The 70,817-nt window shown below is 48.8% G+C and overlaps 1 protein-coding gene across 4 annotated transcripts; it reads left to right on the top strand.

The window, feature by feature from the left end:
- Positions 1–15,430: 15,430 nt before the first annotated feature.
- Positions 15,431–60,075, top strand: RASSF2 (Ras association domain family member 2). 4 transcript variants are annotated; one of them, XM_045053842.1, is made up of 11 exons: positions 15,431–15,453; positions 41,006–41,096; positions 43,751–43,826; positions 46,348–46,499; positions 48,738–48,826; positions 50,290–50,450; positions 51,274–51,375; positions 52,725–52,776; positions 53,246–53,367; positions 54,580–54,677; positions 56,152–60,075. In XM_045053842.1, the coding sequence occupies exons 2-11, from the start codon at positions 41,038–41,040 to the stop codon at positions 56,219–56,221; spliced, it is 981 nt and encodes a 326-aa protein (XP_044909777.1). In that variant the 5' UTR covers positions 15,431–15,453; positions 41,006–41,037; the 3' UTR covers positions 56,222–60,075. The 4 variants fall into 4 exon arrangements, with proteins under 4 accessions (XP_044909777.1, XP_023107198.1, XP_023107199.1 ...); XM_023251430.2 differs by lacking the exon at positions 15,431–15,453 and adding an exon at positions 15,508–15,675; XM_023251431.2 differs by lacking the exon at positions 15,431–15,453 and adding an exon at positions 15,785–15,807.
- Positions 60,076–70,817: the final 10,742 nt, after the last annotated feature.

The following is a 70,817-nucleotide window of genomic DNA, read 5'->3' as shown; positions in this document are numbered from 1 at the left end:
GTTCTACACTTTCTCCCAGAATCCCCAGCAGGACTGAGCCCCCGTCGCCCACAGTGGTGATGTGCACCACATGCCCCGTGTTGGTGTTCTTCACCTCCCCTCTTCCCCTCCCCACCTAAGCGACTAGCACTTGCATCTGCGTCTTGGGGTCTGCATTTGAGGGCACCCGAATTCTGACAAGCTCACCCGCGGTTATCACTGAACTTCACAGGTGCCTCATCCTGGAAGTGGGGAAATGGGGGGGGGTTGTATAGTACTCCAAAACTTCTTAATGTTCTCAAAATAAACAAACTAGAACAAAAATCCTCTTTCCAGCCCAATGCAGAGTCTTTTCAGCTTCTCTGAACCTGACAGAGAGTTGTCCTCTTGGATGGCAGCATGGTGCCCTTGGAACTTAGTCACATGGGGTCTGATGTCTTCGGAGGTCTGTGTCAGGGTGTGGGATTGGGGAAAGGAGGACACATCTCCCATGGCATCACAGAGTACGGCCACGAGGGGCGCCTAGGTGGCTCAGTCGGTTGAGCCACCAACTTCGGCTCAGGTCATGATCTCATAGTGCGTGAGTTCGAGCCCCGCGTCAGGCTCTGTGCTGACAGCTCAGAGCCTGGAGCCTGCTTCTGATTCTGTGTCTCCCTCTCTCTCCCCCACTCATGCTTTGTCTCTCTCTGTCTCAGAAATAAATAAAACATAAAAATAAATTTAAAAAATCGTATCTCAGAGTACGGCCACGAGCAAATACTTCACCCCTCTGGTAGGCTTTGGTAAGCTGATGACTGGCCATTCTAAACCTTTACCCAGACCTTGTCTCCAAGTTCCTGACTGGAGAGCTGACTGCTTATGTGGCATAACCACAGGCTGCATCTCAATCCGGAGGCAGCACCTTCCCTCTCCGCCAAATATACTTCTCTTCCAGCTTCATTGCACTCGCTCACGAGTCCTCTCCTCTTTCATCTCCTGGGCCCAGTCTATCACCAAACCCTGTGGGTCCTGCCTTGCACCATCTCCTGAATCTATCCTCTACTCTGCATACTCACTGTTACCTCTGTCACACTGATCAGCATTTGGTGGTGTTATGACTTGTAACACTGAAAAGTGATTGTATCTGAGTCTGCCTAGAGTCCACATCCTCTGTCATATGACTGTAGTTCCTCTCAACCAGAGGCGGAGTGTTCTTCCCATGCCTTGACTTTGGGCTTGGCCATGTGACTTACTTTGGCCAATGAGATGTTTTAAAGACTTGAAGTGTCCTTGTGGGGTGAGATGTGTTCTCTTGTGTCCCAGCCATCGTGATGAGGAGAACAGGCCCCTGGCTAGCCCACGGGTCTCTGGAAGAGCAGAGAATGTAGAGCAGAGCTTGAGGCCTACAGCATGAAGCAGAGCTGTCCCAACGGGCCCCTGCAAAGGATGAGTGTTCTCAGCCCTGAGTTTTTTAGGGCTGTTTGTTACACAGCAGTATTGTGGCAATAGGTGACTGACACACCTCTGTAGTTTAAGTGATCACAATTTTGTTCTTTAACTTCAGTGGTGACCTTTTGACCAGTTTCCATGTTCTAATCTTACCCCCTTGCTAATCCATCTTTAAACAGTAGCCTGAATACAGAGGTGGCAGCCTTTTGTAGATTTCTTCATCATTTTCCCCATTTGGTGGTTTCGCCTCGTGATATTTTCTGATCTCTCCACGACCTTCTTCCAGATGTCACCTCACCAACTTCTCCCACAAGGGAGGTGAGGCCCAATGGTTACATGAAGTCCATGGTTTAGGGTTCTCACTGCAGTATGGATGAAACCCAAGTCCTTCACTGGCTTGCGGCATGAGGCGTGACCTGGCCTCTGCCACCTTATCTGTGCCCATCTCCCCGAGCCCTCCCCCTGCTCATCTGCACACGACTTTCACCATTGCCTCCCAACAAGAGCCAACTGGTGGGATGCTGGAAGTTACACTCTCTGTCTAGTCACTCAGCCGCTTCAAGGCACAACTCACCATCCCTTCCCTGTGGCCTGGGTCTGGGGAGGAAAAGGTTAAGGTTGTTGGAAGGCCTGGACAGCCCAGGCCTGTTCTCAATCAGGACACAGCAGGAAGGCGTGGGGCTGCTTGCTGGGTCGGGGAAGTCTCCATAGCAGAGTGATTTGCTGGAGTGTGGGAGAACCCGCTGAATGTTCTGAATATTCGTCTCTGTGCACAGCAGAGGGTGGGGTGAGCCAGGGCCAGGAATGAGGGGCGGTCAAGGCCTCAAAGTGGTAAAAGCCCTGAGAGTTGGCTTTGTGACTGCAGAGATTTGGCTGGCCCTGGGTGGAGGGTCAGCATCTCACACGGGGCTGGGAGAGGCTGATGAACTGGTCCCACTGGCTGAGCCGTCCTGCCCTCGCCTCCTTGGCTCCTTCCGGAGGTTTCTTGGCCCAGGAAGCGTGTTTGTCCTCCAAGAAACTTCCCCCAGCTGGCTCCCCTCAGCCGGCCTGCATCTCCATGAGAGAGGTGGTTTTGGCTCCCAGTCTGGCCCTGCAGTTTGAACAATGTTCAAGCCTAGGGGCAGGGGAGCTGTGTTCCTGAAACACCGCAGGAGCCAGGGACCTCGACTCGTCTTGCACTTCGTGTCTTGGCTGCATAAGTGGAACAGAAAACACATCTCACCTCCCACCTTCTGCTCCAGCCACGCCGGACCACACACTGCTGTCTGAGGGGGTCAGGCTTTTCATTGCTTTGAACCTGCCGCAGCTCTGCCCGAATGCCCTTCGCCTGAGGAACTCCTGATCACCCTTGAAGACTCAACCCAGAGGTTCCTCCTTCCTGAGGTCCCCCTCATATACCTCGTCCTGTCTTTCTAGGCGCTTCCAAGTGGTACCCGAAACTATCAAAGCAGGGGCCTCTACTGTTCGCATCCACCCAGAGCACCTGGCCGCCTCATTGAAACTGAACGTGGCCTGAGACCTGGCCCGTGTTCATAGTCAACTGCTAGGCGAGGTCGGTGCCATTTGGTCCCTGGACCACACTCTGAGAAGCAAAGATTTAAAGCATTGATCTTGTTCTCTCACTTGAATTTTGGGGCCAAGTGCTCTGACGTGCTACACGTGAAACTTTTAAAAAAATACAACTTAACCTCTACTTTGAACTCCCATTCAGCTAGTAGCAGAAAACATGCTGGTTAATTTCTGGTAAACTTAGGTCATTCCAGGTAAAATATTCCTTTCTGCCTGCCCCACCCCCACATTCTCTCTAGGATCTTATCTCAATTTTGCTGCTGCTGCTAACTGCTGGTGGTGGGCTTATGGAACATCTTGGCAGTTGGGGGCAGGGGTTGCGTGGGAGGAAGCATCTGACCACGGGTGGATGTCATGTTGGTTGTGGGTACAGAATTCCTTCCACCGGCTCCCCCAAGATGTCTGAGTTCCCATGTGGTCCCTGGCATGGCCCAGACCGCTGCCTTTTTGTGGGTCCCCTTGTCCCAACTGCGAGATACCCTCAGGTCCCTCCGCTTTCTCCCATCTGGCTTCCATGCCCTTCTCTGGGGTCTGGGGAATGTAAGCTGCCTCCCACACACCCTGTGGCCCCCAGAAGCGCTTTCTGGATCTGTCTAGGTCCCTCCCCTCCTGAAGATGCCCTAGGCAGTCCCCACGCCATGGCCGCCAGCTTACTCCAGGTGCCTGGTGGGAAGTTGTACAGTTCCTCCCCACTCGCAGGTCCCAAACTGACCTGAAATCTGAGGGTCTCCTTGTCCATTCTCCCATCCTTCTGGATGTAACCCTAGAGAGGAGGCAGCTTGTGGACACCCCAGAAATCCCCACCAGCACGTAACTGACTTCCTTCACTGCCAGCTCACTCTCCCCGCCCCCTCCCTGCATCCCATAGGGCTATGTTTACTTTTTACCTTTTTTTTGACTAGTTAACATATGTATATGGAACAAGTAATTCACATAATACAAAAGAGCACTCACACTTATTACACAATTAATCTCCTCATCTAAGACAATATCCTTTAAATCTCCACCACAGCGATGACAAAATCCACGTGCGTCCAGTCGGTCCTGCCCCTTCTCTCTCCTCTCTTCGCCCCTCATTTCCGGTTGGTTGTTACCACTGGCTGGAGTGCTTTATTTCTCCGTGGGGATGAATTAATGTGTTTCCACGAGACACCTCTTCTTTGTGCAAGGCAGTCGAGCAGTCTGCAGTTTGCTCATAAGCTCTGATCCCATCACACTGAATGGCATGTGTGCTGCTCAATTCCAGGACCACCAAAGATGCAGACACGGCCCCTGGCTGGAAACCGCTATGGTGGATGCTTGTACACCTTGATCTGTATCTCTGTTCTCTGGGCCACCTACTCGCAACCTAGCTTTTCGGTCCCTTGGCCATTAAAAAAGGAAGAAATCAGGATACTTAGCAAACGTCTACTTCCATTGATTTTACAGTTTCTATCTCATAATGGTGTTACATGTTATGTTTTGTAATATGTCATGTTTTGTAACCAGAATTCCAAGAGTTGGTTTAACTTTAATCCCAAACATCCACGGATCCAGTGTCCCGTTGGTGTTTTTGCTTCTGTTTCTCTATCCATTTGCTCACCAGAGTTAGTCTTTTATGGTATTTTCTTCAAGATGGCTGAAGTTTTGTAGTTTTGAAATATTTGCATGTTTTATGTTTGGACTACAGTTTGGGCTGATACAAAGTTCCTGGGCCATGTTTTCTTTCTCTGCGGACACCGTGGTGTTCTATGAGGTACGCGATTGGTCCATGGTTTTCTAGCTTCGAATGTCACCATGCTACAGCTTGTAGCCGGTCTGATCTTTGTGGTTTTGTTTTTCTTCAAATGGGTGATTTGACCTTTCTGCTGGGTAACTAAAGGAACATTTATCTTCGAAATACGGTAATATTAATAGGGTATGTCAGTGTTAGTTGGTCTATTCCCTTAGGAGTTCATTCAGTCAATGTTTATTGGGGGTTCTTAGGTGCCAGGAATGATTTTGAACACTGGGGATACAACAGTGAACAACAAGGACGAGAAAAATCCCTGTCCCTACACTTCATGGAACTTACATTTTGATGAAAATTTAGGAAAGAAAACTATGTCCGTTTCTCAAAACATAGTAGGCCCTTTAAATCTATAAATTCAAGGTTTTTGTTTAGGCAAATTTTCTGATGCGGGGCTCCAACCCACGGACCAGGAGATCGTGACCTGAGCCGAAGTCAGACACTCAATTGATGGAGCCACCCAGGCACCCCTATTCTCTTCCTTTTAAAATTTATTGTTGGGACACCTGGGTGGCTCCATCAGACAAATGTCCGACTCTTGATCTCAACTCAGGTCTTGAACTCAACGTTGTGAGTTCAAGCCTGGCGTTGGGCCCCACATTGGGCTTGAAGTCTACTTAAAATAAACAAACAAACAAACAAATAAAATTCATTGTTATTCTCCATGTTATGGTGTTCATTTTTCTGGAATTTATTTTTGATGTTCCAAGCTAAATGTTTCTATTGCTTTCCTGCTTCATTGGATCCTTCATTTCGGTGATGATTTTCTTTTTCTCTTTCACTTCTTTCCTGGCTCCTAGCAACTTAGATTTCTCCTCTTTCCTTGGTCTTTTTTTTTTTTTTCTTGTGTGCTGGTAACTTTTCTTTGAGTCATTGTTTATAGGTGACTTTTTCCATTCAGTGATTGAATTTATGAGAAAATTGTCGTCACAATCTTTGTCTCCAAGACAAATTCTTTCCCAAGGGGTAGCAAGAAGTCTCTCTGGCCCATTGGAAAGCTCTGAACAACACAGGTGTGTGTGTGTGTGTGTGTATGTGTAATATATATATATATATGATATTAATAGTAATATATATTTACAGTAGTATTAACAGTAATGTATATTTACTTCTTACTTACTTCTTTCATTAGACTACAGTAACTTGACAAGGCTTTGTCTCCTGAGTGCCAAGGACATTTCTGGCATTGTTCATATTGACTGAATGTTTGTTGAATGAATCAGTGACCGACAGAGCCTTCTATATCATAATGAAAGAGAACATGGGGGTGTAGGGGTAGGAAGGGAAGACAGGGGAGTGAGGGCAGGGCACAAGGCCAACTTCTGCTGACTCCACAATTTTTCCAAGACTGGATGGGCATTGTGTTCCCACCCCAGGAATTCTAAGGTGATGCTACTGCTCCTTCCAATGCCTAGCCATTAGAGATTGCAAAGAAGCAATAACCTGACTTTCTCTACTCTCGCCCCAGGACATAGAGCAACCTCGTTTCTCCATTTGGCTTCAGGTTTTAATTGAGGCTAGCAGGGTGAGGATCAGCAAGAATCATTCTCTACCTAGACTGGGCTGCTAGGAGGAGGCAGAAAGCACAGAGGCCGAGAGACCCTTCTGATAGACCGCCTCACCAAGTTCCCTCACCACCCCACGCCTCAGCTTCCTTTTCTGTGAAAATGACGATAATAATAATACCACCTCCTATGGTGGGTCCTATGAGGATTAAATGAGCTAAAGCTTGTGGCAAGTAATGTGGGAAATTATGGGACAGGATTCATTTTTTCATTTCCTTCACTCGTCAGGTATGTGTTGAGTACTCACAGTATGGCAGACGGAGAACGAGATGAACTGACAAATAAGATGCCATCTTGGCCATTGGGCTGGTTGACCTGAGGAAGTGCTCACTGTCGATGCATTTTGAAAAGTTGCTGTGAGAGCACTGAAGAAGTGATGGGGTGGGTGGGGAGAGAAGTGGCACTTGAGCCACGTTTCGGAGAATGAGCAGTTCCAGCATATGGGAAGGGATTTAGGCAACGTTCCAGTTGGACTGTGGAACTTAGGGGACTCACCAGAGGCTAAGATTGAACTGACCTTTTACTTAGTTTGCATGTTTAAGTTGGGAGGATGAAGGGTAGGGGGCACTGATGGAAGTTACATCAAGGGTATTGGGAGGGGCACCCGGGTGGCCCAGTCTGTTAATTGTCTGACTTTGGCTCAGGTCGTGATCCTATGGTTCATGGGTTCAAGCCCCGCATCAGGCTCTGTGCTGACAGCTCAGAACCTGGAGTCTGCTTCGGATTCTGTGTCCTCCTCTTGCTCTGCTCTCCCCCATCTCATGTCGTTCTCTGTCTCTCTCAATTTTTTTTTAAAGGGTAACGGGAGAAATAGTCCAGCAGAGAGGGGAGGTAAGGACCTCCAGGAGAAGGGGAATGCTCAGGCCAATCAATACACAGTGGTGTGAGAAGGCATGGCACATTCAAGGAACCCACCACCTAGGATCTCTCAAGAATGCCCAGAGGTCAGAATCCCATGGGCAGGGGCTATCTTGCTGGCCACGGACCTGGGCTATCAGAGAGGAAAAGGCCAACAGCAGGGAGATGAACAGACGATGTGACCACTCAGAGACTCCAAGCGTTTTCCCTTTCCACCCTCTGCCCACCCCTTCCCTTTCTGAGGTCATGGATCCTTCTTACCTGCCCACCCGACTCTGCTGCCAGCCACAGCTGATGACACCCAGAGACTGCGTGACTTGATGGTGGGCACAGGATCTCTAAGTGCACGTAGACTTTGGAATCAAGACTGCCATCTGGGCAGACTGAAGCAGATATGAAGAGAGAAGGCAATACAAAAAGCAGGCAGGAAGTGGGGTGCCTGGGTGGCTCAGTTGGTGAAGCATCTGACTTTGGCTCAGGTCGTGACCTCACAGTTCACAAGTTCAAGCCCTGTATCAGGCTCTGCGCTGACAGCTCAGAATCTGGGGACTGCTTTGGATTCTGTGTCTCCCTCTCTCTCTAACCCTCCCCTGCTTGTGCTCTGTCCGTCTCTCTCTCTCTCTCTCTCTCTCTCTCTCTCTCTCTCTCTCTCTCTAAAAAATAAATAAAAACATTTTTTAAAAAAGCAGGCAGGAAGAGAGGGAGGGAGAGAGGGAGACAGAGAGGTGGGGAGCAAGAATGAGAGAAGACTGTAGGTCATATTCTAGCCCCACTTGGTGCTAGCTCACTTCCTTCCCATGAGTTCTGCAAGAAACTTTAGTTCTTTAAAATCGGTCTCTCTTTACTTGGTTAGGCTGGCTCAAATGGCTTCTGTTTCTTGCAACCAAAGGGTGCGGTGAGTTGATTTCTCTAAGTCTCAATTTCTGAGTCCACCAGATGTGTTGTTGGACTAGATGTTGCTTGATGGTATTTTTGGCTCCATGATTCTTATATATTTTTTTATTTCGCCATGCCTAATGTGGCAACTTGCATACCATAGATGCCTAGCAAATATCTATCAACACAGTTTGGAATGTGTATTCAATTTGTATTATGACAAGATAACATTTTATACCAAATAATTAGTATTTCAATACATCCAAAATTGGAAGGGGAGCTTTGGTGGAATGCAACCTTGGGGTTAAGGAAACTTGAATAGATTCCTAGAACAATTATATGAAATCTCCCATCTAATCCCAAACACAGTTCGGTTACCAAATTCTGTTTATAAGAACTTTGTTTAGAGGGATAGCTGCCCAGAGAATTTCACCTACGGCTCTCCACCAAATACTGGGGAAAAAAGCATATTTGCAAGAAATGAACCGAGTCTGAGTTATATACTTTGCTTTCCTATTTTCCGCTCACGGGTCCCTGTCTGCACTTTCAGTGGAAAAGGGAAAAATCTAGTAAGATCGGTCACCTGTGTGGGGCCTGAGACTCGCACACCTGAGCCTACTTAGATGCCAATTGTGAGAGAGCTTTAATCCACTCTCCCCTCTCCAAGGATGAATCCAGACACTGTCCGGTATAAATATTTAAGGTGCTATGGAAATTTCTTGGCGGTGGATAAAGTGGACTCTTTTAATTAAGATAGCCCTTCTCCGTGAAAGATAAACCTGTGGGGTTCAGTGACAAAGTCTTTGTTACTCAAATGTCCAGGTCGCTCCCCTTGATGGGAACAAATGGTCACGTTAGCAGCTGTAAATAGAACTTTCGCCAGCTCCCTGAGACTTCAGCCATCCAGACGTCCATACTGCTTTTGGAAGTGGTGTGTCTGTGGGGGAAGAACTCCCAGGGGCATCTCTCACAAGCTCATAAACAAATCCAGGAGGCTCCAGATTCGAGTCCACCAATATCCTGGTCATGTCAGCCATGGCCACTTTATCCTATTATGTTCTTTTTCTTCCTTTGGATTAAAGGCTTTTTTTTTTTTTTTTTTTGTATTCCCCCCTCCGGCTTTATTGAGATATAACTGACATATCACATTACGTGAGTTCAAGGTGTATAACATGACACTTTGATATGTGTACATATTGCAAAAAATTACTCCAATAAAGTTAGTGAACACATCCGTCACCTCCCACAGTTACCTTTTTTTTTCCTTTATCCTCCTAAGTTCTTTTTTTTTTTAATTTTTTTTTTCAACGTTTATTTATTTTTGGGACAGAGAGAGACAGAGCATGAATGGGGGAGGGGCAGAGAGAGAGGGAGACATAGAATCGGAACCAGGCTCCAGGCTCCGAGCCATCAGCCCAGAGCCCGACGCGGGGCTCGAACTCATGGACCGCGAGATCGTGACCTGGCTGAAGTCGGACGCTCAACCGACTGTGCCACCCAGGCGCCCCAATCCTCCTAAGTTCTTTAACAGTTAGCTGCTGTTGTATAACAAACAACTGGGACCTTAGTGGCTTAAGATGACAACAAACTGTTTAGCTCGTGCTTTTATGGGTTGGCTATTTGGGCTAGACTCAGCTGGGCTCCTTCCTGCATCAGCAGTCGGCTGTGGATGGGGTAGAGGGCTTTACTGATTTTGGTTGGGCCTCTCACACATCTAGGGCCTTGGCTGGGACAGCTGGGTTGCCCTGGCTCTGGGTCCTGAGATCTCTCACCCTCCAGCAGGCTAGCTCAGGCTTACTCACGTGGCAGAGCAATGTTCCAGTGAAGAGAGTAGAAGGATGTAAGGCTTCTCGAGGCCAGGCTCTGAGAAGGTACAATATGACATCTGCCACATTCTCTTGGCCAAAGCAACTCACGGTGTCAGCCCAGATTCAAGATGGGAAGGTAGGCCCCCCCTTTTTGTGGGAGGAAGTGCAAAGCATTTGCAGGAGGGGGGAAATTGTGACCATTTTTAAAATGTTTATCTCTTTGTTTTGAAAGAGAGAGGGGAGTAGGGGCAGAGAGAGAAAGAGGGAGAGAATCCAAGCAGGCTCTACGCTGTCGGCACAGAGCCTGATGTGAGGCCCGATCTCACAAACAGTGACATCATGACCTGAGCCGGAATCAAGTCGGATGCTTAACCGACTGAGCCGCCCAGGTGCCCCATAACTGTGACCGTTTTGGCAATCCATCTACTACTTTCTCAGTAATGTCACCATACCAAGCCCTTGAAATAGAGAAGCTGAGTGTTGGAGTGTATGTCCCTGAATTGTTACTTAGCAGGAGGGTCCCCAAAGCATAGCTGCTTGGGCCCCAGAGTCTTCCTGTGCCTTATGAAACAGTCCTTTGAGTTGTAACACCTAGAAGCTTCTTCCAGCTTCCTAGGATCCCACATGTCCAAAGGGCCAAGTCGGGGGCAGAGTTGAGTGACAATTTCATCTCCCTTCCGTCAACTAAAACTTTGTCACTGGACCAAACCAAACTTGGTTTCTTCTTTCCTTAGAATAAAAATTATTTTCCAGGAGTTCTTTTTACACCTCTCAAGCAAATAGATATCCAGTCAGCCCACCATGCTTGTGTGCCAGACATGTCCAGATATATTCAGGTCCCAGTGGCAGGCCTCACTTAGTCTTCTTTATTTCTCTATAACTCATTAGGTATTCTTTTGTAGGGTCTCACCTCCTGGATAGCAGAGGGGAAAAAATGGAGTCTGAGGCAATAATTCAGTCTCTCCGGTTTCCTCAGACTCTCCAAGTTCTTCCTGTGGTGGCATGTGAGGTGATGCCTCTGGGTCTCGAGGGCCTGCTGCAGATCATCCCTTAAAAGCAGAATGCTGAGGGGTGATGGCCCCATTCCTGAGTGTTTGCATGTCTGTGGCTTGTGTACCTCACGGTCTGGGTGCTTCACGCTCATTCAGAGCTCTGCGGTGCTCCCCAACCTCCCCAATGACGTTAACTCAGGCCTCACCAATGTTTCCTCTGAGTGCCCATCATGTCCTCCCGCCGGCTCCGGGGTCAACTCTCCCCTCTCCATGCTGGGTCTTAGAACAGATGATTTGTGTATTCTGTGTTACATCCCTCAGCCCACCTCTCACCCCAGCACAGCGGAGGTGGACGGCTTCAGGCACAATGACTCATCGCACCCCAAGGCAGTGGCTCCTGCTTTTCTGCCTCAGATGTTTCTTTGAGGCCAAAGGCGTCCACACAACCAGGAAGTAAGAAGAAGTAAGCTTTCCTGGGAGTAATCCTCAACTGGTGGGAGAGGAGATAAATGCCCCAGACCCCTGACCTTCAGAGAGGACAGTTCTGAGGCACATTCTACACAGTTCCTCAGAGGGTCCCCAGAGGAATGGAGCCCCAGCTGTACACCCTTTATGAGTTTTTCCTCCCTTCCTGTCTCATTTTCCTGCTTTCTGGGATCAACTCCAAGCAAGTGACCTGCACCCAAGTCCTGATCTCAGGTTGTGTTTTTGAGAGAACTCAAACTAAGACGTCCCTATGGGAAGCTTGTGTCGCACAAGTTAGTCTCCTTCGGAGGCCCCTGGTGCTGGAGAGTAGGTGGGAATTTCTGTATCATGTGGGTGCCACAAAGGAATTTGGGGGGGGGTGACTCCAGGAAGCTAAACCCAGGCCCTGTCTCTGTATGACCATGGTGATCCACTAAGTTGACTTTAATGAGGCAGCCCCCTCTCTTAGGTGAGTGCCTGAGAACAGGGGAGAAGGAGGTGGGCAGCCCACAGTGTCAACCCCTCTATTCAATCCCGGAACTTCCCTTAACCCAGGGACATACCTCCTCACTCTGGTCAAAGGTCACATTCAGGGATGATGTAACCTTTCCTTCCAGCTGTCTGTCCTACTTCTTTCTCTCTTCTCCTAGAATCCACTGGGAACACAAGAGTGGGCCTTGGGACTTCTTTTCTTCTCTGCATAACTTCCTTCTCCCCGGGCATTTGGTAGACCTCCCATCTAGCGGCAAAGCCTGCCTCTTGAGATATTCAACGGGGACATAAGGAATTTGGAAGATCATTTTCTCTCTGGCCATGCTTGACATTCCTGCCACTGGTTTGCTAAAGAGAAGAGGGAAGTCACCTTTGAGACTCTGACTTCATCAGTGGCTTCCTCGCTCTCTAAACTTGCACTGTGCCTATATGGTAGCCACAAGCTACGTGTGGCCATTGAGCACTTGAAACATATCTAGTGCCCCTGAAGAGCTAAATTTTAAGTTCATTTAATCTTCATTAATGAAAATTAAAATTGGAAAACTGAACTACTCGGGGCGCCTGGGTGGCTCAGTCAGTTGAGCATCTGACTTCAGCTCAGGTCATGATCTCACAATTTGTGGGTTCGAGCCCCACGTTGGGCTCTGTGCTGACGGCTCAGAGCCTGGAGCCTGCTTTGGATTCTGTTTCTTACTGTCTCTCTGCCCCTTCCCTGCTCATGCTCTGCCTCTCTCTGTCTCAAAAATAAATATAAACATTAAGAAAAAATTTTTAAACTGATACTACTAAATTCAGTGATTGGGTAACTTTATTTATTTAAACACTTTTTTTTTTTTTAAGAGAGAGAGAGAGAGAGAGAGAGAGAGAGAGAGAGAGAGAGAGAGAAGGCATGCACACAGTAGGGGCAGAGGGAGAGAGAGAGAATCTTAAGCAGGCTCTGTGCCCAGAGCGGGGCTCTTTCCCACCACCCTGGGATCATGACCTGAGCCTTTAATCAAGAGTCTGACACTCAACTGACTGAGCCACCCAAGCACCCCTGTTACTGGGTAACTTTAAAGTATCTTTGGAACAACCCGGGTATGTGACTCTACTTTTTCAGATAGAAATTTTATAAAACCTAAATACAGATCAAGTATTTTTGATAAAAATGTAACATCTGGGGGCGCCTGGGTGGCGCAGTCGGTTAAGCGTCCGACTTCAGCCAGGTCACGATCTCGCGGTCCGTGAGTTCGAGCCCCGCGTCGGGCTCTGGGCTGATGGCTCGGAGCCTGGAGCCTGTTTCCGATTCTGTGTCTCCCTCTCTCTCTGCCCCTCCCCCGTTCATGCTCTGTCTCTCTCTGTCCCAAAAATTAAAAAAAAAAAAAAAAAAAGTAACATCTGAACTGAGATGTGCTGAAGTGTAAATACACACCCGATTTCAGTCTTCGTGCAGCAATAGAATGTAACATACCTCATGAATAATGCCCTTAGATTGTTTACATGTTGAAATTATATTTTGAATACATTGGGTTAAATGAGATATATTAAAATTAATTTCACTGTTTTTTTTGTTTGTGTTTTTTTTACTATTTTTAATATAGCTAGAAAGTTTTCATTGTACCTGTTGCTTACACTGTACTTCTAATGGAGAATGGGTTCTAGACAAGCTTATCTGCTGCTTCCCTGGGGCCATGTGTCTCTTGGTCCAGTCCCCAGAGGTGGATGGTGGCAAGAAAACATGTGTCAGTTTAATATCTGCAAAGTATTAAGCCTGTTACAGCGGTATTGTCCCTACACCACCTGGAAGGATAAGAACATATTCCTTTCTCTTCTGTGGCTTCTGTGTGGGGAAACTGACGGGAAAAAAAAATAAGTTTTCTGGTATCTTGAACTACTGAATCAATTTATTCACCAAGGTGAAAATATAAGTAGACGGGAATGGATTGTGTTTTAATTTTTTTAATGTTTATTTTTCAGAGAGAGAGAGAGCGCGAGCCAGGGAAGGGCAGAGAGAGAAGGAGACACAGAATTGGAAGCCGGCTCCAGGCTCCAAGCCGTCAGCAGAGCCCAACGCTGGGCTGGAACGCACCAACCCCGGGCCAGAAGCTTAACCCACTGAGCCACCCAAGCGCCCCTGGATTGTGTTGTAAACAGAGCCTCGGGGCGGGGAACATGGCAGCCCAATTTCTGCACTAGGAGTCCCGCACCCCAGTTGATTGGTCATAGAGTGGTCACCTGACCCAAGCTGGGCCAATGAACTGCTCTCTTGGGAGACTGGAGTCGAAGAGACTACCGGTCTGTAGCTTCACCGGGCTGCCGTCTTCCATAGGGGAGCTCCAGCCCCTCCTGCTGGAAATGGGGGCACCCTCTGTCATGTGCCCGGGGTGCAGGGAAGGCCAGTCTACGATGGAAGGGAAGAGCTGGCCCCTTAGAGAAGACTTTTGGGTTCCTGGGAGCCCTCCAGGCTCTGGATTTGCCTCTAACAGAGCTCTTCCCTGCAGTTCTGACCTCGAGGTCATAGAGCGAGCGCCATGTCCTCAATACATTCCCCCCCATGGTGTTCGTGTTAACCTGCAAACCAAAGAAGCTTGCCAGTACAGAGTTCCGGCTGAGGGGTAGGGGAGGATATTAATGGGAGAGCTTTGTGTTTATAGGTCAAGGGGATAGTACAAATAGATATATTTTTTTTTCCCCTCCAGAAAACGCTGATCAGTGGCCTCCTTGTTCCAGGGTAGCTGACACAGTTTTGAGCACCACCCTACAGCTGCATTTTGGGTTCAAAGGCTTTTGTGGCTGGGCTGGGAAGCACATCACCATTTATAACATTGTTTCTAAGGGAGACACATTCCAAGATCCAAACAATGAATTTAGTGAAGAATGCTTGGCTTCCAGGAGGGCAGAGCCGGCTGTACCCTGGGGTTGGCTCCCCATTAACCATCAGGCCCCCTTTTTTTGGCACGGAGACTCACCCTGCAGGGGTGGGGTTTGTATGTGGGGGGAGAATTATGATAAGAGGAAGGGAACAGAAAAGGGGCCCCGCAGCTGGGGTGCTGAGAGCCCCAGGAAGTCCAGGGATGGATGAGAGAGGGAGGTGAGAGGTGGACAAAGAAACTTGGCCTCTGTCACCGTCACGTCTGCCCACCCGTCAGTCGAAGGGGCCTTGCTTAGCCCCTGCTCAGCTCAAACCCTTTTTGGAATAAGGGGGTGGGAGGGTTAGAAAATGAATCCCACATCCTCTGGGGAATCCGGGGCGCTCGAGGTGGGCTCTGAGGGGCAGCGTGACTGTTCCCTGGGAGTGGCTGTCACAAGCGCGGGGCGAGCCAAGGGGCTCGGGCCGAGATTCCATCCGGCTTGAAGAGGGCGGCGGCCGAACGGGGTGAGGGAAGCCAGCCCATCCTCCCCACCCCTGCCCTCCTACCCCCTCCCTGTCGCCCCCACCCCCAGCCCGGAAGAGACGCCGGCAGCCGGAGCCCCGACTCTCAAGCTGGGAAGGAGGGGACGCGCGGCTCCAGCATTGTCTGGGAGGGAGGGGAGAAGCTCCGCCCCCCAGGGGGAGGGGAGGAGGGAGGAGGGAGGGACGGCGGGAGAGGAGGGGAGGAAGAAAGGCGAGGGAAGAGGGGCGGGGGAGAGATGGAGAGCTAGAGAAAGGCGGGGAGAGAGGCCGATCCGACGCGGTAGGGACGGATAAAGGCAGGGGGGCGGGAGGGGCGGAGGGGAGGCGAGGAGGGCGGGGCGCTCGACCCCCAATAGCGCGGCCGCCGCCTGCGCTGCCCGACTGGATTTGAGCCGGGCCCGCGGATCGCTGACCCAGGCGCGCGCTGGAGCAACGCCCCCGCCCCCGCCGAGGCACCCCCACTTTTCAACTCCGCGGGCGATGCAGCCGGCTGGGGACGCAGGCAAGGCTCGGGGCGCGGGGCAGCGGGCGCGGGATGCGGGGCGCAAGGTGCCGGGCGCGGGCCGGTCCTCTCTCCCCCGCCTCCCTCCAGCCTCGCCGAAAGTTTTCCCGCGGTGTTCCCAGCCGGGTCCAGGTCAGCGCCTCAGTCCTCGGCTGCCCTGGTCTCCTCCCTCCTCCCCCGACCGCCGGGGTTCCTGGGCGTGCGGACTCCCCGGGGGCCGCGTGGGCGCCAACCCCTGCACGCCCACCTTCTCTGGTCGGAGAAAGTTGTGGTCCCAAGCTCGTCTTTCCCCGAGCCCCCTGGGGGTCCTTCCTTCTCTCCGCGCCAGGGGCGGCGACAGGAAGGCGCCCCCACCCCTTCTTCGGGGCCCCGGGACTCCGTGGTGAGCTGGGGCCGGGCAGCAGGTGCAAGGCTGGCAGGCCCGGACAGCGCTGGGAGTGCCCGACCCCAGCCCGGTCCCCATCTTCCCTGCCCAACGGACGGTTCCCCGGAGGCGGGTTCCAGCACCCAGCGCGGGCGGGCGGCGCGCCCGAGGCTCCTCCGGGAGGGCGCAGGGGCCCGGGGCCCTAGGTCCTCGTGGCACTTCCCCTTTGCGGTCTCCCCGCCCGCCTACGGAGCTAGTGCTGAGGTCGTTGGGGACCGCGGCTTCGCGTTCTCTCTCGCCCGAGAGAGGCAGGTGCCTTGGGCGACCCGGGTACGTCTGCATTTCGGGCGCCTGCTTTGCATTCAGCTCTTAAGCTGGGAAAGCCCTGGGGACAGCACAGAGAGGCGAGGTGGCCGGGCGGGGAGACAGAGGGCTCCATCTTACTCTGGGGCTCTCTGTGGGTGCTGGGTTGTTCACAGCACCTCTGCGCCTCAGTGACAGCAGGAGCTGAGCGCTAGGCTTCCCAGGTGTCCGGAATCCGGGTTCTCCCAGAGGAGAGAGGCTGTGACTAGTGCTGACCAGGTTTATAGTAAGTACCTTAATGTGATGAATGAAAGTTTGAACCAGTGAGCTGACAAATAACAATTCATCCTGGAGTGAGACTCCGTTCCTGCCACAGTTGATCTTGGTACAATGGGAGGAAAGAATTAGAAACAATGATTCTTTTAAACAGCTGTGATTCAGAGCCAGGGGCCTTCTTGCCAGAGCATCTGGAGGAGGAATCTGGGGTTGGATTTATTTTACTTATCAATCCACATTTATTTCCTGGGAACTTTTTCTGCAGGTGGTCTGAGGAATTAAAGAAAGTTCTCACCGCTAAGAGATATGGGTTATTTTGAGGGTTATTTTTGTTTTTGTTTTGTTTTTAGCTTGTGTCCAAATGCAGTGTCCCAGGGACTAAGTGTGGAGTCGGCCTGGGAGGTGCCCACTTGGGAGCAGCGACCCTGGAGTGGCAAAGTGAGGGTGGGCACCAGCTTTCTGCTCTGGATCAGGCAGCCTGATGCCTGGGAACTGCCGCAGCCTGCTGGGCCGTGGGAGGCCACAAGAAGGTCTCAGTTGGTGGCTGAGCTCGGAGAGGTGGGGTAGGTTGGGAAAGATAGCAGATAGTTCTTGCCCTGGAAGAAGGAGAGGAAGCCGTAGATACAGCCTGCCTGGGCACCTGGGAGGGTGGGCTGGGACAGTTGGGGATTCTCTGTGCTGGGGACGCTGAGTGGGGAGTCCTGCCCCTCCGTCAGAAGACAGGAGAGCAGGGGTGCCGTACTGAGAAGCAGGATCATCTAGCGGTGGGGCGGGGGGCGGGTAGCCCAGATATATCCCATGTTCCTTGCCCTTATTTTTGTGCTGGTGAGATCGGTTGAAATGAGGGGTATCTTCGGGTAGCCGGGCTGAAAGGAGGCCGGGGGACCTGGAGCCCCCAGGCCTGCCCCTCTCCAGAGGAAGGTGGGGTGTGTGCCCTCTGCACCTGACTGCGTGGGCCAGGGCATGTGCACCTGTGCCTGTGTTCCTCTCCTGGCAGCATCCCCACTTTCCCGAGGGGGTCTCATTCTGCCACGGGGGCTCCAGAGCCCGCCTGCCTCTCTGCATGTCTGCACTGCTTCTGTTTGGGGCTCCAGGACCTCTCTCCAGTTTGTGTTGTCTTGGAAGTTAGTTAGGAGTGGTATACGACCTTCTTCTCAGTCCCTCAACCCCCCCTGTTCTCAGATGCGCTGTCCTACCTGGGGCCTGTCAGTCACCCACTGGTTTTGCTTTGATTTCTTCGTCTGTTTTCCGGGGCCCCAGAGCCAGGCTTCGTGTCTGCCTTCCGTGCGTGAGCTGCTTAGGAATGGCCGAGAGAGTTGGCTGGAGCCGTGCCCAGGACCGCACATCCTGGCACCTCCGCTGGAGTGCCAAAGGCTGTCCCAAAGCACAAAAGAACGTTGGCCTGATTCTTGCCTTCGGTCCTCCCCGGGTACTCGGGCAGGAAGCGTCCTCACCGGGAGGGGGTGTGGAGGCAGGACGAGATTGCCAGCGAATTCTGCTGAGAGGCTAGGAAATGGACTGGGATTTGCCTTGTGTCTCCTTCTCTCCCCCAGGGTGAGAAGCTGGGCAGGTCTCCGCAGTGTGCTCGGAACAGAAGACATCTAGTCTCTCTGTCTTCAAGACAGTTGCTGAGAGCTGCGACCACACGGTTTACAGAACTGGGGCGGCGGTCCCTTTCTGCCACCTCCCTGCTTCTGCCACCACTCTTTACAGTAGGGTCCAGTGATTTACCCTAATGACCCACTGCCCTATTTAAGCACCTCCCCGCATCTCCAGAAGAATTTTAAATAAGTCCTTAAGGTGGGGTAAGCTCCCACAGGCCTGTGATTGCTGGTTTCATTTCTTTGGCCTGCCTCTGGGTTCCCATGGAGGAGATGTCTGTGTGAGAATGGAGGGAAGTGGGCACAGTAAACAGGGATGTCCTCCAGACTCGGCCAGCGGGGCGTCCAGTGGGTCATTTTTGATCAGCCCTGGGATGGCAGGCAGACTCTGGAGCCTGTAATCACAGGTTGGCACGGCTGCTTGGGACGACAGCTTGAGGATGCAGAACTCCTGCCCAAGTCAGCTGCGGCTGAATCAGGGAAGGAAACCTTTCCCAGAAGTAGGGGGGTGGGGAGGGGCTCTTGGCTAATTCCCGTGGGATGAGCAAAGTGACTTAGAAGGACTTTGCCTATTCATTCCATTGATAAAACTTGACAAGAAGCTACCTTGTGCTGTCCTTGGGCATCTCAACCCCAAGTGATTTGGCAAGATAGGTTTAGTTGACCAGCATGGTGCTTTACCCATACTGGGCACTCAGTTAGATTTGTGAGATTTTGTTTTTTGTTAGATTGTGAGATTTTGTGTTTGTTAGATTAAGTGCTCATTTTTATTTTTTTTATTGTTTATTTTAGAGAGAGAGGGAGGGGAGGGGCAGAGAGAGAGGGAGACACAGAATCCGAAGCAGGCTCCAGGCTCTGAGCTGTCAGCACAGAGCCAGACGCGGGGCTCGATCTCAGGAACCATGAGATCATGGCCTGAGCCGAAGTCGGATGCTTAACCGACTGAGCCACCCAGGCGCCCCTAACTGCTCATTTCTAAAAGAGTAACGTGGAATATTGGATTTGGAGTTTGAATGTGGTTTTAACATTTTCGGCTGCATGATACCTGGCAATGTAATACATACTGTCAGCATCCTTCCCATGTTCCCTTGGCCTCAACCAGTGACTGACGAGAGAAGGTGATAAATACCCCAATTCCCTCACATCTCTGCTGGGGTGACTTAGGGGCACGTGCTGTGCCGTCAGAGTTGCCTAGTAACTGGCTCCCTTCACTGGCTGCTGTCCCTTCCCTGTCTCACTTTCCCAGCCCTCTTCCACTTGCACTCAGATTCTTGTTTGAGGGTCAACTTCCAGGGGAGACCAACCCAGGATAGGATTTAGTTCGCAGTCATTTACCGGTAAATGTAAACAGTATTTTAAAGTCTCTGAGCCTCAGTTTCCCTAACTGTAAGATGGAAACTGTAACTGTCTCACGGTGATACTGTGATGTGCATTCAGACAGGAGCCTGGCGCAGAGCAGGCGTTCAGGCAGACATTTGCTGCTCATTGATTAATATAGAAGCGGCCGTGGTGGATTTGGGAGCGGGTATTATGATGGCCCATGAATGGCCAATGCTTTGGAAATAAGCTATCCTTAGGCGAGGAGAGGAAACTGAGCTCATCTGCTCATGGCTTTCACACCTAAGCTGTGACCAGTGATACATTTTGAACAACTGACTCTCTAGAGGTTGGGGGGAAGCCCTGCTTTGTAGTATTTGTTGATTTCTAGAGTGTAAGTATTCCCACCGCGGCTGATTTCAGGTTACCAACATGGCGCCGTGAACACTAAGTCGGGAAGAAATGTACAGAGTCAGCCCTTGAGAGCCAGCAGGAGCAGCTCTAGTTCGTAGCTGACCATGACCGAGCTGGGATGTGGCCTCAGTGATCTTAATTTTCAATTTTGTATACCAAGTAAGGAGGGTAAGAATTGTACGAGGCGTCCACAATTCGGGGTATGTTCAAGCTCTGCCCTTGAACAGCCGGCTGGCTGAATCACTCTGTGTGAGATGCTTCTGGGGTTTACTCAAAGACTATTGAAATGTTTATGCTGTTGTCTTTCGGGGCCTCAGTTTCCCCATCTCCGGGGTAAAGAATTAGATGCTTCCACTAGCTCCTTCTGCCCCTGGGTCTCTTTAGGAAGAGTCCATTGCATTCTTCTTGCGTCCACTCAAAAACAAAACCTTTCACAAAGGAGAATCTTTCATGTGTCCATACTTCTGTTGCGCACCACAGGGCACTCAGCACTGGGCCCTGTTAGAGCCTTTTGCCGTGGTCTTCCCTGCTGGCAAAAGGGAATTCAGTAAAGATTAGCCCAGCCACATTCCGCCTTCCTTGTGTACCCGTTTCTCTTCATGACACAGGCATGGCGGGTCCCCTGAGGAGGCCTGGGTGGTGGGGAGAGAGGAGCTGGTGTCTTTTGGAAGACTGTCCCCACTTTCCTCAACCACAGTGCAATGTCACAGACTTCCAAGTGAAAGCCAAGAGAAGTCCACATGGAGAAGGAGACTTTCGTATGACAGAATCCAGCATCCCTGGTGCGGTTTTACTCCTAAGTCTCGGTTGACAGTCCTCTTGAGGGAGTCCCTGACTCAGCAATGCCACTGGTAGGAGGTCTTACCCTAAGGGTATAATTGGACAGGTGCAGGAAAATACGTGCACAGGGATGTCCCTTGCACCGTTATTTGTAATAATAACCACCACCAAAATGGAGACTAAATCCCAACAAGAGGAAGCTTGTTCTTATGGTACAAGGTATCCCTCGCTTTTTGAAAGTTCTTTGACTTTATGCTGCTTGGCTTTTATGAAAGATCTACCTTTGTACCTGTTTTTTTCTAACAGAAAGAAATCTGAAGGGGATTTTCACTTTTATGAAAATAGGCGAAAAGCAGAAATAGCCTTCAGTGTTTGTTTTGCAGCAAACTAATGTAGAGGCTACGTACAACCTGAGCCCTGAGAGTGGTCCCGCCAGGCTCCTTCCCTGGGCCCAACACTCAGCATGTCGGCATCGAGCCTCAGAGCCTTGAACTGGGTTTGTGAGCCCCTGTGCTTGTTTCAATTTATTTTGTGTATCCGTTAGCAAGATGTGGCCTGAGGTGTCAGAAAAGCCTAAGTTCTTTTTGGGGTCTAGGAGTGCTAAAACATTTTTCCATACAAATTCACGGGAATTGCTTCTTCGCTTTATACCACTTGGGCTCACAAAAGTTTCACAGGAACGCTCGGCTTCTGGATGGAAGGGAAGACCCGCATATCTATACGCTGGATTACTGTGTGGCCACAGAAAATACAGGGTACAGATGTGCACCTATTCCTGTGGAAAAATATATTTCTAAAAAGCAGGTTACTGAACTGCGCTATTTGTAAACTGTATCATACCCTCTGTTTTATATTTGTCTCTGGAAGGATGTACGGCAAAATGTTCATAGTGATCGTCTCTGGTGAGATTTGGGGAGATACTGATCTTCGTCTTTAAAAAATATATATTTATTTATTTTGAGAGCGAGGGAAAGCGTGAGTGGGGAAGGGGCAGAGAGAGAGGGAGAGAGACAGAATCCCAAGCATCGACGTGGGACTCGATCTCATGACTGCGAGATCATGACCTGAGCCGATATCAAGAGTCAGACGCTTAACCGGCTGAGCCACCCACACGCCCCTGATCTTAGTCTTTTTTTAAGTTAAATATTTATATTTTTTATTTTTAATTATGGTAAAAGATACATAATATAAAATCTACCCCTTTTATCCCTTTTAAATGTACAGTTCAGGGGCTGTCTAGCCCGTTGGGTTCGTTGTAACGTGATATCACTGACTGAGTGACTTAAAAACTGCAGAAATGTGTTTCTCGTGGTTCTGGAGGCTGGAAGTCCAAGGTCACGGTGTCAGCATGGGCGGGTGAGAGCCTTTTCCAGGTCTCTGACTTTGCATTATACCTTCACATGGCAGAAAGGATGGGGGGGTGCTCCATGAGATCTCTTTTATGGGGGTGCCAATCCCATTCATGAGGGTGGAGCCACTCCTATGAATCATACCCAAAGACCCCATTTCCTCATCCCATCACGTGTTTTTTTTTTTTAAGTTTTTAAAAAAATGTCTATTTATTTTTGAGAGAGACAGAGACAGAGCGTGAGTGGAGGAGGGGCAGAGAGAGAGAGAGGGAGATACAGACTTCGAAGCAGGTTCCAGGCTTTGAGCTGTCAGCACAGAGTCCAACACGGGGCTCAAACTCACGGGCCGGACGGTGCAATCATGACCTGAGCCAGAGTCGGACGTTTAACCGACTGAGCCACCCAGGCGCCCCATATACCATCACATTTTGGGTTAGGATTTCAACATATGAATGTGGACGGACACAAACATTCAGACAACAGCAGTGACATTAAGTGCATTCCCATTGTTATCCAACCATCACCAGTATCCATTTCCAGGACTTTTCCATCATCCCACACAAAGACTCTGTACCCATTGAACATTAGCTTCCCACTCCTTACCCTCAAGCCCCCCACAGCCCCGATTCCACTTACAGTCTTGGGGTTCACTGTGCCTTGAACGTAAGAGCTGTCCTGTAGTGAGTGAGGTCCAAACCAGGTGGAGGTGAGTTGTTGAGGCCATCTTCCTTGAAGATTGAGAATGAGATCCTCCCCATTTCAGTTTCAAGCATCCTTTGTGTGTTCCGGGCTGTGAGGCTCAACTTGACCCGCTCAATGCCCACCATGGTGGCTGTGGTTATGGCTGCTGAATGTTCTGTCCACAGGCAGGGTGACCTGCCTGGCATGCAGGGAGGACTTCAGTTGGTGGGGGTCCATGAGACCCCAAGTGCTCTGGAGACATGGGTGGTAGCCTTAGATAGTCGGTGCCCTCTTCCTAAAGCTCCATACGGGATCTTACAGCTGGTCATACAGACATTTGGGATAAGGATTACTTTCTTATGCCTGTGACAAGATAATCAGGCACATGGTATAGTGGGGTGGGGAACAGGGGAGATGGTGTGTATGCTTCAGCTTCAGGTTGAGTCTGAGGTCAGAGGGGGTCGGGAAGCTTCAGGACCCAGAATTGGGAAACCAGGTCATGTGTTCAGGCGGCACGGGAGTGGATCACGTGGCTTTTCTCTGGAACACCTTGTTCTGTGGGGAAAGCTTGAACTTTCTTGGTAAGTGAGCTCCCGGAAGGGCCTGTCAGGCTCTCCAGGGGGTCAGCCATAGGATGTAGGTCTGGGAAGGACAGACTTGCCCACTGGACTCTGGAAGTTTCTTTACCTGGCCCTGTCTGTTCCCTCTCTGCCCCGTGGGAGGCTGCTCTTTTATTCCTAGACAGTCGGGGAACAGAGATGGCCTTTGAAGCCCATTTTGAGGAGAAGTCCTGTTTTTCATGCTGTTGATTTTTCTTTAGGGTCATTTGGCTGGTTGTAGGGCAGGCAGAAGAGGGTGTGAATGTGGTTTTGTGGAAAACTTCCCCTCAGCCTCCTGGAAATGTTCTGGAAACCCCCAGATGAGCCATCTCTCCTGATAGTTGGACGGGTCTGAGATCTGCTGCGTGAGAGTGAATTTTTCCACACGCACAGGAGGTTTAGGGGGTTCAAGGAAGGTGGATGTAAGATACCCCACCATGGCTGCCCCCAGGGAGGGCCCAGCACACATTGGATTCTTCCTTTGCTGTCCCTTCCTTACTGCTTCTGAAGTGCAAGGAACCTGCCCTTCAGGTTCCTTGGGGGGTGGGTGGGGTGAAGGAGGCCCACCCTCCTGGCTCTTGGGTTTCCAATCCTGACCCCGGGTAGCCAGGAGCAGAAACCCCAAGATCTCTGCACACAAAACTCAGAATCTTAGCCTAGAGCACCAAAAAAGGAAAAACTGCTGGGGTTCCCTGAGGAAGGGGAAGTGAGGTCAGAGATGGGTCTCAGAGAAATCACTCAGTAAACAGGAAGAGTGGCCAGAAAGAAACCTGTGCTTGTCAGAAACAGAGAACTGAAGGCAGCCCCTCCTCACCTGCCCAGATCGGTCAGCACGTCCCCGCAGAGCCGAGATGCTAACCACAGATAGCGAGTGGGGGCCCCAAGGCAAGGACTCATCCAGACCTTGGGCCCTCCCCGTGGGTCGGGGCTCCACCTAAACCCCATCATTATTGGGCTGGAGGAAAGCCTAATTCACCCTTCCCGAGGTACAACATTAAACTACCCTGTAAAATAGCTCTTGGTTCTGAGAGATGCGGGTCAAGAAATGCTGTCTCATTTGCCTGGTTAGGGCCAGTGTTCCCTCCACCAACTTCCCGTTCTTTTCCTCAGGCCAAATCAGCCATAGAGAGTTTCCCAAGTTGTTGGAGTTTAGCCCCTGAAGGGGGTAATCTTGGCGAGGCCCTTCTGGTTAAAGATGACGAAGGTGCTGCTTTAGGGAGGTGGATGTAACCAGGCCCTTCCTCGGCAGGTCTGTCAGATTGGAGGGTTAGATTTCTAAGTCTTTAGTTTCTCTGAGCCAGAGTCTAAATTCTACACACACGCATGCGTGCGTTTTTTTACTTCCTTAGTGCCTTTTTTTTCCGTCCTGCTCCAACACCCTGGTTCTCTGATGGGAGCCTAAGGGCCGTTGGATTTCCTCCTAAACATCCATCCAGAAGGTCAAAAGCTCGTGGACGCCGGTGGGACTTTCCTATAAACAAGTAGTCGCTCATCCGGGCCTGCGAGGTGATTGTTTGGGTGAGTGCCCGTGGTGACTTTCCAGGTCACTCACCTGGCCACCCGCCTGCTGGTGTGGAGTGGGAGGCAGGCCCTTCTGGGAGGAGTCCCAGGACCGTTTCCTCGTATCTGCCCCGACCGCACTGGGGACTCAGATCAGTGCACGGAAGGCCTGAGCAGAACAGGCCGGGGTCCCTGCCGGCCGACCGTGCAAAGAGCGGGGGCTTTGCACACCAAGCTGCCTGAGGGGGGAACCCAGCATGGCTTGAGTCTCAGCTGCTCATCTGGACAGTGGGACAGGCAGGCAGGGGCTGCCTCCTGGGATGGGAACCAAGTTTCCCATCAGCAAAGGCCTCGTATCTGTCATCAGTCAGGCCCCCAGGCTTTTTCCGGGCTGGGGGAGCAGGTGGTCTGTGGGACCCACGACTGTGAAGCTAGCTCATTCTTTAGACAGAGGGTAGATGTGACTTAGGGTCTGTGGTTCTGTGACACTGCAGGTGCCCTGGTCCCTGGACAAGGTCTCCATCCCTGGCTCCCGCAGGGTCTGCTTTACCTATGGCTTGTCTGTCTCACTTACCTCCCCTCCCCAGGACTCCTGGACCCACCGTGGCTGGCCGCTAAAGCCAGCCTATCCCTGCCTGTCCTGCTCAGCCCGTTCCCCCATGTCTGGCGTTTCGCCAGGGTACCACAGAAGGAGCCCCGGGCTTCTTGTCAGCTCTGTGACCTGGGACAAGTTGCCTAACCTCTGGGACCTTCTGTTTCCTCATCTGTAAAACGGTGAAAATAAAGCCTTCCCCATGGGTTCTTTCTTGTAAGGAATAAGATAAAGCTTCTAGAGCCTTGTTACCGGCAGTGGCAGCATCACTTGGGAGCCCGCGAGGAATGCACATTCTCCCATCCAGAAGTACTGAATCGGGAACTGGGGGGGAGGGGGGAAAGGAGTCTGTATGTGACGAGCCCTCCAGGGGATTCGGGTACACCCTCCAGTGTGAGAACCACCCCTCTGGATATGGCTGGGTCAGCCGATTTGTCGCTGAAAACTCTTTTCTCCCCCTTCCCCTCGAGAAAGCTTTCTCGGCAAGAACTCGAGGGCTTCAGTTTCTCCGCCACACAGTCCGACGTTTGACCCCAGCTCTGTCTCTTCCTGGCTGTGTGTTTTGGGACAAGCTACTTCGCGTCTTTGTGCCTCCTTGGCTTCATCTGCAAAATGGGGGTATTAGGGTTTCTTTCTTCATGGGGTTGTTGTGGGGATTCGACGGGTCCAAGCAGATACTAGGTGGCCCATAGTAAACTCTCATTTAGGGTAGCTGTCTATTATTCGCATTTGGTATTTTATTATTAGCACGGTGATAATATTGTGATTGTTCTTTTCCTGATTTGTGGGGGAAACAGGTGTCAAGGTGCCTCCTGAGACGAGTGTTCTGCTAGTTCTCTTGCACTAAGCCCCTTTCCACCTGCCAGCCTCTTCCCAAATACCTTTCACTCGCCCTTTCTTGATGCTTAGCGGGCTTTTGAGGTGGCGATTGGCAAAGCCTTTCATTCACAGTCAAATATAAAGCTGCGAAAGTGCAGTACATACACTTGGGACACTTGACCTTAACCCTACGTCCCTTGGCAGTGTTTGGTGCCAGACTGTTTCTCGAGCAGAGTGATTGGGAGAGCTGTGTGGGTGGGTCACTGGAGGCCTAAATGCCTGGAAAAGGGGACAGAGGAAGTGCATTCAGAGAGGGGAAGATCAGTGGGGTGAACAGGTCCCGGAGAGGTCCCGGTCCTGGCCAGTAAGTGGGCCTTTCATTGAATAAAGCAGGCAGGTGGAAGGCAAAATGTGCCCTATTTCCTTCCCAAGCAGCCTGAATTTTGCCTGTGTCTGGGACGGGATCAAGTTCAGGTTCAGGAACCAGGAGGTGGAATCACTTGCAATCTCTAGAACTTGGCAGGGTCCCAGCCCACAACTCTTGTGTCCTTCCTCGTGTGGCGCAATAGGGTTGGGGTTTCCTGTTTGCCATCGACACTTCTTCCTGCCCCTATACCAAGGAGCTGAAATGCAGGGGGACTATCTCCTCTGTCACTGCTTGGTGACAAAACGGAGTCTCTCAGGAGACCTGATGAGAAAGTCTTTAACACTATAGTATGAAGTGCTGTGTGAGATAACTTTCTGCTCCAACCCAGGGGTCCCGATTGTCCCCGGGAGGCAGGGCAGCACTCAGAGAAGAGGTGGGGACAGGCCCCAAAAGGGGAAGCTGTGGGCCTCCAGCGAGCATTTCCTTTGTATCTGGAGCCTGGGGCTGGCTTCCTGGCTTCTGCGGTGCGGTGCCCTGCATGACGGAGCCCTTTTGCATCAGCTAGCTGTGGCCCTGCACACACTGATCCTTTGCGATGCTCTACACCGTCCCCTCGCCCCTTTGAAAGATTAGTAATGGAGAGGGGGTGCTAAAGATCCAACTTAGTTTGCTTTGAGAAGATCCCATTCCTTCCATTCTTGAAAGGCTGCTTTGGGGTACATTTCGTGGTGTCCTCAGTCTACACAGCTCTATCCCTATCGGACTTTACCATCGTTCTCAGCCCTGGTTGTACATTGGCACCACCTGGGAAGGCTTTAAAACTGCTCATGTGGGGCCCCTGGGGGGCTCAGTCGGTTAAGCTAAGCGTCCGACTCTTGATCTCCGCTCAGGTCGTGATCTCGAGGTTCGTGGGATTGGGCCCCGCGTCGGGCTTTGCGCTGACAGCACTGAGCCCGCTTGGGATTCTCTGTCTCCCTCTCTCTCTGCTCATGCTGTGTCTTAGTCAAAATAAGTAAACTTTGAAAAAAGCGGTCATGCCTGGGCCCCTTTCAGGGGGTCTGCTGTAATCAGTATGAGTTGCAGCCTGGATATCAGGAATTTAAAATCAACTCCTCTTGCCACCCACCCCCCACCCCCACCCCGAGCCCCATCCTCAGGGAGAGTTTAATGAGTGCTAGAATGAGAACCTCTGAGGTGTCCTGTGACTCAAGGCAGCTGCTTCTCCTTCCCGCCTTGGTTTCGGCCGAGGCCTAGCAGACTGCACATCCCTCTCGTTGGTCAGAGGGCGGCTCTGTGGGGTTTGCCCCCCTGGGAACTCTCTGCGGCAGGCCGTCCCCTCCCCCAGCCTGTCTCGTTCTCCTAGCTGTACTCTCTTAGATACTGGGACTGCCTGGGTGCTGGAAACCGGCTGCTGCCCCCGGCCCCCATCCTACCCCGGTTGCTGAGCTCAAGCCTGGCTCCTGCTGTGCCACCAGGAAGAGAGTTTGGGAAACGGAGTGGGGTTCTTTATCTCACTCTGGACTTTCCTGCCAGGGGTTGCCAGCCTTTCTGTTCTGCATTTGCCCTTCTCCCTCTGGGGGCTTTTCAGTTCCTTTGTGTCTAGGCCAGAACAGAAACGGTAGGGATTAGCCAGCGTCCCGGGGATGCTGTGAGACCAGAACCAACTATGGTGTGTTCTCCAGGCCCCCTGACAGTAAGGGAGTGAGGGCACCGGAGTCTGGAGCAACCAAGAGCTGAGAACACAGGAGACCTTGCTCTCTTCGAAGAGAGCTTTGGATGCCTTTTCCCACCTCCTTGAGCTTCTTGAGTGCTTAATGTTTGCCTTCCTCACAGGAAGCTGAGCCGGTGACTTTCAAGGGCTTGCGCGGCCCCTCATTTATTCTTGGGGAGGCTGGAGACACCTGTGAGTGGGGGAGTCCGTGAAAAGGAAGAGGGAGGGATCCTTTGTGCAACAGCTGCAGGGGTTTGACTGGTCGGAGCTGGGGCAAGTCTGCCCCCATTCCTGCAACTTTGCCTCCAGCCAGCGGCACCTGGCTGTCTCCTGCCCCCAGCTGCTTCCTCCCAGCCTGAGGGTGATGGGAGAAAGTGGATTGCTCATGAGTCTTAGCTGCTTCCCAGTCCTGGGAACTGTTCCCAGTCCTGGGACCCTCCTCCCAGAGGGGCTCTCAGCTGATGGCTGACTGGCGCACGGGAGCAAAGCCTGGCCTGCCTGTCTGAAGCAGGGACAACTCTGTGGAGTTATTCACACGCCGGAGTTCCCATGGGATCAGGCTATGGCTGGGGTCCAGCTGAACCCTGGTGACCCAGTTCCTTCCCCGGCCCGGCCCTGCTTCCCTCACTTGCGCACAGGTTTCTCTCGAAAACACTTCCTTAGCAACTCATGTGCCCCCAAATCCTTGTTTGGGGCTCTGCTTCTAGGAATCCTCTTACCTAAGACAGCAGGAACCCGCTCCCTCCCTGGAAGAAATAATGATAATGGAAACACCAGATGGATGGTTTCTGTGTGGTGGTTAAGTGCTGGGGTGGAGGGCAGGTTGAGGCGTGAGCGCCTGCCCACGACACTGCCCAGGGGCAGCGGGGACACTTTGAAGGAGGAGCTACGTTTTGGATCAGGGTCTGGGGAGCATGTGAGTTTGCTTGGGTCTGTAGAGGAGCACGGACACAGAGCGTGAAAAGCAGACCCAGAAAGTTCTCTGTGGCTGGGGTGTCACCCTCCAGTTGTGTAGGAACCTCTCCTCTGTCAAAACGTTCTCTTGGATCTTAAGGAGGGTCGTGTCCCCAGGTTGTCTTTGGTGCAAGCAGGAAGTAATGGATGGGTAGTCACGTGAAACATACAAACTAGGTTGCAACAGCAAGGTACATGGTATTGCCCAGGCATTTGAGGGAGCCGAGGAGCACCTAGAACATTCTGCCAAGGCATGATGTCAGTGCCAGTAGGAAGGACTGACTCGTTGGTGGCCCCAGCGGGTCTTCAGTGTGACTAAACCCCGGGAGGCTCGTGTCCCGATGTGGCAAGCCTGATATTTCGCACATCTCCAGACCTTTTAGCAGATGTGGTTCAAAATACACTCCACCTCTTAAAGTCTTTCTACAGGGAAGTCGTGCTGATTTAGAATGCTTGAGGAGGGGTGCCTGGGTGGTTCAGTCTGTTGAACGTCCGGCTTCGGCTCAGGTCATGATCTCACACTCCGTGAGTTCGAGCCCCACGTCTGGCTCTGTGCTGACAGCTCGGAGCCCGGAGCCTGCTTCTGATTCTGTGTCTCCCTCCCTCTCTGCTCCTCCCCTGCTCATGCTCTGTCTCTCTCTGTCTCAAAAATAAATAAAAACATTAAAAAAAAATTTTAGAATGCTTGAGGAGTGAAAGGCTCTGTTCACAGAGGAAGTTCAGTAGTTGTAAATAGGATTTAGACTCCCAAAGAGCAGCGCCACATTACAAAATATTTTTGATAAATAGCTTTTTATAAAGTTCCTTTTTCTTTTTTTTTTTTTAATTTTTTTTCAACGTTTTTTATTTATTTTTGGGACAGAGAGAGACAGAGCATGAACGGGGGAGGGGCAGAGAGAGAGGGAGACACAGAATCGGAAACAGGCTCCAGGCTCTGAGCCATCAGCCCAGAGCCCGACGCGGGGCTCGAACCCACGGACCGCGAGATCATGACCTGGCTGAAGTCGGATGCTTAACCGACTGCGCCACCTATGCGCCCCATAAAGTTCTTTTTCTATAAAGTTTATGTGTTGTGTCAGAATTGTCCTTCATCCGTGTCCCCTTTCTCTCCCCTTCTTTTTCTGTGTGGGAAGCTATGAACCGTGAGCCGTTTCAGTTCTGTGTCTGAGATGCTGGCCGATGTGGGAAGCCCGGCCTTCCTCCCCATCTTGTTGGCTCTTCCTCAGAGAGATGGTGGCTTGCCACTTGTGCATCCTCAAGGCATCGTGGAAGCGTTGCTTGTAAGTGATCCTTACAAGGCATTTTGGAGTCCCAGAGTGCTGCTCCGCAAATTCTTGATAATAAGAGACAAGGCAGAAGAGTTGCAACAGCCACCGAACAAATCCCTCTCTCTGAGGCTGCAGACATTGGCAGGCGCCTTGGAGGAAGTGTCCAATTGAATCCACATTCCAGCCCCATCGACCATCTTCCTCCGACCCCTCCTTGTGCGAGGAACAATACTCTGTTTAAGGAATATCAGACTGAACTCTAAATTTCCGGCCCTTTGTTAGCTCTGCTGCTGTGTTTGCCTTAAAGTGAATGTTAATTTAGCTGACACTCCCCCCCCCACACTCCCTCCTGTCTCCCCCAGCCCTCTCCACCCCTGTCCCCTTCCCCCTTCCAAAACCCCCAACTGGTTGGAGGCAGCCAGTGATTTGTGGTGATAGTTGCAAAGCTTGTGAAGGGAGATGCAGGTGTTGGTCTCAAGACAGACAAAGAAAGGATTGGGTCCTAGAATCAGTTACTTATTTTATTTTATTTTATTTTATTTTATTTTATTTTGTGTTTCTTTCTTTTTTTTTTTTTAATTTTTTTTAACATTTATTTATTTTTGAGAGACAGAGCACAAGTGGGGAGGGGCAGAGAGAGAGAAGGAGACAGAATCCAAAGCAGGCTCCAGGCTCCGAGCTGTCAGCACAGAGCCCGACGTGGGGCACGAACCCACAGACTGTGAGATCATGACCTGAGCTGAAGTCGGAAGCTCAACCAACTGAGCCACCCAGGCGCCCCTGTGTTTATTTCTTTATTTTGAGAGAGAGAGTGCAAGTGGGGGAGGATCAGAGAGAGAAGGAGAAAGAGAATCCCAAGCAGGCTCCATGCCGTCAGTGCAGAGCCACATGAACCGCGAGATCGTGACCTGAACTGAAATCAAGAGTTGGACGCTCAACTGACTGAGCCACCCGGGGGCCCCAGTTACCTGTAGTTTTAATTCAACCGTGTGGTAGGCTATTATGTTCCTAACATCCCTCACCCAAGACTTGTAAAAGTAAGAAAAAAGGTGGGGAGAAGTTCAGGTTGGAAACAAAGATGGAGGCAACACGAGCCAGTAGGTCTGATGCATAGCGATGGTCTTGCTAAGATCACCCAACACAGGTAGAGCGACGGGACCCCAGGGAAGCCCCACATTTGGGCCATGAGACTACTTGCTTTTTATCAATCTGGCAAATACAAAAATAGTGATTAGGGAGGTTGAATATCTCTTCGTAAATTTGTTAACTATTTTAATTTATTTTTCTGTGAATTCTGTGAAAGTATTCATGTTCTTTGCCCGATTTTCTGTTGGGTGTAGAATCTTCTTCTTATGGATTTATTAATTTTGCATATTAATGACATTAGCTAATTTTATATATTAATGGCATTCGCTAATGTTACGTATTAAACATTAGCCCTTTGTCACATATATTGTAAATGTTTTCCCCCAAGTTGTCATTGACTTTTGACTTTGGACAGGGTAAAAAATTTTTTTCTAAACAGAAGTTGAAAATCTTTACAGATTGGTTCCATTTTGTTTTTTTTTCAGTTATGCCTTCTGGATTTTGAATCTTTCATAGGAAAGTTTTTCCCACTTCAAGTTTATATATATCCTATGTTTCCTTCCAGCATTTTATGTTTTAATGTTGAAATTTTTTATACAGATATCATTTCTTTTGGTGGAAGGAGTAAAGTAGGGGGTTAGCTTTCCCCTCCTCCCCTTTCCAAAGGCTAATCAATTCTCTAGCAACATTTTTAAAATTTATCTTTCCCCTGCTATTTAGATGTAGCCCACATTCTATGTTCCCAAATATATTTGGGTCTGTTTCTATATGCTGTATTGTTTTATTGATCTGCCTATTTTTTTCTCCAAGTACCAAATTGTTTTAATAACTGTAGAGAAGACTTAAATTCTCTAATTGGAGGGGCGCCTGGGTGGCTCAGTCGGTTAAGCGCCCAACTTTGGCTCAGGTCATGATCTCACGGTTCATGAGTTTGGGCCCCGTGTTGGGCTCTACACTGGCAGCAAGGAGCCTGCTTGGAATTTTCTCTCTCTCCCTCTCTTTCTGCCCTTCCTCTGCTCATGCTCTCTCTCTCTCTCTCAAAATAAATACACTTAAAAAAAATTCACTAATTGGTATGTTCAGTGGATTTAAGAGGGCATGCTATCAAAGGGACTTGTCTTAAAACAGGACAGACTGCTTTCAGATGCAAAACAAAATTACCAAATTATAGCTTATGATGGAGGCAGTGAACAAAAGAGTCCTGCAGAAAACCCAATCTGTGAGTTAGATTAACTACAGAATTCTTTTTTTTTTTTTTAAGTTTATTTATTTTTTGAGGGAGGGAGAGAGAGAGAAAACACACACATCAACAGGGAAGGGGCAGTGAGAGAGAGGGAGAGAGAGAGAGAGAGAGAATCCCAAGCAGGTTTTCCACCAGCATTTTGGAGCCTGATTTAGGGCTCAAACCCATGAACTGTGAGATCATGACCTGAGGTTGAAATCAAGAGTTGGACACTTAACCGACTGAGCCACCCAGGCGCCCCAGGTTAGCTGCAGCATTCTAGGAAAAGAAGGAGATGGAGGTTTGAGTAAAAATGATACAAGACTTGAGGGATCGGGGCAGGGACAGATGGATGGATGGACGGACAGACAGTGCTAGTGAAAGAGGATTGGAGACATTGCCGAAGAAGAACCAAGAATGGAAGGAAGAGAAGAGTATCGAAGAAAGAATAGAATAACATTTCCCTGGTTGAGGAAAGACTTGAATGTTCACGGTGACGTCTGTCCACGGCCACTAACCTGGTGTCTGCTCCAGCCAGGCTGTGGGGTTGGCTCTGGCTGAGGTTCCCCCATGACGGCTCTGGGTTTTCTTCCTTGGGCTCCTACCACCAGCTCCCGGCTCCGCCGACCAGCCTCCCTTTCAAGGCACCTTTTCCTCTTGGCCTCTAGGGTACCGTGTCTCCCTGTCCCCTTCTAGGGGCTCCTTTTCCTCTGCCCATCGCTGACCTATGGAGTGCCTTGGAGCCCAGCCCCCTCAGCCTTCTACGCTTTCCCGACCTCCTTCCCTGGGAGTTGCGTGCTGTCACCTAACTGGGCCACAGACCGGGCTGTGCCGGCCAGCCGCAGCCTGTGTGTGTGCATCATCCTGGACTCTGCCTTTAAGCCCACGGCCATCGCTTCTCGGCCTTTTGGCTAAGATCAAGTGTAACCCCACAGCAAATCTGGCAGCGTGCCCCTTTCCAAACCTTTTTATTGATGCGTCAACGACTTTTCCATCTACCTCTCTAAACCCTTTAGACGTTGTGACTCCACCCCCATTGTCCCCTTCCCTGGGTCAGGACCCTGCCGGGGTCCCCTTGCCACCGTTCCCTTCCATAATCCTTTCTCAAAGCAGGTGGGGTGGGGCAATCGTTCTGAAGTTCAAGTCAGATCACACCCTCTCCTTGTGTTCCTCTTGCCGCTGTAAAAATGACCCCAGATGCGGTGGTTTACTCTCTTACGTTCTGGAGGCCAGAAGTCTGAAAATGGTTTCACTGGGCCCAAACCGTGGTGCCAGGAGGGCTCTGGGGGGAAACCATTTGCTTGCCTTTTCTGACTTGGAAAATCGTGTTCCTTAGCCCATGGCCCCTTTCTCCACCCTCAGCCAGTGTAGCACCTTCAAATTTCTCTTTCTGCTGGGGTTGTCTGTGGCAGATCCTCCCTCTGCCTGTCTTAGAAAGACACTTGTAACTATATTTAGGGCCCTCCCAGGTAACCTAGGATGGTCTCCCCATTTCAAGAACCTTAATTTAATCACACCTGGGGACTCATAAGGTAACATTCACAGGCTCCCGGGATTAGGACCTGGGTACCTTTGGGACCATTATTCAGCCTACCACACCTCCCGTGGAACCCCAACTCCTTGGCATGGTCAAGGTCCCCCATGGGCGTCACCCCATCTTGCACAACTCTGGGGTGCATGCTGCTTCTGTCTGGACCCCTCTGCCCTTCACCTTTACCTTTGTCAGCTGTACCTCATCATTGAGGTCTCAGCTGAGAGGTCACTTCCTCCAGAAAGCTCCCGGGAACGCCCCAAGTCCAGATTAAGCGCCCTTCTGTGTGCTGCCATATACCTGCCTTCCTTGCTAGAACAGTCTCCTCCTGTCTGTCTCCCGCTGGACCTTGAGGGCAGGACTGTGCCTGTTCACTTTGCTGTTGAATCACCATCAGGAAGCGCAACATGTGGCACACGCTAGGCATACAATACATTTTTGTGAAATGTGTAAATTCAAATATGCATAGAAAGGGTACTTTAAAAACTACTCACTAGTTACGGGTAATTGTCTTTTTAAAAAAATAACTTTTTCACCGGTCTGATTCTCTTGTTTCCTTCTTTTTTTTTTCCTGCAGTACATATGTATTCCTATTTTTATGATTTTTTCCCTTTAGGAAAAATAGAGAAATTAATATTTATAATTTAGAGAGAACAGTTGTGTTCTTAGGATACTACTTTTGGGTATGCAGGTGGGGATTGAATTTTCTGAATGGAACTCAGCCCTTCAGCTCCCCTCCCCCACACTGATTGCCCCTCCTTTCGGGGGGCCTTTCGTATTTGTTTCTTGTGGCTGCTTGAACACGTCACCGAAATGTAGCCCCTTAAAATGACACAAATTTATTACCTCGGGGTCTCACTGGGCTCAAATCAAGGTGTCAGCTGGGGCTGTGTTCTTTTCTAGAAGACCCAGGGGAAAAATTCACTTGCTCGTCCTTTTCAGCTTTTCACATTCCTTGGCTGGTGCCTGTCTTCCTCCAGCTTTGAAGCCAGCAACAGCAGATTGTGTCCTTCTCACATTGTATCACGATAACACTGGCTTTTCTGCCTCCCTCTTCCATTTTGTAAAAAATCTTGGCGAAATACCCATAAAATGTATCAGCTTCGTCATTTTTTTTAAAATTTTTTTAGTATTTATTTATTTTTGGGAGACAGAGAGACAGAGTGCCAGCAGGGGAGGGGCAGAGAGAGGGAGACGCACGATCTGAAGCAGGTTCTAGGCTCTGAGATCCGAGCTGTCAGCACAGGACCTGACGCAGGGCTCGAACCCGCAAAGCATGGGATCATGACCTGGGCTGAAGTCAGACGCTTAACCGACTGAGCCACCCAGGGGCCCCAGCAACCAACTTTCTACCTTATGGTTCTATGACACTGACTACTTTGGAGACTTCATATTGGTGGCATCAGCCAGTATTTGTCCTTTTGTGGCTGGCTTATTTCAATTAGCAGAATGTCCTTGAGGGTCATCCATATTGTAGCACGTGTCAGAATTTCCTTCTTATTCTTCTTCTTTTTTTTTTTTTAATGTTTATCTATTTATTTATTGACACAGAGAGAGAGAGAGAGAGAGAACAAGAGACCTAGGGAGGGGCAGAGGGAGAGGGAGAGAGAAAGCCCAAGAAGGCTCCATGCTGTCAGCAGAGAACCCGACGTGGGGCTTCAACTCACGAACTGTGAGACCATGACCTGAGCTGAAACCAAGAGTTGGCTGCTTAACCAACTAAGCTACCCAGACACCCCAGAATTCCCTTCTTTTTTTTTTTTTTTAATTTTTTTTTTCAACGTTTATTTATTTTTGGGACAGAGAGAGACAGAGCATGAACGGGGGAGGGGCAGAGAGAGAGGGAGACACAGAATCGGAAACAGGCTCCAGGCTCTGAGCCATCAGCCCAGAGCCTGACGCGGGGCTCGAACTCATGGACCGCAAGATCATGACCTGGCTGAAGTCGGACGCTTAACCGACTGCGCCACCCAGGCGCCCCTTGAATTCCCTTCTTTTTTAAGGCTGCATAATATTTCATGGTATACCATACACTGTTAATGCATTCATCTGTTGATGGACATTTGAGTGGCTTCCAACTTTTGGCTGTTGTGATCGGTGCTGCTACGGACATGAGTATATACATATCTCTTCAAGATCCTGCTTTCAATTCTTTTGGATATATACTCAGAAGCGGAATTGCTGGATCATAGGGTAATTCTATTTTTAACTTTTTGACGAACTGCCACACGGACCACATGTCCTCAGTGGTAGCACCATTTTACATTCCCCACCAACAGTGTCCAAGGGTTCCCATCTTTCCACAGCTTCATCAACACTTTTTATCTCATGTGTGTTTTTTTTTTTTAATGTTTATTTATTTTTGAGAGAGAGAGAGAGACAAAGTATGAGCAGGGGAAGGGGCAGAGAGAGAGGGAGACACAGAGTCCAAAGCAGGCTCCAGGCTCTGAGCTGTTGGCACAGAGCCTGACTTGGGGCTCGAACTCATGAACCGCGAAATCATGACCTGGGCTGAAGTTGGATGCTCAACTGACTGAGCCACCCAGGCGCCCCTGTTGTATCTTTTTGATACTAGCCATTCCGACAGGTGTGAGATAGAGGTCTAATGTCATTCTTTTGCATGTGAGTTTCCAATTTTTCCAACATTTATCGAAGAGACTCTTCTCCCCCACTTGAATATTCTTGGCTCCCTGGTCAAATATTAATTGTATTAATAATTAATTGTATTAATTGTATTAATATTAATTAATAAATATTAATTAATTTCTGGTCCCTAAATTCTGTTCCAGGGGTCTATGTGCCAGTATCATACTGTTTTGGTTGCTATAACTTCGTAGTAAGATTTGAAATCAGGATATGTGATGCCTCCAGCTTTGTTCTTTCTCAGGATTGCTTTGTCTATTTGAGTTCTTTTATGGTTCCATACACATTTCAGGATTATATCTTCTGTTTCTGTGAAAAATGCCATTGGAATCTTGATAGGGATTGTGTTGATCTAGAGATGGCCTTAAGTACTATGGACATGTTAACAATATTCTTCTGATCCATGAACACGGGACATTTTTCCGTTTGTTTTTGTATTTGTTTTCAATTTCTTTCATCAATGTCATGTAACTTCCAGTGTGCAAATCTCTCACATCCTTGACTAAATTTGTTTCTAAGTATTTTATTACTTTTGATGCTATTGTAAATGGGATTGTTTTCTTTATCTCTTCTTCAGATAGTTTGCTGTTAGTGGATAGAAACACAAGCAATTTTTGCATGCTGATTTTGTATGCTGTACCTTCACTGAATTCATTGATTAAGTCTAACAGTTTTTTGGTAGAGTCCTTAGGATTTTCTATATATAAGATACTATCATCTGCAAACAAAGACAATTTTATGTCTTCTTTTTTGATTTGGATGCCTTGTATGCGTTTGTACTGCTTGGTTGTTCTGGCTAGGATTTTCAGGACTGTGTTGAATAGGAGGGGAGAGGGTGGGCACCCTTGTCTTGCTCCTGATCTCAGAAGGAAAAGCTTTCAAGGTTTCACCATTGAGTGTGATGTTTGCTGTGGGCTTGTCATATCTGGCTTCTTTCATGTTGAAGTATGTTCCTTCTATACCCAATTGGTTGGAGTTTTTGTCCTGAAAGGATGTTGAATTTTGTCAGATGCATTTCCTGCGTCTGTTGAGATGATCATATGATTTTTATCTTTTGTTCCGTTAATGCGATATATCACATTTATTGATTTATGTGTGTGGAGCTATCCTTGCATCCCAGGGATAAATCCCACTTAATCATGTTCTGTGATCTTTTTATTTAAAGTTTATTTATTTACTTATTTTGAGAGAGAGAGAGAGAGCACCTGTGAACAAGGGAGGGACGAAGAGAGAGAGGGAGAGAGAGAGAATCACAAGCAGACTCCATGCTGTCAGCGCAGAGCCTGACGTGGGGCTCGATCTCACAGACCGTGAGATCGTGACCTGAGCTGAAATCAAGGGTCAGATGCTTAACCAGCTGAGCCACCCAGGTGCCCTTCACGTTGTATGATCTTTTTAATGCACTGTTGAATTTGGTTTGCTAATATTTTGTTGTGAATTTTTAAATTTGCACTCATCAGGTATATTGGCCTGTAGCTTCTTTTCTGGTAGGAGGCTCACCTGGCTACCAGGGTATCAAGGTAACCCTGGCCTCATGAAATGAGTTTGGGAGTGTTCTCTCCTCTTCAAACTCTTTTGGAAGAATCTGAGAGGAATTGATATTGATTCTTCTGCTTTTTTTTTTTTTTAATGTTTATTTATTTTTGAGACAGAGAGAGATAGAGCATGAACGGGGGAGGGTCAGAGAGAGGGAGACACAGAATCTGAAAGAAGCTCCAGGCTCTGAGCTGTCAGCACAGAGCCCGACGCGGGGCTCGAACTCACGGACCGCGAGATCACGACCTGAGCCGAAGTCGGACGCTTAACCGACTGAGCCACCCAGGCGCCCCAATATTGATTCTTCTTTAAATGTTTGGTAGAATTCACCAGGAAACCATCTGGTCCTGGGCTTTTCAAAACCTGGGAAGTTTATGATTACTAATTCGATCTTACTTGTTATTGGTCTATTCGGATTTTCTTTTTCTTCACGATTCTGTGTTTGTAGATTGTACGTTTCTAGGAATTTGTCCATTTCTTCTAGGATATCCAATTTGTTGGCATATAATTGTTCCTAATATTCTCTTAAGATCCTTTGTACTTCTCTGGTATCAGTTGTAATGATGTCCAAATCGTGTCTAATTTTGTTTGAGTCTTTTCTCTTAATCTTACTAAAGGTTTATCAATTTTGTTTATCTTTTCAAAAAACGAGCTTAATTTCATTGGTCTTTTCTATTGTTTTTCTCTTCTCTCTTTCATTTATTTCTGCTCCGATCATTGTTATTTCCTCCTTTCGTCTAATTTTGGGCTTTGTTTACTCTTTTTCTAGTTCCTTCAGGTTGTTTATTTGAGATCTTTCTTTTTTCTTAATGCAGGTTTTTATTGCTATAAACTTCTCTCTTAGGACTGCTTTTGCTGTATCCCATAACTTTGATATGTTGAATTTCTTTTTTTTTTAATTTTTTAAAATGTTTATTTTGAGAGAAAGAGAGAGAAAGTATGAACTGCGGAGGGGCAGAGAGAGAGGGAGACACAGAATCCAAAGTAGGCTCCAGGCTCTGAGCTGTCAGGACAGACCCTGATGCGGGGCCCAAACTCACAAACTGCGAGATCACGACCTGAGCTGAAGTCGGACGCTCAACCGACTGAGCCACCCAGGCGCCCTGATATGTTGAATTTCCATTTTTGTTTGTATTAAGGTATTCTTGACTTCCATTTTGGTTTCTTCTTTGACCCATTGATTGTTCAGGATTGTGTTGTTTAATTTCTACATATTTGTGGATTTTCCAGTTTTCTTCCTACTATTGATTTCTAGTTCATACCATTGTGGTTGGAGAAGACACTTGACATGATTTTAATCTTAAGTTATGAAACTTGTTTTGCTTTTAGTTTACTTTGAAATGCATCAAAAACAAGATAGATTGTTGAATAGATAAAGGAACGTTTAGCTGGACAGATGTGTGATAAAGAAGGATATAGTAAGTGTTAAGGGTAGAATAGCCATGCATACATGGCTGTTCATTGTCTTACTCTAAATCTTTATGTTTGAAAATGCTCATAACAAAATGAAAAAACTTTCTGGTAAGCCATTACCCCAAGAGAGCCAATCCTTCATTCGTTTACATGCAGATGTACATATACCAGAAGTTCTAAACTAAGGGCAAATTAGCCCCAAGGGGACACTGGGTAATGTCCGGAGACATTTTGATTGTCATGACTGGTGGTGCTGCTGGCATCTGGTGGGTAAAGGCCAAGGATACTGCTAAACATCCTCCAGCGCACTGGACAGCCCCCACAACCAAGAATGCCCTAGCCCCAAACGTCAATAGCACTGAGGCTGAGAAAGCCTGACATATATAGCTGAGTATCTGAATATAGATATCCATTCATATAGATGTGTATATGCATGTTTTATGCTTACATATATTTTAAACAAAATTGGACTCACAGTTTTATAACCTGTGTCTTCATAATGTATTGTCACGTTCCCAGGTAATTAAATTGGCTTTAACGCTGTCATATTTTAATGGCGATTATAGATGTATATGCTGTGATTTATTGGGCCCAGCTCACTCTGGGCATTTTTAGGTAGTTGACCAATCTGTAGTCTACCTCAGTAGAATTTGAACCTTCGCTGTCAGACAAATCTGTATCCTGTGTGGTGAAGATATCTTCGGGAAAGGCTCGTTGGTCGTCCTCGGGACCACCTTGGGTGTCAGCATTCTCTGTGCCTGGAACGTTTGTTCTGGGGCTTTCCAAGGGCTGTCGTCTTGGGGTGGTTTTTCCCCAGCGGCTGTGGCCAGCGGAGGCAGCAGCCCACAGTGTGGCACCTCACCAGCCCTGGGTCAGCGTTGGGCTGTCCCAGCTGTGGATCTGGGGTGGGAACAGGGAGCCCTGTTCTCCCTCCCCTGGTCCAGGTTCTGCTGAGTTCCTGAGGACACAACTTGACTTTAACCTGTGTCTTTTCTCAAATATAGGTCTCCCCTTCTGATGACAAAGGAAAGGAAGAATGGATTACAGTCACGAAACCTCCCTAGTCCCGTGTGGACAAGATAAATACATCTCCAAGTAAGGTTTTTTGCTGTAGTGTTGTGTCCCCAGGGGCCAGTCCCACATGGTTGGAAACCCCTGGCACAGGAGTCTCTTCTGTACGTAGGCGAGCAGGGGCTCCTGTCGGGGGGAAGAAGCGAAGCTCCCGATTGTGAACTAGTGACAGCACAGCAGGGTTGGTGCTATAGATAAAAACATGCCCCCAGAGCCTGGCCATAGACCGCGAAGTAAAGACCTTCAAGACACGCCACCCTTGGGTGCTCAAAGAGATGGTGTCCTGGAGGGCTCCCAGGAAGAGGAGTTAATGGTGGTGGCTCGCTGTGCTACCTGTGGTGTCCCTTTGGGGGGGTCCCAGCTGGGCTGGGTCCCTGTGCTGCCGGCGTTCTGACTAAACGTTCAGGTGCCCCCTGAACAGAAGGAGACAGTTTCATTGCTCTGTATGTACGAAAATCTCTCGAGCTCAGATTTTTGGCTCATGTGAGCCAAAGTGGACTCTTCCAGATTATCTGTTTGAGGATGTATTTTTATATCCGGCACCCGGATTTGTTCACGCTGGGTGCTCCGTATCTGAGCTAAATGTTTAGCTTATCTGCCACCAAATTGTTTTAATTCCTTTACACATATTTGGCCATATACAGACACGCAGTTGTGTGAGATATGGATCACTCTTATCTCCTCATTGACGGATTTCCCCGGGGACTTCTGCTGACCAGTAATTTGAGATCTGTGTGTTCAAAAGGGCCAAACGGCTCTTGCGTTAGGTTATTTGGAGTTGCATTTTTTGCTAATTCACTTAGGCTTCCATAGAATTACTCCGATTTTTCTAGGTTTAGCGTGGCAGGAGATTCTTGGAATTTCAAGCCAGCTTTGACCTCTGGTGTGGCCCCGCATCGCTGTGTTGAAATGGCTGGAGTCAGAGGGACCGAACTTCATAACCTCTTGCCCGAGATGAGGCAAAAGCACACGGCAGCCTCCTCAAGCCTCTCTCTTCCCAGCCCCCAGGCACTAGCATGCACTTTCCCATAGACTGTTCTCAGGTTCAACGCGGGCTCACCCTGATCACAAAGGCGGGAAGTCCTTGCTCTTTCTTGTTCAGGAGAGCTGTGTTTCCAGAGGACCACCTGGAAACCAGGATCTAACAGCTAGGGAAGCCTGATACGAGGCTTCGGAGAGAGATTGGCAAGTTAAAAAACATTTTTTTTTTTTGTTTATTTATTTACTTAAGCAGTCTCCACACCTAGCATGGGGCTTGAACTCACGACCCTGACATCAGGAGTCCCATGCTCCTCCACTGAGCCAGCCAAGCAGCCCCAAATTTTTTTAAAAATAAACTGAAAGGAGCCACCTGGGTGACTCAGTCAGTTAAGCGTCCGACTTCGGCTCAGGTCATGATCTCACAGTTGGTGAGTTCGAGCCCCACGTCAGGCTCTCGGCTGTCAGCACTGAGCCTGCTTCAGACCCTCTGTTCCCCCTCTCTCTGCCCCTTCCCCACTTGTGCTCTCTCTCTCTCTCTCTCTCAAAAAGAAATAAACATTTAAAAGAATAAATAAACAAAAAATAAAATAAACCGAAAGCATCTAGAATACAATAAAAAGATAAAAGTTTGTAGAATAGAATATTACCAGGGCCCAGAACCCCCTTCTGCCCCCTTGTGGTCACTGCTCCCCAAGGTGAACCACTATCCTGAATTCTAGCACCCATTTTATTTTATTTTTTATTTAAAAAAAATTTTTTTTTAATGTTTATTTATTTTTGAGACAGAGAGAGACAGAGCATGAACAGGGGAGGGTCAGAGAAAGAGGGAGACACAGAATCTGAAACAGGCTCCGGGCTCCGAGCTGTCAGCACGGAGCCCGATGCAGGGCTCGAACCCACGGACCGTGAGATCGTGACCTGGGCTGAAGTCGGACGCTCAACCGACTGAGCCACCCAGGCGCCCCTCTAGCACCCATTTTAAACATTACATACTTGGAACCATACGATACGTGGTCTTTTGTGTGAGGCTTCTTTTGCTCAGCATAACGTCTGTGAGATTCATCGTGTTGTGCGTAGCTCATTCATATTCTTGCGGCTACGTGATATTCCACTATGTGACTCAGCTCCCTTATTCATCCACTCCACTGTTGATGGGAGTTTGTAGGTTTTTAAACACGCCCTAAGGTCATGTCTATGAAGCTTAAGTCAGTGGGGTCCAGACCTTTTAACTTTCTGAAAAGCCCAGAAGTTTCTGAGTCTCATGGAGGCCTACAGGGATCATCCTGTCCTAACTCACAGCATATGTGAGGGAGGACAGACAGTGGAGACACCAGAGAAACCTTGTCTGTGGACTTTGTAGTGCGTTGGCCTCTGAGCCTGTGCCTCGTGGGGGACGGCGTATTTAGCTTGGGTTTAGGGAGCGTGGTCAGAACGGCCAGGCTTCATCAGCAGGCGTGGCCTGCCTTGGTTTTCTGGAGTTGTTCCTTACGCTTGGTGTCTACTCTTGACCTGGATCTTGGGGGAACATGAAGGTGGGGGTGGTGGCTGTGTGTGTGTGTGTGTGTGTGTACATGCATGTGGACAGACACCCAGACTGGGGTGGCTGAAGGCCAGGTTAGAGGTGAGAAAAGAGGGAATGACGGCATTCAGTGGCTTCAGCTAAGAGTGTTACACCTTTTGTATTTTTTTCCCCTAAGGAACGAACTTCTCCTGCATCTGAAGACCTACAATTTGTACTATGAAGGCCAGAATTTGCAGCTGCGGCACCGTGAGGTAAGGCGTCCCCGGGGAAGGCCTGTGGGCTGGCCAGACTTTGCCTCTGTGTCTCCAGGGTCTAAGGGTCCCTGCCTCTCCTGCCCCTGGGAGAGGCCTCTCATTTAGGATGTCAGTGGTGTCCCTGGAGTTCTTTGGAAGGAGACCCCTGGGCTCATTTTGTTCTAAAGAGGATGAGCTTTTCTGTTCCAAGGACATTTCTGGGGATGTGAGGCTGAGCCGGGGGGGTCCTCCAAAGGGGGACTTTCATGAAATCGGCAACTCATGTGAGGTCTGTGAGGAAATGCTCTGCCCTTCCTCACAGCTGTAGCGGTCTTCCTAGGGTGTCTTCCCAGGATGCTCTTTGCTATCCTTCCGTCTTTTCCCAGCCCCCATCCTGAATCTAAGCTTACTCATCCTGTATCCATTTCTGTAAAGCCTGTTATCAGGTAGATGATGAGCTATATAGGAGCCTGGTAGAGTAATTTATACTCAAGTGTTCTAGACTGATAAGAAGATATGTGTAATACCATGCTAAACACATTTTCATGTTATCTAGCCATGGCGATTTAATCCATAGAAACAGATATCAGTCAGATGGTAGAATTTCAACTACTAAGGCAAGCTGGTTGGGGATAGTATGTGAGATGCAGTGACTTTTTCTGTGGCCCTTAAACCAGGCAAAGTCCTACTTTGCCTAAATCATGTGATGTAAGAGTAGTGATGCCAGCCTCGACCAGCTAGAAGGCATACACATAACCTGTTCTTTTTTTTTAATAAAGTTTTTTAATGTTTGTTTATTTTTGAGAGAGAGAGAGAGAGAGAGAGAGAGAGCAGGGGAGGAGGGAGACACAGACTCCGGAGCAGGCTCCAGGCTCTGAGCTGTCAGTACAGAGCCTGATGTGGTATTTGAACTCACGAACCATGAGATCATGACCTGAGCTGAAGTCAGATGCTTAACTGAGTCACCCAGGTGCCCCATATGGCCTGTTCTTAAATAAAGCTTTCTCCCCAAGCTTCCCCCACACATGAAAGTTGTTTCACTTATCTCCCGCTTTCTTTTATTCTTCCCCCACCTCTCTGAGGGTGATCCTGGGATCCAGGTCAGTGGTTCATTGGACAGGTGTCATCTTTATCCATACAGCATAAAGATGTGGCTGTGGCCCAGGTCTGACATCTGTGGGTTTTTCTGAGACTTGGGAAAGAAGGTCTGACCCTTTCATGCATTGTCCTGAAAACTTCTCCTAATTCGTGGCTGGGCCATTTGCAAGATTTAGGTCCTTGAACAACGTTTCTGGGCTGCGTCTTATAGAAAAAATTCTCAGAATGTTCTATGATGAAAGGGTTTCATGGTCATCAATGAGACTAACTTCTTGGGGATAAAACATGCAGATGCCCTTAAAAGGGTTTCATATTTAATTTCTTACCAGTCAACAACCCTTGACTATAAACTGGGAATCCTTACAGGACCTGTTCACCTTGTGCAGAGCCGTCAGGTAGCACATTAGCTAATTAAAGGCTCTGGGAAGTTCTGCTGGTAAGAAATCTGATTAACACATCATCTCCCAACTCATGATCACTTGACACCCTTTTTTAAGGTAACAGGTGACCTGTTAGAGGAGCTAGTATTCCGTAGAATCAACTTGGGGAAACGTTACTTTGAATCTCCTTCAACCGGCAGGTCAGATTGCTAAACACATGTTACGGCTAAACACATATCACTTTCCCTGGTAGGGGAGGGGAAGTAGCTAATGCAAGAATTTAGCTCTTGCTTTGTTAGCAAGGTTAGTCTCACTTTAAAAGATATATTCTTGGGGCGCCTGGGTGGCGTAGTCGGTTAAGCGTCCGACTTCAGCCAGGTCACGATCTCGCGGTCGGTGAGTTCGAGCCCCGTGTCGGGCTCCGGGCTGATGGCTCGGAGCCTGGAGCCTGCTTCCGATTCTGTGTCTCCCTCTCTCTCTGCCCCTCCCCCGTTCATGCTCTGTCTCTCTCTGTCCCAAAAATAAATAAAAACGTTGAAAAAAAAATTAAAAAAAAAATGTATTCTTTTTTCTGCAAAGTATTAAAAAAACACCCCATTTTTTTAAAAGTTTCTTTATTAGAGAGAGAGAGAGAGAGAGAGAGCGTGAGCACGAGCAGGAGGGGGCAGAGAGAGAGGGAGAGAGAGAGAGAGAGAGCATCCCCAGCAGGCTCCCCACTGTCAGCGCAGAGCCCGATGTGGGACTTGAGCTCGCGAACTGTGAGACCATGACCTGAGCTGAAATCAAAAGTCAGATGCTCAACTGACTGAACCACTCAGGCGCCTGAAAAAATACCCCATTTTTTATAATTTACGCACATGTACTTGCATTTCAGGGCAACTTTTGTGTTGACCCATGAGGTCATCGGGGTAGTTTGCAGCGGGGCGCGTCCTGGAGCTGGGGTGTGAGTATAACTGGGCGTGCCCAACAAGGACACATCAAGGGTGCCGTCAGCTGCCCTCCAGCGTGGCGCCGGTGGGGTTTTCTGGGCTGGCTCACTGTGTCAGTTGCTCCGTGGGCAGGAGGAAGATGAGTTCATCGTGGAGGGGCTGCTGAACATCTCCTGGGGGCTGCGCCGGCCCATCCGCCTGCAAATGCAAGATGACAATGAACGCATTCGCCCCCCGCCATCCTCTTCCTCCTGGCACTCTGGCTGTAACTTGGGGGCTCAGGGGTGAGTGGGGAGAGATGGGACGGGGGGGGGGGGACCGGGCGTGTCTGGGGGTTCCGTTCCTGAATGTTCTTGAGTCGGTAAATGCCACCTTCGTCCAGCGAGCCTTGACCCCAGCGCCCCACTCTCCCACCTGCGCTGCGGGTGCACCTGTTCTCGGCTTAGGAGGAGGAGGAAGGAGCAGATGTTCGTGTGATCTGGCCACCGTGCCTGTCACCACAATCACTGGATGAGAGTGAGAGGGGAGGCGCACCAGCCAGTGCCTGGCTGAGCAGTGAGTCCTCCGTCATGGAGAATTCCGGAGCCTCTGAGGGGAACCGCCAGCGGCCAGCCAGGCCTAGCCTACAGATTTCCGATGGGACACCTGGTGTCCCAGCACCTCTCCACGGGGACCCCTCCTCATAGAATGATCCTGCTCCGGAGACACTTAGGGTTCCAACATGGAAGCTCTGCATGTCTGGGAGGCCCCCTCTTCCGGGTCCCTGCTGGGAGTCTGGGAAGGTCTGCTCCTTCCCTCCCTCCGATGCCAGATGGTGGCCGAGCACCTGTAGTGAGGCCCGCCCTCTTTACCGGGCCTTCTTTCTGGGACTTTAGTTCTTGGTATCAAGTGACTAGCTGCGTTCCATCCAGACACTTGTCATTGGTCCCTGCTGCCCTGGGGCCGGAGTGTGGGGGGGTGGGGGGGTGCCGACCTCGCAGCCGAAACCGCAGGGATGTGTTTTCTGTTTTAACCCAGAACCAAGACCTGTCTGTTGGACACGCTGAATGTTCTGTTAAACTCCACAGCCAAATCAATCTTTCTCTAAAGTGGAGAGAAAGCCAAACCCTGGAGCTGATCTGCTTTCTTTCCAAGGGAATTTTAGGAGGGAAGTTGTTGCCCATCCCATCAGGCGCTGCAATGTCTAGTCAAGGTTCTCTGGCTTCATCTGTCTTTGATGGTTTCTCACTCCACTCTGATTTCAGCATTTCTACCATATTTGATTTCCTGTGGGTCAAGCCCTTTCCACAGCCGCGTCCCAGTGCCCGGACTATGCTGCATTCCGTCCCCTAAGTGAAAAGATTTTTAAAATGCCGTTTGACCGCGTGATTTTCGGCTGAGCCTGCTAAGGGGTCCTTCACTCTGCACACTTGTTTCTTCCCCCATCCCTGCAACATCAAGCAGTCTTGGTTGGTTCTTGAAACCTACTAGTACTTTGAGAGAGTTGTCAGAACCGTAAGAATGTTAGCTCTGATGCCTGCTCTAATAACGTGACCGCCTGGACTACTGTGTCCAGAAGGATGCTGAGGCCAGTTTCTGCCTCGATGCGGGAACGGGCGGTGGCCCCTGTGAGCGTCCAGTGCTCACCGTTCCTGAGAGGCTCTGACCAGTTCCATTCTAGGGTCAAAAGTCCAGAGTTCTACTACCACAGGAAGTTCTTTCAGATTTTCAATTTTTATTGTCTTTTAAAACTATCATCCCTGGACCATAAGTCCCATCTCTGCTGGGTGCCAGGGAGCCCACACTCTTCTCATTATGGGATGGTCCTCATTGGTTAGGTATGATTCTCCTTTTGAGCCAAATCCTCTGTTGATTTTGGGTGTGCTTCTCTGAGCTGCTGTCATTATCCCTTTTGGCTTCGGGGAGTCATTTGCCAATTACCATGGCAACACCAGGACTCTGCTCAGACTGCCTGCTTGTGATCCTTTCTCCAGCTCGGCTGAGCATTCCGTCCGGCAACCCCAAGAACGCGATCATCAGTGGCCCCTCCGATGAGGCCCTGACCCTCACGGCAACCAACCTGTTACTTGCCATTCCTTTTAGATACTTTCCATTCCTTTTAGATGCCATTCCTTTTAGATTCCTTTAGAGTCACTCCTACAACAGAAAAGGATCCGAACTGAAATCTTGTCCGGAGATTATTAGGGTTTCCCAAAGAAGCTATAGAACCCGTATGTGCTTAGAAACTGCACGCACATAGCACGTGGATTTTGTTCTTCGGTGTTCTCCATCCTGGCCTTGGTGAATTGGGTGCTTATGTTGCTGCAGATGCTGGGAATGAGCATATTCTCCTCCGACATACCCCCTCCCTACCCAGTGCTCAGCCCTGGAGCCGGGCCAGCCTCATGGGACACTTAGCACGGGCCGTCCATGGGGTGTGGCTGGTCCCCTGCCTGGCACAGGCGAAGTGCTCCCCTTGCAGGAGAGGGAGTATCTCTCCACAGGGGCTGAGCCAGGCTTCTTTTTGTTTTCTGCCTCCCCAGCACCATCCTGAAGCCCCTCACCGTGCCCAACATTCAGATCTCAGAAGTGGATGCCCCACCCGAGAGTGAACAGACATCGAGTCCCACAGGTACGTGCGTGGAGGGCAGGGCTCCTCCTTTGGGCCCACTTATGTGAAGACCGATGCGGTTATAGATGTTGTAAATTAAATAAATGAAATTCACATGGTTCAGGATTCAAAGAGGATTCAAAGGAAACAGGCGAAAATTCCCCATTTTGTTTACTCACCTTAGAGGTTCTCTCCCTAGAAAAAACCTGAAGGCATGGTGAGAATATCTTGCCGAGATATTCTATATGAATACAAGCAAATACACAGCAACATACTTTTATCGTCGGACGTCATTTCTTTTCTTCCCCCATTTACATAAAGGGTAGCATTTTGCACATCCCTGTTTCTTTTTCTTTTTTTAAAGTTCTTTTTTAACATTTATTTATTATTGAGAGACAGAGAGAGACAGAGCATGAGCATGGGAGGGGCAGAGAGAGGAGGAGACACAGAATCTGAAGGTGACTCCAGGCTCTGAGCTGTCAGCACAGAGCCCGATGCGGGGCTTGAACTCACAAACCGAGCAAGATCATGACCTGAGCCGAAGTCAGACGCTTAACCGACTGAGCCACGCAGGCACCCCTGCACATCCCTGTTTCTATTAGTTTGTTTTGAGGACTGTTCTGTACAAATCCATGAAGAACTTCTGTGTTCTTTCCATTGTGTGAAGAAATGTGGATCACTCCCTGCTGATAGACATTGAAGTCATTCCAGTCTTTTATTTGTTTTGAGAGAGAGAGAGAACACATGAGCGGGGGAGGGACAGAGAGAGGGACAGAGAGAATCCCAAGCAGGCTCCATGCCGTCAACTCGGAGCCCCACGTGGGGCTTGATCCCACAGAACCATGAGATCGTGAGCTGAGCCGAAATCAAGAGTCTGACACTTAACCAACTGAGCCACCCAGGCACCCCAAGTCATTCCAGTCTTTCGCTGTGACAAACAAGGTTGCAATTAGTGGCCTTGTACACGTGTCATTTCGCACATTCATCAGTGTCTGTAGGATTCTTCCAAGTGGAATTTCTGGGTCTGAGGCTATGCGCATGTGTAATCTTGAAGATATTGTCAGCTTGCTATATCTTGCACGTCCTTATGTCGTGCTTATCCTGTGCCAAGCGCTATTCTAAATGCTTTGTGTGAATTAATTCACTAAACTCTCACAACAATTCCGTGATGCCCATTTTATAGGTGAGGGAACTGAGGCATAGAGGGGTTCATGATACATGGCAATGGTGGAGCTGGGGCTTGACCCTGGGAATCTGGCTCTGAAGTCTGTGCTCTGAACCTTGTCACTGGATTGCTTCTCAGTGCATCATACCATATGTTTCCACCCCTACCCCCCCAGCGGGAAATACTGTTTTTATGAAACACATTTTGGGGGAGGCGGCCGTGGGTACCGTAGCGTTGGCCACAAAAAGGGCACTACTGTGTGCGAACCGCCACGTCCCGGGTCCAGGCAGACAGAGCTCGTTTCTCCCTTCCCTCTTAGACTCCAGGGGCCTGAAGACCCTGCAGGAAGACACCCCACAGCTGATGCGCACACGCAGTGACGTTGGGGTGCGTCGCCGTGGCAACGTGAGGACACCCAGTGACCAGAGGCGAATCAGACGCCACCGATTCTCCATCAATGGCCATTTCTACAACCACAAGGTAGAGAGGATGGGGGGGTTGGGGGCCTGGGGAGCCTCAAGGGAATAAGGTCTCTCCCCGGGCAGCCGCCCCCTCGAGGCCGCAGACGTGTGGGAAGCCAAGTGTTTGCTGTTTCGTCTTTGGGTCGTGGGTGGGCTTCAGGCTCTGCCGGCCCTGTGAGGGGTGAGGGACCCCAGATCAGGAGTCCCCTCAGGGTGGTGGGTGAGATGACCCCACAAACATCAGAGCCATTCCCCACTCCCCGGAAAATCCACACGTTACCCACTTCCTACACCGCGTGCCTCTTAGCTGCTGTGGGGTCTCCCGTTTCTGTGAGCTAAGTGCTGTCCCTGACACAGAGCTGTAGGACTCAAGGCAGGGGCGTCCCTGCACCGCCTGCCTCTCCCAAAGCTAGCTGACCCTCTTTCCTCCTGCTGCCTGGTCCGAACCCAGCCCCGGAAGCAAGTGCATCATGGGAGAGCGGTCAGAGACCTTGTGTGGAAGTCACGAGGGGGCCTCGTGCATGTTTTATCTGGAGAGGAGGTCTTTCTTATCTGGGTCTATTCCCCCTCCCCCGCCCTGCCACGTGCCAAGCTCAGAACCCCCAGCCTCCCTTGGGGGCGGCGGGTGGGCGATGAGCTCCTGAGTTAGGCAAAACCCAGGGCGGCCTTATTGACATCAAAGCCCCCTGCTTGCCAGGCCATCAGGGGGCTCTCAGGGTGCACAGGGTAAGTGCCATTGTCACTGTGCCCTGTACCCCAGGTCGCGGGGCCTGGACACCCAAGTTTTAGTGCCCCAGTCCTTGTCCCCCCTGCCAGCCTGAACCAGACCTCTCTATTGACAGACGTCAGTGTTCACGCCGGCCTATGGTTCTGTCACCAACGTCCGCATCAACAGCACCATGACCACCCCACAGGTCCTGAAGCTGCTGCTTAACAAATTTAAGGCAAGTTCCTTCTGCTGGCTGGCCTGGGATGGCTGGTGCGTGTGCCCGGGGCGGAAAGGGGGGCCGTGGAGAGTGTGTGGTAAGGGGGCACCGGGCAGACGGTTTGGTTCTTCAGACCCTGCGGCATCAGCATCACATGGGAGCTTGTCAGCAAAGCAGAGCTTCTCAGGCCCCGGCCCTGAATTAGACCCGCTGAGTCCAAAGCCCGGAGGTGAGGCCGGGAGCCTGTTGGGCAACTTGCGGGGGATTCTGAGACCCCAGGCCTGATGCCTGGTTTGGGGCTCTGTGTACAGACTGACTTCTGAAACACATTTGGGGAACCGACTCTGAAAAAGGAACTTCAGGGGGCGCCTGGGTGGCTCGGTCAGTTGAGCGTCTTGACTTGAGCTCAGATCACGGTCTCACAGTTTGTGAGTTCGAGCCCCGCATCAGGCTCTCTGCTGTCAGCACAGAGCCCCCTTTAGATCCTCTGTCCCCTCTCTCTGCCCCTCCCCCTCTCATGCTCACTCTCTCTCTCAAAAATAAACATTAAAAAAATTATTTTATTTTGTTTTATTTTGTTTTTTTTTTTTAACGTTTTTATTTATTTTTGAGACAGAGAGAGACAGAGCATGAACAGGGGAGGGGCAGAGAGAGAGGGAGACACAGAATCCGAAACAGGCTCCAGGCTCTGGCTGTCAGCATAGAGCCTGACGTGGGGCTCGAACTCACGGACTGTGAGATCATGACCTGAGCCGAAGTCGGACGCTCAACCGACCAAGCCACCCAGGCGCCCCCCAAAATATTTTTTAAGAAGGAACTTCAGTAGATGTGTAAATTATAGTGCATGAGTTTTTTTAAAGTCCTGTTACTCTGTTTTCCACAATCCCTTTATAGGAATCATCCCCTTATCTTTTGGAGTCAGAGATTCTTATTTTTATTGAGGCCAGTGTCGCCCAGTGGCCTAAGGGCACAGGCTCTGGGTTCGAATCCCCAGCCATCACCTGCTGCATGGATGAGCTAAGCAACTTACTAAAGCTCCCTGTGTTTCTGCTCCCTCGTCTGTAAAATGAGGGTTAACGGGACCCCATTGAGGGGTTGTCGGGAGCCTTAGATGAGTGAATGCATGCAAAGTGGGGAACGCTGTGCTTGGCAGGGTGCAGGAAGCATCAGCCCTGATTATCTGCTGTGACTGGTGAAGTTCCCGGCCTGCCCCCTCTCCTCATCCCCTCTGAGAGCTGTAGATAAATAGCTCCCCCCTCAAAAGTTGCCTAAAATTGATTGAGCTTTGTGGCATTCAAGAAGGAATGGCTCGGGCTTGGGATGTGTGCATATGTGCTTCCTCCAAGTATCTTTTGTTTCTGGTTCAGATCGAGAATTCCGCAGAAGAGTTTGCTTTGTATGTGGTCCATACCAGCGGTGGTAAGTCTGAAATATACTGTGTACTTGAACATTTTTACTTCACTCAAAACAGGAAAAAACAAACAAACACACAAACCAAACCTCTGCCTCATTTGCTTGTCGTTTGGCTTTTGGAAACCTCCAAATGTTGTTTGCCTCCAAGGCCAGTGGGCTCACTGGCTGAGTCCACTGGGGAATGCCGTATGTGGTCAGGAAACAAACACTAAAACGTAACTGCTTATTTAAAGAGACCAATTCCTCCAGTAGAGTATCTTCCAAAGGATTTGAGCATGGTAGTTTTGTTAGGGAGAGGGGGGAGGAAATGGTTGCTTTGAACAAGAATTGTTCGTTCACTATTCAGTCTCCTGACTTACGTGGCCGCATCTCCTAAGGTGCCTGGGCCATTTGGGCCCCTGAGTTGGCCACTACTTATGGTGAGAAGGGCCTCGGGCCGAACTCAGGGCTGCTCCTGGCTGTGTGTGTGTTACAGAGAAACAGAAGCTCAAGAACACCGATTACCCGCTGGTAGCTCGAATCCTCCAGGGCCCGTGTGAGCAGGTCTCCAAAGTGTTTCTTATGGAGAAGGACCAGGTGGAGGAAGTCACCTATGATGTGAGTCCCCTTTTGGTCGGCTGGTCTGTCCTCAGGTGGGTGGGGATTTGGTTGGGTTACCTGCAACTGGGGTATAGCTTGACTTTTTTGGCCAAGGGCCATGCCCCATTTTGCTGCCATTCCTCAATACTGGGTTTCCTTGAAGCCATTAGCAGGGAGAATGAACGCAGAGGCTAGACTGAGGGTATGCCCTGGGGATTTGTTGGAGGTAGGCTCAGGCACCAAGTGGTTTCCATGGAAGGAGTAAATGTCTTCAGCCTTTCTGGGGTACCGTAAGAGGCCCGAGAAGTTTCTGCAAACCTCTCTTAGCGGCTTCAAGAAGTTAGCAGTGATTTTACCTTATCTTATGCATCAGTCAGCTTTTGCTGTGGTAACAAACATCCCCAAATCTTAGCTGCTTACAACAGCATTTACCTTTTTCTCAGGAGGCCGCAGGCGAATAGCAGCCGCTCTGCTGGGGGCTGTGGGTTGAGTTCAGGTGTGCACTTCATGTCTCATTCAGAGACCCAGGCCTAAGCGGTAGCGCCTCCCTGAGGTACACTTCTCATGGCAGGTGCCTGTAGTGCAAGTAACCAGGCAAAACCACGTAAGCTCCTTTGAAGCCTCCACTCAGTTGTGTCTTACATCACGTCCACACACATTCCATTGACCAAAACAAGTCACGTAGCCATGAATAGGGTGGAGAAATCCACTTTTCCCGTGGAGAAGAGTTGATAAAGTAGGGTGGGGATTCTTGTGGGGGGTGACAGATGGCTCACCCGGGAACCACCCTCACCCCCACAGCCTCTCCAGAGTAAGCTCCCATTTGGACGCCTGCTTGAGACTCGAGATGCAAACCATCGTCCCGAGCCACGGTTCCATAAATCCTCTTAGGGGCGAACACGGAGTTTTATTGAATACCACGGGTCAGGTTTTCCTCTGCATTGCTGCATCAGGAGAAAGTGCTTTTCCATGTTTGATTTCACCTTGTCGTGGACTGGATACATGGGGACGAGAAATGAGAAGTTAGGAGATCTGTATCACGTATAGGGAGCCATCTCGATGCCAGCCTTGAGAAGAACGAGGCTTGGCTACTGCCTTTAAGGAAATCTTGGATCCGTGTAGAAATAGGTGCCCGCGGCTTTGGGCCTTACGTAAGAGAGACACCAAAAGGAATTGGAATAGGGTTGGGAGGGGGTGTGTGTGCGCCCAGACTTACTTCTTCCTCCCCAGGTGGCCCAGTACATAAAGTTCGAGATGCCTGTCCTTAAAAGCTTCATTCAGAAGCTCCAAGAGGAAGAAGACCGGGAAGTCAAGAAGCTGATACGCAAGTACGCATGGCCCCAGGGCGGCTGGTTGGGCTTCTCCCAGGGCCGCGGGGAGCCCAGGTGTTCAGGTGCCTTGCAGGGACTGTGCTGAGCGGCTGTGTGGGCCTGGGTCCCATGGACCTTCTTCCGGGGGCTTCCCGTGACAAGTGTGGATCTCAGATGGGGACACAAAACATAAGTGTGTTGGTCTCTTTGCTTCTTAGGCCAGCTTCTCATTTTGATGTGGGGCATAAAAGCGTGCCAGAGAAAGCCGTCTTAGCAGCGGAAAGTAATCTGAACAGCCCTACCTCTGAAACCCTTTCCTGCTACCCTTCTCCCTTCTCAACATTTCTCTTCTGGAAATTGCATTTGGGTTGAAAAGCCCAGTAAAGCTTCTCTCTGGGGAGGATTTACAAAAAAAATCCTGGTTGAAGTATAGTTGACATACAATGTTATATTTGTTTCAGGCGTATGGCGTAGCGATTCAGCAATTCTATGCATTATTCAGTGCTCACCGCGCGCGACAAGTGTGGTCACCATCTGTCACCATATATTGTTACAGTATTATTGACTGTATTCCCTATGCTTTGCATCCTTGTGACTTTTTATTTCATAACCGGAAGTTTGTACCTCTTAATCCCCATCACCTGTTTCACCCTATTTCTCGGGGGTGGGGTTTTTTTTTTTATTGTGACTTTGATGTTTTTGGTTATGTTTTATGATATTTTTTGCCATGGTTAGCCATAAATCGGGCTGCTTTTCATGGATATAGCGGGACAGTTGATTGACTTCTGCCACTGGCGAATAATACCGATAATATTTGCTGTATCAATGATAATAGCTAGTATGATAGCAGTTAATATTTATTGAACACTTACTATGTGCCAAACTTTTAAGATGGCTTTTGCTGTGCGGTGCCAAGCCCTGGACTTAAGGAATGTTCCCGTTAGTCCTACAGCCGTACACACCCCAGCGTCCACGCTGCCTTATTAGTTCAGGGAGGGGGTGGAGACAAGTCATGGACACCCACGTTTGGTAGTTGTTATAGCCTGTTCCGCAAAATGCGGGTAACTGATATTAGGTTGAACCGTACGAAGTTGCCGCTGCCGTTGTAGCCCCCCCGCCCAAGTAGTCAAATAATGGCAATTGCATATGGTCCAGCCCAGGTGAGGATCCCGTGCTCCTGTGTCGTGGAGCCTTGGGCCTAGTCAGCACTCGGTTAGCGGAACCCTTACTGTTGGTGTTTCCGTTTCGCCTTCCCATCCTTCTTTTTGCCAGAGTGTCTAACTATAGTCAAGTTGTCCACTTTGGATTTGGTCTGTTCAGTTCCTGTCCTCTGGGTGTGGAAATGAACACAAGCCACAAAGTGGCGGATGGCTGGGCCTGTGATAGAAGCAGAAGGAGCGACAGGTGGCCCCTGTGGCCCGGGTGGTGGGGAAAGATCAAGAGGGGGTGTGTGTTGCCTTCCACTGTCCACCGCAGCTGTTCCTGTCCCCAGGTACACCGTGCTCCGGCTAATGATCCGGCAGAGGCTGGAAGAGATGGCTGAGACCCCAGCAACAATCTGAGCCACAAGAGGGAGGGGATCCAGATGCCACAGGGGCCGCCGCTGACATGAGAAGACGCACAGGAAGCTGGGTACCTTCCTTCCGTGGAAACCTTTAGATGCAGACCTCTCCAGCTCCCACCAAGCCACCATTTGCTGCCCGGAGCAGGATGGGGAAGCCAGCAGGCAACTCCCCATCCCTGGAACCCTGTGCTCCGCTCCTTTCTTTCACTCACAAGGACTTTTGATTTTGTTATAAGGACCCAAAATGTGTGCGCGGGCGTGTGTCCGCACATGAGCGCGTGCGTGCACTGTAAGTGTGTGTATCCACGTGCCTACCTGACATTCACATGCCATTGAATTCCAAACAACCAGCACAAGTGCCACGGGGCTTGCAGGTAGGCTGGCCGAGACGGGGAAAATCAGACGAGTCACCAATCCGAGGGGTTTAAGTCGGAGGGAAGATTTCTCTCCTCCAGTGCCAGGGAGCAAGCCACACGTGTTTAGAAGGGAGGGGACTCAGCCAGCGCACCATTTGGGATATTTATATGTTAGTAGAGATTCTCCCTGTACACGTAACAGGATTGGGGATTGGAAATTAACAAAATAACAGCCCCATGCTCCTGGGGGGTGCGATGGAAAAAGATAAACCGCCCTTGGGGTAGCTGCAGTAGGCCCACACGTTTTTACACTGGAAACTTGGATTGTTTTAAATAACAAAGACATATGTGATGATCTGCGCGGATTCTGCCTCTGTCCTCGCCTCCACGGCCACGTCTAGGAGACAGGAGAGGAGCCTGATGCGCTAAGCATGCCAGGCTGCCGGCCCCAACTCTTTGGTGCCTCCGTGAGTTGAGGGAAGGGTCTCACCGGTTTGTACGTGGCAGGCTGGCTAGTGTGGCCGGGGCCTGGCCTCGTTCTGGGGTGGTGGCCAGAGAGTTTCCCTCTTTAGGGAAGTGTAGAGGCTCCTTGCAGAAATGACAGGTCTGTGAGCCCGGCCCGTTTCATACCACCAGGGGAGATTCCTGCACTTGATACTGAAGCCATGTGTTTGAAGTCAAGGCTTCAGTCTTTCCAACCACTGGATTCTTGCAAGTGGCCCTCACCTCGTGTGTGGAGATGGTCTTCCCAAGAGTGAGGAGGCTGCTATTGACCGGGGTGGGGCCCAGGTCGGGCTGCACAGGGAGGGTGGAGCTTCTCTTTCGGCCTCTCTGAGCAGCCACCTGGGTGATCTTTAGAGCAGACCCCAATGCAGGGAAAGGGCAGGACAGTCTGTCCCCGTGGGGTCCCCATCAGGAAGACTTCCGGGCAGCTGGGCAACAGTATGGCTGACACAGTTTGAAGAGGGACAGATAGATGCATGGGGGCAGGGTGCCTGGCTGGGAGATCAACCAAACAAGGCCAGGAGCTCATAACATCAGGGGTCTCAGCCTTGGTGGTGGAGAGACTCCCCATCTCTTCACCTCCCCTCCAAGGAAGGTTTGGGGAGCTGGGCGGTTGGGGGAAGGAGTGCCAGTGGTCAGCACCTGCAAGGAAGGTGGAGGTTTGCAGCAGAGCGGTTCCTGCCCCCTGCTGTCCCCTGTGGCCTCCGTGGCCTCTGTAGGTGGCTCACAGCTGTGGTCTCATTGTTGATTTTCAAAAAGATGGCACGCTGCCACCTGGCGTGTTGCCGGGGGTCTCTTAGCAAGGCGACCTCCTCCTCGGGGACAGCGCCACCAGCCCTGTGGGGTGTGGACTGGAAATCCGGCGACCTTAGTCTCAATCAGACATCAACGTGGGCCTCTGCTAAATGCACAGAAAACCCCGGGGGCGGGAGAGGCTTCCTTTGTTACATACAGATGGGCGAGAGCGGGTTTGTGAATGCAAACACACTTCCTGAGTCTTGCCTTTGAGAAATTGACTTAAACTTCTCTTCCAGTTCTTTTTATTTTGAATGTTCGCAGCCTTTGTTGGCCCCAGTAATTCTCCTTGGTGCGCGAGGCAGAAAAACCCCCACAAAGCAAACTACTAACCACTAACTTTTGTTGGACAGCTATTTCTGGTTCATAAGAGTTCTCTTTGATTTGTACTAGCACTACGATAGTTTAAATATGGAGATGTTGCAAAACGTCAGGTTTGCCGGATCCCTTGCTGACAAAGTGATGCTAAGGTAGACCTGGCTTTTTAAAGATGGGGGGGCGGGAGGGATTCAGGGTGGAAGCCAGGGGAAATCGCATCTTACAGGATACGTTCCACTTAATGTGGGTCGTACCTTGTGGCATTTTGGCCCACCCTGTTTGGAGATCATTTCTTACTTCCTAACAACCCGATCAGGAATTTTGGAAAGGGCCTTCGAAATAGCAGCGGCTGAAACAGAGACACTTCACTGCAGTGTGGAGCCGGATTTTCTCACTGGTATCACATGGCCTGGCGGCTTTGAATTCCTGTACCGATTTGTAGGGGGTTATGTAATTGTGTGCAATGAACCTGAAATCGTGTGAGGAACAAAAGGCCAATTTATAGGTTTTTCCCCCTAACTTGTGAAAAGTAGTAGAGCCACATCTGGCTTTCTTTTTCTAGGGGTTTATGTTACAAGGTGATCAAATGAAGGAGAAGCCTGAGTCCATCTGGCTGGGGAGGGGGTCCGCTCCCCTAGGTGATGGTGAGATTAAGCACAAGGTCACGTTCTCGGTGATCACATGAGTGGACAGGTGATGAGTTACATGGGGGTGGGGGGATACCTTGGGGAGAGACTGAGAAGCACAGGTAGCAGGCTTGGCTTGCCTGTACGTGCTGGTGAGGAGTGTGCACCAGGCCGATGGACTTGGATTCTAAGCGAGGTTGAGGAGGGAGGAGCTCAGATTAGCCACCCACCTTCGAGAAAAATGCGGGGACTGGGGTTTTGGTCTGAGACTTCAAGGAGAAATATTTGCACCCTTCCCTCCTCCCTACGGAAAGAAAACAATAATCCTCTCTCCTGGAGATCCCCCAGATGAAGACATTTTATCATCACTGTAGCTTAGACTTTGAAATACAATGACACACACACAGCTCTGTTCTCAGATGCAAAACTTCTTGGCACGAATTCTTTTCTGCAGAGTTGGGTGGTTATTTCAGAATGTCAGAAGGAAGAGGAGCAATGGATCCCAGAAGCGCAAGAAACTCTTAAGAGAGGCTCTGTTAAAAAAAAATAAAAAATGCAAAGCTCCTTATTAACATGGAGAAATATGGTGCCCTGGATACATCGCCAAGAGAGAAATTTCTGTACGAACAAGGGAATTTCAAGGCCTCGTGGCCAAACCGTGATGTGGGGGCCGAGACAGCAAGCAGAGCAAGTCTCCCGTGTCCCCCATGCCGCAACCCACGTTTTTGAGTTGCTGCTTAAGTTGTACACAAATTCCTGCCTGAGTCAGGAGATGAGCAGTGGTCTCCGAGAGGGGGAGAGAGAAAAATGAATGTAGCAACCCGCCTTTCAGACGGGACTGAAAGCGGTGACCCCATCGCGGGAGGTTACAGTGCCCCCTGCATTTTACCCAAGCACAAGATGTGGACAAGCGGTGAAGGGAGAGCCTCAGTTTACCCCTGGAGTCTTCCCAGCCGATTGCAGACCCGCTTCCCCAGCCGATGGTTTCTGGTGTGTTACTACTGTCAGTGTCCTTGAGGGTTTCCCTACTTGTTTTAGCTTTGTGACGTATCCTTTTCTTAATCATAATTTGCCCTCTGCAATGGTACATGACCAGGTTCACTGTTGGGTTCTGAACTTACAAACGGATGCATCTAGGGATCATGTCATAATTTGACAAGTCCTCAGTAGGGGCGACGCATTTCTGTAACATTTTGATATGTTTCCATGCACCAACGTAGATCTTGTTGAAATAAAGCACTTTTCAAAGAGAAGTCCCTCTGTGGATGGCTCTGTGTGTGGCTGCCGGGCGCGGCGCTCTGCCCCGTGGGACAGCGGGGGATGGGAACGCGAAGGCACATCCAGGAAGTCAGTCGATTTTCATCCCCCAGAGTTTCTGGTTTGAATGGGCTCAGGCTTGGCTGTAATATTCCAAGTCAGAAGTGAAATGAGAATGTCCCCGGCGAGCTCAGGCCCTGCTGGAGCCAACGATTGCGGTGGAGAGAGCTGGGAGCCACCATCCCATGAGGCAAGATTTTGTCCTGACTCTACCCCCAGGCCTCTTACGATCCTGGGACCAATTCGTGGAACCTTTTGCTAGGACTTGGTTTCCCCAGCCGTAAAATGGCCAAGCCACCCTGTGGGGGTGTGGGGACCTGGACTTGCCTCCATCAGAGGCAGCTCCCCAGAGGTTGCCAAATGTAAGACCTCAGACGAGGGCCCAAGTTCCACCCCAAGGAGCAGGGCAAGTGTGACGGTTAATTCTAGGTGAACTCGGCTGAGCCATGGTGCCCAGATATTTGGTCAAACACCAGTCTAGATGTTGCTGTGAAAGTGTTTTTTAGATGAAATTAACTTGTATATCAGTTGACTTTGAGTAAAGCCGATCACCTTCCATAATGTGGGTGGACCTCATCCAATAAGTTGAAAGCTTTAAAAGAAAGATCGTGCTTCCCCTGAGGGAGAGAGAATTCTGCCTCCAGACTGCCTTTGGACTTGAGCTGCAGCCCGAGCTCTTCCTCGGGTCTCCAGACTGCCGGCCCATCCTGCAGAATTTGGACTAGCCACCCCCACAACTGCATGAGCCAGTTCCTTAAAATAAATCTCTATGTACCCACATCCCGTGGGTCCTCTTTTTCTGGAGAACTAGAACACAGGAGGGTTATGTGATTGGTTCACAACATTTGAATATGTGATCGACAGTTGTCTTCCCAGGAGGAATTTAGGGACCATCATAATTTGGCCTCTAAAAAAGGCTAACAACCAAGATAAGATTTTTAACAATGACCCCAAATGATATACTTATAGGTTTCTTTTTAAAAGGGAGAGAAAAATTTGGACGAATCAGTGTTCCCCTTAAGTGCTGTTTTGAGTTTTTATATTTAGAGTTATCACTCCAAGCAGTAGCTTTTTAGCTGCTGAATTAACTAAGCTGGGTGAAACAGATGAGCAGTTAACCCTTCCAAGGCAGTGAGGTTTTTTGTACTGTTCAGATTGTGCATGTAGGTGACAAAGACAAAAGATAATCTGGGGTCCCACCAACACCACAAATCAGGCAGGAAGCCTTACAAACGTTGGAGTACTGAAAACTACCCTGCAAATACTAATAACCTTCTCCCCCAAGGAGCCAGCGCTTTTTGGCTTTCTTTACAGAAACAGATTTTATGAAATAATTTGGTTTTGTCTATTTTAGGTAACGAAGCGAGTACTGAACAGAGTTGGAGCAGGAGACTGAGCTGTGAAGTTTCGAATCCATTCGAATAGGTTTTGCTAAGATGCTTAGATGCAGGCAAATCTATGGAAAATTGGACTTGGGTAAAACCGACATTGCCTTTTTCCATTTTAAACCTACAGAAAATAAAAATGGTTACTTATGAGTTAAGCATGTAAGTCATAGAAGTATAGAAGTTAACTTCAGAAGCTTTAAAGCCAGGGGTGCATTGGTAGGGACTATGTGTTCTGTTTTCCTTAGGATAGTTTCAGTTTCTGCCTGTTGGTCTGTTGTGATGATCAAAAGCAGCCCCTATTTCTCCAACATGTCTCAGTGTGGACGAGACTTAGGCTGACTCCACGCATTGGCTAGAAAACAGCGTACCCTAATTTTCATGTGCGAGGTCCTCACGATGGAGCCATAAGTTGGAACTTGAGAGTTAAGTTTAAATTTTGTGATGGAGGGGCACCTGGGTGGCTCCCTTGGTTGAGCATCTGACTCTTGATTTCGGCTCAGGTCATGATCGCAGAGTCATGGGATTGAGCCCCACGCTGGTTAAGATTCTCTCTCTTTCTCTCTCGCTCTCCCTCCCTCTGCCCCTCCTCCCACCTAAAAAATTTATGATAGAACTGCAATCTAAACACAAATTTTGGCCAAAGGCAAAATATAATATGGATATTTTATATATCAATATTTTGATAACACTGATGTAAACGTTCTTGCATTACAGTGAGATCCATTTTTTTCCCAAGGACTTTTTATAGACACATTAGCGTTAACTAGTGCTTAATTTTTTGTTTCTTTTTTTTAACGTTTATTTTATTTTTGAGAGAGAGAAAGAGATACAGAGCGTGAGCGGGGAAGGGACAGAGAGAGATGGAGACACAGAATCTGAAGCAGTCTCCAGGCTCCGAGCTGTCAGCACAGAGCCCGATGCAGACTTGAACCCATGAACCCTGCATGAGATCATGACCTGAGCCAAAGTTGGATGCTTAACCGGCTGAGCCACCCAGGTGCCCCTTAACTCGTGCTTTGAATGTCACTCTGTCCATGGCTGCAGAACCATCTAAGGGGTGGGCAACACCCAGATTTTGGGTCTCTTACGGTATCCCCCACTGAGAAATTTGGGCTCCCAGGAGGGTAGCTGGTGCCAGAGACCAGGGGAGAAGGCACAGGACAGCGTGGATATGTCTTGCTAATGGAAAGTAATTATGTCTCAGAGATGTCTGGGGTATAATTTCAAGAACAAACTGCTGACGAGAACTCCCACACATAGCAAATATTGAATGTCTGGGGCTATGGAAAACCTTGAACCCAAAATGATCCTAAGGGAAGATTCTAGAGGTAAGGCACATATTAAAGTATGGGAAGAGTCCAAATGTCCATTGACATATGAATGGATAAAGAAGGTGTGGTATATATACACAATGGAGTATTACTCTGCAATCAAAAAAGAATGAAATCGTGTCATTTGCAACAACGTGGATGGAACGAGATTGTATTATGCTAAGCGAAATGAGTCAGTCAGAGAAAGACAAATACCATATGACTTCACTCATATGTGCAATTTAAGGTACAAAACAGATGAACATAGGGAAGGGAAGCAAAAATAATATAAAAACAGGGAAGGGGACAAAACACAAGGGACTCTTAAATACAGAGGACAAACTGAGGGTTGCTGGAGGGGTTGTGGGAGGGTGGATGGGCTAAGTGGGCAAAGGACATTAAGGAGGACACTTGTTGGGATGAGCACTGGGTGTTCTATGTAAGTGATGAACCATTGGGTTCTACTCCTGAAATCATTATTGCACTGTATGCTAACTTGGATGTAAATTAAAAATAAATAAAAATATTAAAAAATGAAAAATAAATAAAAAATGAGAAATGAAGAAAAAAATAAAGGTAAGGCACATATTTACAGAAATGTAACCTATCGTTCAACTTAAATTGTTAAAATTCCTTAGCCAAATTTTGTCTTTAACACAAGTCACAAAAATACATTTGAGTAGTTTGCCCAAAAGCTCTTGAGTTAACTAAGCAAAAAGAAGAAATAGAAAAGTTAAAATGTCCACGATCCATTAAGAGAAACCAACAAGGGAAAGCTGAATTTAAATGGTCATAATAATCTTAGGGGCACCTGGGTGGCTCAGCCGGTTAATCTTCTGACTCTTGATTTTGGCTCAGGTCATAATCTCAGCGTTCATGAGATTGAGCCCTACATGGAGCTTTCGCTGACAGCTCGGAGCCTGCTTGGGATTCTCTCTCCCTCTCTTTCTGCCCCTCCCCTGCTTGTGTGTTCTCTCTCTCTCTCTCAAAATAAATAAATAAACAAAGGCACTTTTTGGGATGAGCACTGGGTGTTATATGTAAGTGATAAATCACTAGATTCTACTCCTGACATCATTATTACACTATATGTTAACAAACTTGGATTTAAATAAAATTTAAACAGTAAAAAAAAAAAAAAAAGAAAAAAAACTTTTAAAAATAACAAAGATATTAAACATTCTTCACAAGTCAGTTGAAATTCAAATCCACTAGAAAATAAATAAATAAACAAAAATAAAAAAATAAGATAGTCATAATAATCTAGAAATTATTTAGAAATACTAAGTGAATTTTGCAATGTTGCTAAAATGATGTGAATACATACAAATTTATTGTGTTTCTGTGTATCAGCAATAAAACACGAAAAAATAAAGTTTAAAAATGGAAAGTTATCCCTGATTTTTGGATTGGAAAGATAGCAGCTCTCCCAAAATTGATTTAAATAATCCCATGGAAAAGCCAAGTAGGTATATTTCAACTAAAAAAAAAAAAAAAAAAAAAGCCAAGTAGGACTATTTCTTTCTTCCTTCCTTCTGTGATAATGCTGCAGATAAAATCGAAACCATAAACATGAATATTATTCAGCCATTACAGGTATAATTATGAAGTTTTTGTAGAAACATGGAATATGTTATTACATAAAGTGAGTAAAACAGCATGTTCAATATGATGGCAGGCCTATATATAAAAGCCTATGAGAAAAGTTACCTTGGAGCCATAGGATTATGCTTTCTTTACGTTTCTATTACACTGACTTTTTGATTAAAATTTCCTGCTAGTATGCCAGAAACATGAAAGCTCCAAAAGCACATATGGGTACCACCCCCCCCCCCCCCCATAAAACCCACAGTAGAGAACATTAAAGCCCTCATCTCCCTGCTGGGGTCAGTTTTCTCCAAGTGCAAGACTTCAAAGCCTACCAGGAGGCAATTCAATTTCATGCCATTGAAACGCGGTCCCTGTGTGCCCAAACTGTCTATGTGTGTGTGCACGTAAAATACATTGCATGCGTGTACACTGACATAACAACACACGAACACACACAAACACACACACCAGAATGGAAGGATCACATCCATAGTTCTAGGGACCTGGAGAAAACCCTTCTATGGTTGGTTTCCTGACGTCTTGAGTGTGTACGAGTCTGAACGATGCAGTCTCCATGTGCTGAGCTGGGGACTTCCTTGTGTTCAGGCTCAGTTACCCTGGACACCGAACCCACTTTCTGATTGTCCTCTCAATGCTTCTTTTAGGGATTAGAAAAGCAACAGCTTTCAAAAGGAGGAAAAAAAAACCCTATTACAAATTCTGGAAACCTGACGTCACTCAGAATATGCTGTCAGACTGTTCCACTTTCAGTTTCTGACATTCTGAAGTTCTCTTTATTAAGGATTGGATACCTGATTGGCTAAGGCCCATATCGTGGATTCTGGATAATGTGTGCTTCACCCCACCCTGGCACACGGGATACATCCTATTCCTCTCTCTCACCTCATGCACCTGGAGGTCTGATCCAAGGAGCTCAGGAACTGATCTGACCTACATCCCCACAGGTCAGAGGCTCACCTTCTCCAAGAGCTTTAGGGAAGAAGCTGTCCAGGGATGGTGGCAGGGAAGACTATTTCTGGACTCAGGTAGTCACCAAATAAACCTAATTGAAAAATAATTGCCTCAGGTGTCTACCAGCACCCTACAAAGATATGCCCACTAAGTCAACCAATAATAAACAACCCCAAACGAACCCAGCTGACAGGAAGACATCCTAAATGCCTTTAGAATCCCCCACCCTAGAAAACTTCAAGGATCCTGAAGATTCTTGTAAACCCTGAGCCAGTGGTTTTGAACTTTAGAATCAGAATCACCTGGGGAACGTGTTAAACCTGATTGCTGGGCTCCACCCCCAGAGTTCCCAATTCAACAGATGATGGGGGGCCAAAAGTTTGCAACTCTGAAAAATCCTCCCATGGTTCTGAGGCTGCTGGTCCATTGTAAGTAGCTCTTTTCTAAACCAGTATAAAGCGATGGCTCTCACCTTGGCTGAAAGTTGCAATCGCCTGGGGAGTTTTAAAAACACCGATGCCTGCATTTCATGCCAAGGGATTCTGATTTAATTCTTCTAAAGTGTAGCTCTGGCAGCAGGACTTCTAACATTGTCCCTCCTCCTCCCCACCACCTCCTCCCATCCCTGCGTGCACTGAATTTGAGAACCACTTCCCACACAATCCTAAGAGATTCCAAACAAACCCAAACAATCCTAAGCAATTAAACATGACTCCATGTGAAATATTTATTTATTTTTTTATTTTTTTTCCCATGTGAAATATTTAAATGTGACAAGCAATTAAAATTATTCTAAATAGCTCTAAGATTCTTAAATGCTCTTAATTAACCCTAAGTGATCCAAATGAATTTCAAAAATTCTATACAACGAAGAAAGATTGTAAGTGACCATAAAAGTTCCTAAATGATCCTTAATGGCTCCTAAAGCCCCCAGAGGGCCCTGAACTTTGAAGGAACCAACTCTAAGCCTCAAGAACCCACATGATATTCAGCGACCCTAAATGACCTTTAAAAGAATGCCAAAATCTTATCTAGCCTACCTAGACCTAAATGGTCTCGTCCCACCTAATCTTGGGATCCCCTGGTTTCCACCTTCTCCATAGTCAACGTGCTTCATGCTCTCTGGCCTTGCTGTCCTCAGACCTCTCTTGTTTCTGGGCTTTGGCACTCACCACTCTTTTTCTGGAACATTCTTCTCCCAGCTCATCCCATGCTTGGCTTCTTTTTGAGTCAGGTCTGAACACAACACTTGCGTCCTAGTGAGGCTTTCCCTGAGTGCCCTACCTCCATCGGCCGCCCTCCTGCCAGTTCCCCTCTGCTTTTATTTTCCTGAAAGCACTTGTCACTGAATAGATTTGTTGATTTATTTATCTCCTCCGCTAGAACCCAAACTCTGTGAGGGTAACCCGAACACTTAGAGTAGTACCTGACCTTTGGCGGGCACCTCGATGTCTGTGGAAAGCAAGGGTGAATAACCAGATGTACCCTAAACAGAAAGACCTTAAAACAGCAAGAATGCCAATGCTAATAACAACCTTAAGGTCTTGACCCAAGTATCTTAACAATCATAACCCTTGTATTCCCCGCTAAAATGACCTTAGACATCCCAAACTATCTAATGGGCCATAAATCACTCCAAATGTTCCCATACCTTTTGGTAGCCTAAACTACCCGAAATGGCCTAAGACTTCAAACACTTAAAGATCCTGAAGAGGCATAAATTACTGAAAATTACTTTAGCCCTACATGATCTCCAATGACTTTAAATGATGCCAAATGATACACACCATCCTTAAAAAGCTCTAAGCAATCCAAGAAGAACCCAAACCTTAGCAGTCTCTAAGAGAGCTTCAATATTTTTGAACCCTAGATGATTTTAACTCTAAATGCATAAAATATCCTAAATGAAAAAAAAAAATGACCCTAATTCTAAGGGCTCTTAAAAACCCAATCATTTCACGGGGTGCCTGGGTGGCTCAGTCAGTTGAGTGTCTGACTCTTGATTTCTGTTCAGATCATGATCCCAGGTTGCGGGGATCAAGCCCTGAATCGGGCTGAGGGTGGAGCCTGCTTAAGATTCTCTCTCTCTCTCTCTCTCTCTCTCTCTCTCTCTCTCCCACCCCTCCCCCTCCCCTCTCCCCTACTCACTCTCTAAAAAAATGATTATTTCAATGGCCCAATGGGTAAGGTGATCCCAACAAAAGATCCTCAACAAAATTCAATCCTGAGTCTCAAATAACCTTAACCACCCTAAAGTTTCTCAGCTGATGCTTAAAACCATAAGCCCCAAATTATCCACATGACCCTAAACTAACAACTCTGAATGACCCTAAGGATCACTCTAAAATAGAGGGATAAATAGACTCTTTTAGAGTCTAAATAGACTCTTAAAGATCTTAAATCCTGCCCCTCCCTAAATGCCTTTAAAATGCAAATTTACTTTAAATGATTCTAAACCCCAACAGTACAAAAGATCCTAAAAGTCCCAAGAGATCCTAAATACACCTAAAATCCCAGACTCGGTAAACAATTCTAACTGCCCCCAAGTTATCCTAAACCCAAACTGACCTTAAATAGTTTAAATGGAGATTAGATCTAACGAGCCTGACCTCCCCACTCTCAGTGACGTTAGTGCTAACAACTTCAGTGAACTTGACGAAACAACGTAAAACCCTAAGAGGCAATGGAGCAGACACCTTGTTGATGGCCTGTCCTGACCCTGATTACTCCACACTCCAATGACTCAACATCGATGCTCCAAAGAGCAGAACATATGCCTTGACTTTAACCCTGACCCAGGGAGACCATTCATGCTGAATTCCCTGAGTTGCAAATGACAATGGATTCATGTATGGTTGACTCTGAATGCCCTGAGGGGCAACCCTAATGCCTGGTTACCATAAACTAATGACCCTGAAGTGTAAACTCTGGAAAGCAGACTGGAGCAGATCCACATATATCCTGACCACAACCCTAACCCTGTACCCTTCCCCTTAATGATGCTATGCCTTAACCCTAATAATCCAAATGCCAGAAGAACTGTGACAGAGATTACCCCGAGGCTTATCTGGACCTAAATGTGACTTTGCTTCTGATACCCAGAGCTCTACACTCAAATAACCCTGACCATAAACCCTAAACACTGCGAAAAATGAGAAAGCAGTATTGATACCCAAGTGGAGTACCAAACTGATTTTCCTGATATGGAACATCACAAACCCTCACAACACTCCTTACCCTGGGTTCCATGTGTGTGCCATCACCTAAGGATCTAGTTAAAAAATATGGTGAAGTAATTAATACTTTTTAGAAGTTCATCCCACTTCTGAGCTGGGGCCCCCAAATTCATCTAAGGGTCGTGCGCCATGTTTTTCTCAGTGTAATCATTGAAATGTACCCTGAATTAGGATAAAAATCATGCAGATTTTAGGCTTTATAAAACTAAATTTAAGCTACCCTTATAGTCATCAAGTTGCTTTTCAGGCCAGTATGACATGTAACATGTTCAGGGGGGATAACCAAAATCCCAGGGCCACCACGTCAAGGTAAGCCTGCCACAAGAATCCAGACGGGAGACTGGAACACGTTCTCCTGAGTGGTGGCGACTTCAGCCGCCTTATCCCCCCAGAGGCAAATGCTCCAAAAATGCATCCTCCGAAAGATCAACATCTTTAATACCATCTCTCTTGGGAGACAAATCGAAAGATAATAATGTGATTTCAGTGAGCTACGTGAAGGAGCTTAAAGTCCTGGCGACAAAGATTTGTTTCACAGCGTGTGATACTTCCCTTATCAGGAATTTGCAGAGAAAGTGTGTTGAAGCCTGGAGACGGGGTACAAAACCAATGTCACCAACTGGAAGCAGATGCGAAGACGGAATGTCGGCGAAAAGAGCTGGTTGGTAAGAGACGTGGACAGGAGGGCACTACTTACATGTCACACGCACACACACCAATATTTCGTGTATAAACACGTGTCAGTTAAGTCACAACTATGAGCAACTGGAGTTTCATCCCATCTGAGACCTCGGGAAGCCAGGGTACAGCATACCTCAGTGTTCTCCCAGCGAGGGGTGAGGGAGCCGGGGTACTTACATATCAGCTTCCCTCAGGCATTGGTAGGGAGAGGACTGCTCTTGGGGGTTAATTCCCTGGCGTATCTGGCTTTCTGTGTATATGGGCAGATCAGGCTCTCGGGGCCAAAGAAAATGCACAGGCCGAGAAACACAAGTGCGGGCCATTAGAGGTCAGGTGTAGGTGCCCAGAGATGTCAAGTGGATAGGGACAATGTCTGCTACGTGAACTTGTTGTACCCGTATGTGTTAAGAGAAGCAGCTGTTGCAAATTTTTGAATTAGATGCAAATACTTAAACTAGTCCACACTTTTGTAAACTTGTTTCCACATTTCTTCAGCTTGCGATTTTCTGGATCCTCTAAAAAGAGAGGCTTCTCTGTTCCGCCCCAGGTGACACTCCAGAAATTTATTTATGGTCTACCTAAATAATCCACGATCATTGCCCTTTCTCCAGAGCCGTAACTTAATCACATTTGCAAAGAACACTTTTCTGTATACGGTAACATCCACAGGTTCCTGGTATCTTTGGGGGCCATTTTCCAGCCTATCTATACTATGGAAAACCTGAACTAGCTTGGGAAGCGTGAAGTTAGGCAAAAAGAAGTGCCTGCAGTCAGTTGGATGACCTGTGTAGGAGACAAGAAAATGCATGCCAACGGAAGCCTGGAACATCGCCCGGTCATGAAAAACAAAAGAAGGCCAAGGCAGGTCTGACCCCAGGCCCCCAGCCCTCAGCCCCTAACACCTGCTTCTCTCGATCGTTCTCTCCTTCTAAGCCATCTCAAGGCTGCCACGTATTTATGGGTAATTCCCAAAGCACTTCTCAAAGTGAAGTAGGGAAGCTTCGGTTCTTTCCCCGTGTCATTCCTTGAGCACTGGAAGCCACTGAGATCCCAGACACAGGGAGACCAGAAAGAGGACATTTCCATCTCTAAACAAACAGCCCGTCCCAGGGGAGGAGGCTGTTGGTGATTCAGAAGGCCAGGCCCTCCATTGCGTAAGCCTCAGTGACATTCTCCATTCTTGGGTGATGGCAGACAGCCCCATCTCAGATATCCAACTTGGCTTTTTCTCCCCTAAGGAGTCCAGGCCATTGGGTGTTTGGGGTGGGGGGAGGGCAGCTTTGAGCTGGTTGCCTTCATTCTCCTCAGAGCACACAGCTGTCAAGCCAGACAGAAACAGTGAATGAGGGTCTTTTGGGGACATGCTGCTGAGTTTCCAGCCACCTGCTCACATCACAGAAATCCTTTGCCTTACAGACTCAGGGGTTAATTATGCACCATGCGACCCAACCATTCACCTGTTCCCTGGAAACACCGGGCTTTCTTAGACTGTGACCACAAT

The sequence above is a fragment of the Felis catus genome, chromosome A3 (genome assembly GCF_018350175.1).
Source record: "Felis catus isolate Fca126 chromosome A3, F.catus_Fca126_mat1.0, whole genome shotgun sequence".
NCBI lineage: Eukaryota > Metazoa > Chordata > Mammalia > Carnivora > Felidae > Felis > Felis catus.
This window is presented reverse-complemented; position numbering and strand designations above follow the sequence as displayed.

Excerpts from the sequence above, each read along its gene's own strand:
- RASSF2 (XM_045053842.1), top strand. The coding sequence starts at position 41,038 with ATGGATTACAGTCACGAAACCTCCCTAGTCCCGTGTGGACAAGATAAA. Across the intron at positions 43,827-46,347 it reads TGCAGCTGCGGCACCGTGAG|GAGGAAGATGAGTTCATCGT; the intron begins GTAAGGCGTCCC and ends CTCCGTGGGCAG. Across the intron at positions 54,678-56,151 it reads GTCAAGAAGCTGATACGCAA|GTACACCGTGCTCCGGCTAA; the intron begins GTACGCATGGCC and ends TCCTGTCCCCAG.